The 72089-nt window shown below is 41.6% G+C and overlaps 2 protein-coding genes across 5 annotated transcripts in view; one reads left to right on the forward strand and one right to left on the reverse strand.

Moving 5' to 3' along the window:
- Positions 1-17025: 17025 nt before the first annotated feature.
- Sf3b2 (splicing factor 3b subunit 2) lies at positions 17026-44428 on the reverse strand. Of its 3 annotated transcripts, none has more exons than XM_076208446.1 (7): positions 44300-44428; positions 42433-42516; positions 35669-35793; positions 30171-30401; positions 28123-28533; positions 23410-23598; positions 17026-19370 (listed from the first exon to the last, which is right to left on the reverse strand). In XM_076208446.1, the coding sequence occupies exons 1-7, from the start codon at positions 44379-44381 to the stop codon at positions 17484-17486; spliced, it is 3009 nt and encodes a 1002-aa protein (XP_076064561.1). In that variant the 5' UTR covers positions 44382-44428; the 3' UTR covers positions 17026-17483. The 3 variants fall into 3 exon arrangements, with proteins under 3 accessions (XP_076064561.1, XP_076064563.1, XP_076064562.1); XM_076208448.1 differs by having other exon boundaries at positions 44334-44400; XM_076208447.1 differs by lacking the exon at positions 42433-42516 and having other exon boundaries at positions 44300-44421.
- A 22734-nt stretch (positions 44429-67162) lies between these two features.
- Positions 67163-72089, forward strand: part of mTor (serine/threonine-protein kinase Tor) — a 175131-nt gene continuing 170204 nt past the window's right edge. For both annotated transcript variants that reach the window (XM_076208449.1, XM_076208450.1), the window contains exon 1: positions 67163-67321. The gene's annotated coding sequence lies outside the window, so the exon portion shown is untranslated. The remainder of the gene's footprint in view (positions 67322-72089) is intronic.

Here is a 72089-nt window from a genome sequence, read left to right on the forward strand (position 1 = left end):
ACTTTAGTCGTTTTGTGGTCTTAGCTCCCTTACGTAACAAATCTGCACCAGTTGTAGCACATGCTTTAGTTTCCCATGTGTTGTGTCCATACACCACTCCTTCGGTGCTCCTTAGTGATAATGGGACTGAATTTTGGAACGAGGTTTTGGCAGGTATTTGTGAACGTTATGGTATCAAACAAACATTCGTGACTGTTTATCATCCAGCGTCCAATGGTCTTGTGGAGAGGACGAACAGGAAAATTCTAGAGATCCTACGTCACCTTGCTAGTAATTTTCATGAGTCTTGGAAGAATTGGCTTCCCCATGTTAGTGTTTGTATCAATAGCACCATTAATGTTTCCACGGGCAAAACGCCTCATTATGTTATCTTTGGAGTTGAGAAACGGCTCCCATATGATGTGTTTGACAGCCCTGCTCGTCCCCTCTACAATGTAGATGACTATAGTAAACTACAGAGTCATGTGCTGCATGCCATTTATACTTCTGTTAGAAATAAACTGGATGTTTCAAAGGCCGCCATGTTGAAACAACAACATGCTCGTGCAACACCTGTGACCATCAGTGTTGGTGATCATGTTTTCAAAAGCATGCCTGATCGCCAGTCAAAATTGAATTGTAAATTTGAGGGCCCCCTTTTGGTGACTGAACGCCTACACCCTAACAAGTTCGGGATTTTTTTACCCCTCTACAGGCCTTAGCGAGATTTCACACTCTGATAGGCTCAAGAAGACTCAAGTGCCTATCCCTACCTTTACCCGGCCTCCTCCTGGCCCCACAGCAAGAACTATGCCTTGTTTATCTATCCCTCATTGTTATGACCTTAGGTCAAGGGGTCCTGTAATTACCTGAACTTTCATTGTGTAGTGTTATGTATTCTTGTGATATTTCCCATTTATGTATTCTTGTGGTGTTTCCCATTTGTGTATTCTTGTATTGTATTTTGTCGTGTTTAGATATTAAGTATCATGTCCCGGCCGTCCGGCAATTGCTGTATTTGTATTTTTGTTAACTGGCGCCAGTCTTATGTTCCTTTTTGTGTTTGTATGTTTTGCCTTTATGTCCTCATATATGTATGTGTTTATTTAATGTATTTGGGTGTGCTATTGTAACCATTTGTCCCACACTTCTGTCTGCCACTGTTGTGTTTGTGGTATGTGTGTGGCTTGTCTTTGTCTCATTTGGATTCTCCTTGCCTCTGTCAGTTTTTTTTTTTTTTTTCTTGTTTGCTCGGTGAGGGCACCGAGTGGCGCGGGCCGAGCGATGTGTTGGCGTGGTGTGTAGTGGAATCATATTGTATTATTTTAGTATTTATTGTAATAATTATATTATGTTATTATGTATAAAATGTATTTATTTTATGTATAAGATTTGTTTATGTAAGATATCGCAGATGCGTTGCACGTTCGCACGAAAAATCTGGAGCTGGGCGTCAGTTTCAGAGACGGCCTTATTGCGGGTGCACGCATTGTTGTCCGTGTTGTAAACAAATACATACATTCTTAACAAGCTGTAATATCGTACTTATTTTAGCCACCCAAATCACCCTTTCATAAAAAACAGTGAAGTTTGTTTTACATTTCTTAGCCACGTCTGGAGTAAGCTGGCTAAGCTTGGTGTTTACTGAATACCCAAAAAACCAAATCCTTCATTCTTCTCTTGAGCTTGTGTTTCAGGTCACTCATTAGCTTATATACTGAAATTATGCTGAATGATTTGGCTTCTAGTGCTTCGATAGTGTCTGAGGACTATTTAAGAGTGTGACTGAGGAAGAGGAAATAGATCTCTGACACTTCAGAGTCATTTCTTTCATCTCCGAAGCACTTCCACAGAACCTTGGGATATTCCTCTTCTCCTAAGCTCTGAAAATAACTTTTTAGGGCTTTCCAGTACTTCAGTATTCTGTCAATTGATGGCAAAAGAGATAGCCATCTAGTTACAGCATGTCCCAATAGATTGCATTCATCAGACTCCACAAATTCGCAAACTCCTTCAACTGTTGTGTTCTGCTTGCTGAGATGCTGAAATGGCTGTACACCTTGAGCACAATATTTTCCTCATCAATGTCCAGTTTTCCAGCAGCAAATTTTGTTGCATTGTGCAAAACATGAGCCAAACAGTTGGCAGCAATAATGTTGTTTTATGCCAGTTTCACTTTCTGATAAACACTGTTCAGTGGCGGATCCAGGATAAGAATTTGGGGGGGGGCTAACCTGAATTCCTTCCTCTGAGTAGTCTGATGTATCGGAAGTCTGGAGTATACTTAATAAGGTTTTTCAGATTTTTCTATATTTTAGACATATATAATAGAATAAATATTAGTTTTATATTGTTACACGCTTGTGCTAGTCAGTGATAAGGCACTGGCACGCGTATACTCTCGCGTAGACAGAAATTATTGTAGGATCCGTGTGTAGTGTGTTAGTGCACATGGACTCATGGAAGTAATAAAAAATAGAAGTAGTTTCAAAAACAGAAATACAAACAAAAACGTGTATGAACTTCTGAACCTGTTAATAAAAGTATTTAAATTACATTAATAACACATAGCATTGTTCATGGGATCTCACACGAACATCAGCCTCCTGTTTTTTTTTTTTTTTTTTTTTTTTGGGGGGGGGGTGGCAAATACACTGATTACACTGTCTATTTCTGTCAGAATCTTTCACCAGTTGTGTCGATTCTTGACTGTCCATTCTGGTCATTCTCCCTTCCTCCACTCTTCGCGCTTCGGAGTTTGAGTTTCGAAGTTTCGGAGGTTTGAAGCTTCAGAGTTTCCAAGTCTTGGTATTTGATGCTTCAGAGTTTCGAACTTCGATTACGCAAATTGGTGATACTCTCGCAAACCACTTAGTTTCTTCAAACTGTAATTGATGTATTAGTTAATGAGCTGTTTATGTATATGTATAATTCAGCCAAATTTTTACGAGTCACAAGTGATCTGTGACACTCGCCCACACAAAAAGATATTGCTCCACGCAATGTCTAACCAATTACTCCAGTAATAATTACATAGAGACACTGATATGTAATTGAATTGAAATCTAACTGCACAACTATAATATTCTATAAAAGTACAATTACTACACTTTTACGTCTTTCTCGAGCAGTCGGGACATCAGGTCAGCTCCAACATTTGAACTTCCTTTGATGTACCGGATGACCACGTTGAACTGCTGGAGGTACAATGCCCACCTCATGATTCGGGCGTTGGCGTTCTTGGAGGTCCTAAGGCTCGAAAGAGGCAAGTGATCAGTCTCTAAAATAAATTTATCTCCGTAGAGGAAATAATAATACTTTTTGATGCCCTCTACAACTGCAAGCAACTCCTTTTCCACCGCACTATAGTTCAACTCCGCTGGCTTCAGCTTCCTACTATGATAACTAACAGGAAAAATATCCCCATCCCTTTCTTGCATCAGGATAGCTCCAATGCCTTCTTGGGACGCATCGGTCCGGAGGATGAAAGGCTGGTTGAAGCCCGGTAGTTGAAGTATCGGCTCCTTGCAGAGGAGGTTCTTAAGCGTCGTAAACGCTTCCTCCTGTTCAGGCCTCCATGTCAACTTATTAGGAGCATTCTTGTTGAGAAGCTCTGTGAGTGGCAAGGCGAGGACAGCAAAATTCGGAATGAACCTGCGGTAGTAGCCCACAAGTTCCAAGAACGATCGGACCTGTTTCTTCGTGGTCGGCCGAGATGCATTCTTGATCTTCATTATCTTGCTATCCTGGCATCCACATCGTCCTTCGCCTAAGGTATGTCCCAGGAACTGTACTTCCTGTTGGAAAAGTTCGCATTTAGACGGCTTGACTGTCATATTCACTGAACTAAGTCTCTTAAGTACCTTCTCCAGGATCTCCAGATGTTCCTCGAAGGTAGAAGAGTGGATGAGTATATCGTCCACAAAAGCTTCCACTCCATGGATGCCGCGCAGAACTTGACGCATGGCACGGTTAAAAACTGCTGGGGAGTTGGTAAGTCCAAAAGGTAGTACTTTGAACTGGTAAAGTCCGTTGGGTATTGCGACTGCCGTGACCTGTTTGCTTCTCTCCTCCAGCGGAATCTGGAAGAATCCTTTCGCCAAATCCATCTTGGAAAAGATTTTGGAGTTGGCGGCCTTTGCAAATATTTCCTGCTGATTGCTCATTGGCTCTGCATCCACCTGGGTTACTGCATTTACTCCGCGGTAATCTCCACAGATTCGTACACCTCCATACTTCTTGCGTACAACGACTATAGGACTGCAGTAGGGAGACGATGACTTCTCTATGATGCCTGCAGCTTCCATGTTGTCTATCTCCTTCTTGACCGCATCCACCAGACGAATGGGTATCGGGTATGGCTTCAATCTGACGGGTACGCTGCTCGTCAGCTGTATTTCGTGGCAATCCACCTTGGCGACTCCAGGCTTATCGGAGAACACTGCTGAATGTCGCTGGAGAATAGAATTTATACGTCTCTTCTGCTCTGGACCAAGCCTCGGAGGTACTTGCACATCCTCCACCGTTTCGCCTTGAATAGCTTCACGGGTAAGGGGTGCGCAATCTGTCAATTCCTCAACCTCTGGTATAACCACGGCAGCAGAGACCATCTGCGACTGCTTAAACTGGCCTTCGACAATCTGCAGACACTCGTACTGTTCAGGTGATAGCACACGATCTCCCCTATTCAGCAAACATTCTTGACCAACTGCCGAACATGTAACTTGAGGTGTGTAATATTTCTTCAGCATATTAATGTGGAATCTCTTTTGGTCTGGTCCCACTTGCACCAAGTAGTTCAAATCATTGAGACGTTTGACTACTTCAAAAGGTCCTTGCCATTGCGACAGCAACTTGTTGTGCGCGGTGGGTAGAAGGAGGAGGCACTGGTCTCCTTCCTCGAGGATCCTCAGCTTAGTTTTCTTGTCGTAGTACGCCTTCTGAACTTCCTTAGCTTTCAGTAGCTCTTGCTTTGCTACTTCACAGGTCTCTCGTAGTCGTTCGGCCAAGTCCAGCACATATGCATAAGTTGTCTTCACTGCGGGGTCAGGCTCTTCTTCGTCCCAGAGTTCTCGCAGTACTTGCAGAGGACCACGAACTGACCTGCCGTAGACTAACTCAAATGGTGAGAACTGTGGTGAAGCTTGGGGTACTTCGCGGTTGGCGAATAGTAGAGGGGCGATAAATCGTGGCCATTCCTTAGGTTGCTCTGCTGCCATCCGCTTCAGCATCTTCTTGAGGGTGCCATTGAAACGCTCACAGAGTGGTAAGGGGTAGTCCTGAGCCCTTTTACAGCCAGTAGCCTCAGCAACTCTTCCATCATGACTGAAGTGAACTGGCTCCCCCGGTCAGACAACACTTGCTTAGGAATGCCCACGCGACAAAAGATTTCGAACATTGCTTCGGCGACAGTTATGGTTTCAATATTGCGAAGGGGTACTGCTTCAGACCATCTCGTCGCGAAGCCCACGCAGGTAAGGGTGTATTTGGCTCCATCAGCTGCCCTTGGAATGATAGGTCCAACGATGTCCACAGCCACTCGCTGGAATGGCTCAGAGATCAGAGTGGTGCAGGCTTCACTCGGCCACGATCTGTAGTCTTCTGACATACGTCACATGGCCTCATCATCCTCACTATCTCTCTGCCTATCCCAGGCCAGAAAAATTGAGACTGAATTCTATCTTGAGTTTTCTGTACTCCCATGTGTCCACCTAGTGCAGCATGATGACCCAGCTTAAACACTGCCAGGCGGTACTTCTCTGGAACGACGAACTGTAGTCTCGAGTCCCCGCTTGGATACACCGTACTGCGATAAAGTCTTCCCCTTTTCTTAAGGAATCTGGTTTCCGTTCCCCGAGAAGTTCTGCAATGTCCCTCTAGAACCTTCTTACAAACCATGGCAAGTGTGGGATCGGTCGTTTGCTCGGCAACTACGTCCTCACTATTTGCAAGATCTGAAACAGATGAAAGTATCAAAGGTTTTACCTGGTTGGTTGCTCTGGCGGCTCCTCTGGTAACCGCCGCTGCACAGGTTTGGGTGGTGTCTTCGTGTGAGCCGTAGCTAAGGGGCAGATCACCCGAGTCCCGTTGATAAGACTCACGGTTACATAATTTCCAGTGTAACTGTCAGGCGTTACAAGCCTCTCCTTGACACAACACCCCGTCGATCCGTTGTCCCTTAAGACTTCCGCGGTGACACCATTTACCTTGCCAGGCTGAACCAGGAGCCCTGTACCTCTGAGACTAGAACTCAATGCAGCTGATAAGTACACGTGTTGGGGAGTTGACACGGAACCGGCGGTGACACACTCTTCTTGCGGAATAACCATTGGGGAAAATTCCTCAGGTGCTCCTCCGTGGTGTACTGCTGCTGCTGCAGCGTGCTGATTCTTCTGACCCTTGTGACCCTTCCAACCACCTCGAGAGTAGGGCTGGTTCCTCACTTGCTGTGGTTGGCTGTGAGGAAAAAAAAGATTGAGTAAATCTTTGTGGTTTCGACTGTTGTGGAGATGACTGGTAACTTATTGTGGTGTTGGGCTTGCGTGTTAGACCCTTGTGGTGTCTGAGAATTTACAGGGGGAGGCAACTTCTTGTGAAGTTGTTTCCTCGTGTGGTACCCGTAAGCTGCGAAGTGTGCGTCGGCCAGGTCAGTCATTTGCTGGAGGTCCTTTACTTTCTGTGTCTTGAATTTAGCCACCAGCTCCGTGGGACACGACTTTTCCAGCTGGGTGCGCAGCATCAAGTCGCGCAGACCCTCGACAGTCTGCGGAGTCTCGTCCTTTTCCATCCAATGGTCCAAGTAACTCTTCAATCTAGCGCAGAACTGGGCTACCGTCTCCTTATCCTGCAACATAGCTCGCTGATATTGGTCAAGCGCATCCTCCAATGTCTTACCATAAGCTAGAAGTAATGCTTTCTTCATACCTTCATAATCTCGCATTGAGGAGTCAAGACGGTGGATGATGTCGAGAGGTTTCCCGTCGAAGAGGTTCATAAACTCGACCTTCTTAACATCTTCGCTCAATTTGTACGTAGTCGCCACCATCTGGAACCTGTCAATAAAAGGCTCAATCGCTTGACCTACCTCATACTTTGGAATGTTGAGCCGGTGTGAGCAACAGGGTTGACACCTGGCGAGCTGGTACCATCGGTCTGAGGTTGGGAAAGTTTGAGCTGTAGCATCTCCTTCTCATGCAGCCGTTTCTCCTTTTCATGTTCCAACTTTAGTTTCTCGAACTCTCGTTCCTGCGCTCTGTCGTCCCGAAGTTGCTGTTGCCGTTTTCGGACGTACTCCCAGATTTCCTCAGTATCCTTATACCCCAGGGTTTCCGCCTCACTCGTCAATTCCTGCACGGACATGGCTCTCACACTTCTGTAATCAACTTCAATGTTACAATAAAAGTTTTACTGCCAGAGTGTGAATAACGCACAAGAAGGCCCCACGATGGGCGTCATTTATGTCAGAATCTTTCACCAGCTGTGTCGATTCTTGACTGTCCATTCTGGTCATTCTCCCTTCCTCCACTCTTCGCGCTTCGGAGTTTGAGTTTCGAAGTTTCGGAGGTTTGAAGCTTCAGAGTTTCCAAGTCTTGGTATTTGATGCTTCAGAGTTTCGAACTTCGATTACGCAAATTGGTGATACTCTCGCAAACCACTTAGTTTCTTCAAACTGTAATTGATGTATTAGTTAATGAGCTGTTTATGTATATGTATAATTCAGCCAAATTTTACGAGTCACAAGTGATCTGTGACAATTTCAATATTGATTTCATTGTAAACGCCGAGTAGCGCCAGGCCGTTGAGGCATTCTTGACCCATAGTATTCCTTAGGTAGGTCTTCAGTCGCTTCAGGGTTGAAAATGAACGCTCGGCCTCTGCGTTCGAGACTGGGAGCGTGATCAAAACTCGGAGGAGCTTGGCCAGGTTCGGATACATTCGGGTCTGGGCGTGGGCAAGGCCATCTCCAATGGATTCGAACTTCATTGTTGTTGAATACCAGCGCTCTGCTTCCACCTTCACGAGGCTCAAGGTCTCGATGTCAGCCTCATAAACTTTTGCCGCTTCCAGTACAGCAGCAACATCTCCGTCACCGCTGCTGAGCAGATTCTTGATCTTGAAGCCAACAGATATAGTATCATTCCCGAACCGGGTCTGCAGCTCAGTCAATACATGGTCGAGGAATGGGACATATACACATTGGCGGCGCCAGGGGGGGGGGCTTGGAAAAGTGGCCAGCCCCCCCCCATTAGCCCCCCCCCCCAAACTGAAATGAGCAAATTGAAAATTTAAAACACTCATTGAAATAATTTTATTAAGTGGAATTTTTAATTGCCAGGGCTAAAAATTTGTCAGCCATCAGTGCTAGCCCAACCACTAACCTCCTCCCCTTCTGAAATGAGGATAATATATGTGTATTATCATATTACTACTAGCCCCACCAAAAATTTGCTCAGCCCCCCCTTAGCCTCCCCAACTAAAAATTCGTGGCGCCGCCGCTGCATATACAGATCTTCGGTAATACTCCCTCAGCTTCTGGAAGAGTAAATTCGCTCGCTGCGTTTGGCGCTTGCAAACTCGAGGTACAGGAATGGTGTCATGTGATGAACCGATCTCCTGGAGGAGCCCCTCTGCCTTCTTGAAGATGTTCTGGAAGCTGGTCAGTGCACCTTCCCGGGTCTTGTTTAGATGCGTCACCACATCACCAACCCTAGCGTACGCTGAGACTAGATCGACCATAGGGGACTGGAGGGCTCGGCTCGGCTCCACAGTGTGAGCTAGCACAGACTCAGCGACGGCGAGACCAATCAGAAAGCGCGGCTCTCGGATTGCTATTAGTAGTAGTCCCGCCGTCGCGTCCGAGTTGCTCTCGTTCTCCAGAAAGACGGCAATAACTGGCAGAAATTCCATAAACACAATGACCGAGTCGTGTCGCTCAACCCATCTAATAGCGCAGAGGCTGACCAGAAAGTACTAAAATCGATTAAATGAAATCCTTACAATGATTCATGGAAGAACAAATTTGGAGGGGGCTTCAGCCCCCTCAGCCCCCCCCCCCCTGGATCCGCGCCTGACACTGTTGTATTTTCCATAGTTTACAATTGCATTGTCAGCTGTGTATGCCGACACTCTATTCAGATCCAGACCCGACACTTCTAACTTAGACAATAACTGATTTGTGATAGCTTCTGGTGATTCATCATTATCATTGTAAAAGTTAAATAGCACATGTTGCATTCCCTCCTCAAAGTTAAAGTATCTCAAAAGAACTGGGAAACATTTTGTTGCACCTTTCTTTGAAGCATGATGCATCAGTTGCTATTGAAAAATGCAAGTCATGTTCTTCTACATATTCCACGTGCTTCTGTACATATGGTGCTAAAATATTTTCACACAGCTTTTGCTTTGGTTCATCCACATGCTACACCTTTCGGTACCGAGGAGTCAATATATACCTCTCTGTCAACTTTCACTGCAGTCAATGCTCCTATATGACTGGTGATGTTTCACAGTATGATACACTTTACAAAGTTCTGCAGCTGTGATTGTGTCATCCTGAGATGATCGAGCTGAAGAAATAAATGATAGCAGTAAAGAGGTGCCAGTAGTGCGAATGTTAAGTCTATGTTTTTCTGTGGCTGCGAGCCGCTCACTCTTCCCCTTACCTCCTATCTCCACATCACAACGACACAGTGTACAAAAAGCATGAAACTCATCCTTTCTGCTTTTAGCAATGAACCCAAACTCTTTGGCCCAGTCAGAGTTAAAAAAAGTCTTTCTTTTCAGCATTTTCAGACTCCTTAACCTCATAAATTAATTGCCAAACCACACTGCACCGTGGCCACCTCAGGATTGTAGCCCAATGTATGAGATGTGAATCATGCAATCACACGATCACAACATTGGTCCTGTGCAGTTCCTGTCTACTTCGGCTGCCGAGTTCCGACGTTGACCTTGGCCTGGGTACTCCCACCTAATTTAATTGTACGGTATTATTGTATACCTACGGTTATTTATTCGTTTACTTATTTATTTATATATTCTTTATTTATTTGTTTATTCATTTATTTTTGTCACACACCAAGAAAGGAGGACAAATGCACGTCCTGCGTGAGGTTGCGCCGGATGGAGGACAAAGTGCTCAAAAGGAGGACTGTCCTCCCTAAAGGAGGACGTCTGGCCTCCCCATAACCCAGAGCCGACGATAATTGTTAGTAACGGTAATAATGAGGCAGAGGCGATGATGATAATTAATGATTTGAGGCAGAGGTGATGATAATAGTTTATAATAATGAGGCAGAGGTGACGATAGTAGTAAGGACAGTAATGAGGCAGAGGTTACGATAAGTTAGTAATGATAATTATAAGGCAGAGGCGACGATAATAATAAGGCAGAGGCGACGATAAGAGGGGGTTTACACGGTCTAACGCAAGATCTAAATAAACAGGTCAGACCGTTTGAATTATTGTGCGCAGCTTCTGACGTAATTAGGCTGGGTCCGTTTTCTCTTTGTGAAACACTGAAGAAAACTGTGAAACGCCAAGGAAGACAGGGACTATAATATTTTATATATATATTATATATCATATATATTATATATTCATATATATAGACAGGAACTATAATATCTTATATATTTATATATATATTTTATATAATATTTGTCAGAATATAACTAATTGCGTGGAGCGGTGCGAGCGAAGGCAACAACATACTCGAACGACGCACCAGCTTCAACTGACAGCTATAGGACCCGCGAACCCCACTTTCAACAGCCAGGTGACGTCCACGGGCCCGCTGCGCCAACTCCCTCGAAATTCGGTCGGAAGTGGTTAGACCTGTTATTCCTTAGATCTTGGTCTAACGGTTCGTTCGACAGACACGTGTTTACAGTGATGTGTGAACGTGTGAACGGGGTATTTGGTTGTCGGACACGTTGGTTAAACCCCAAATACCACGTTCACACATCACTTTAAACACGTGTCTGTCGAACCGCGTTCGACCAACCGTTTAGACCATGCAAACCCCCTATAATAGTTACAAACGATAATAATGAGGCAGAGATGACGATAATAGTAACGATAATAATGAGACGGAGGCGACGATAGCAGTTACTTATTAGTAACAATAACAACGAGGCAGGGCGACGATGATAGTTACAAACGATAATAATGAGGTAGAGGCATCATTTACCACACAAAGAAAAAGTGACGTGATAGACCCACAACACGATTAGGGTTGATTCACACTATCGGTCCGGTCGCGCTCCACTCTCGGTCTGCTCTCGGTTCTGAGGCATTCACACGTACGGTCCGCTCTCGCTCCCGTCATCGCCCCTCCCTCGACACCAGTAGAAGTCTTACCATCAGTTACGAAGGAAGTGTGACTTTTCTGACGCCGAGTTGGCAATATTCGCTATTGCACTTGATGAAGAAGAAGAAGGAAAACAAAATAGAAAAAGAAAGAGATTGTGGGTTCATCCTATGTTGCAAGATAGGAAGACTGAAGGAGAAGTTCATACTCTGTATCCTCGTCTCATTGATGATGAGAGTAAATTCCACAGCTATTTCAGAATGAACAAAGGAACATTTGAGAAAATACTATCCAAAATTGAGGATGACTTGAAATGTACAAGAAGATGCTGCACTTCCTGGCACTGATGTGCTTGCACCATACGTTATAGTGGGAGATGAGGCTTTCCCGCTGAAGAGAAATTTGATGAGGCCCTACCCAGGTTCACAGACTGAACATAAGATAGAGAAGAGGATTTTTAATTATAGATTATCTAGAGCCAGGAGGATAGTTGAGTGCACATTTGGTATTCTAGTGCAAACCTTCAGAATATATTTAAGGAAACTTAAAGCTATGCCTTCTAACGCTAATGCAATCATTACAACAACATGCATACTTCACAATCTGATACACCCAAATGCTGTTGCATTACCAGATACTGTTGTCATGCCTCCATCAAACACAGTACGTCCAATGAGAGGAAGAGGGGGAAATGCTACAAAGGAGGCTTTTGGCGCGAGAGAAACACTGAAAGATTATTTCAGCTCCCCAGCTGGTTCAATGCCTTGGCAAAATGATAAAATATAAGTAGACAAACAAACTTGTGTAGGAATATTTGTTGAGTGAGCTAAGGAGATGCGTTTCCGCAGTGGATAATAGGTTGTTATTATACATATGGAATTTCTTTCTTCGGTTAATAAGGTGTATTTTTTTCTCTCAGTACCTTGGCAATATGATAAGTATGCAAACATTATCACTGTAGTGCAGCGAAGTCAGGTCATACAGCTCTGGTTTACGTTTTGACTGATTCTATTAGCATTTCATCTAAATCCACAAAATTAAAGTAAGTTTTGTAGGTTATATTGTATTCAGTTGGTGCTTATGAATATCCTCGCTGTACGCATTGTCATTGTATCAGTGATAAATAAAAAGAAAATGTATTTTTATCATTTTTCTAACTTTCTCATTATCCCATTGTGGTGTTTCCTTTGGATTATCCATGGTTTGGTAGGACAGAGGGTAACACTACTTGCTTATATGAAGGTTGAATCTCGACTGGAGTGGAGCAGGAGGAGCAGGACCGTGGCAACTGAGTTCACACTGGCGCTCACGGTCCAGTCTCGCTCCAGTAAAAATATCTTTTGACGGAACCGTGACCGGAGTGAGACTGGAGCGAGAGCGCCAGTGTGAATGCTTCCATTGAAATTAATGAGACAATATTGGACCGGACCGAGAGCGTAGCGGGAGTGGAGCGCGACCGGACCGATAGTGTGAATCAACCCTTAATGTGTACATCCTGCATTGTAACCTGTCAAATCCGAATACCACCAACATGGCGGCACATCCAGGGCTTCCGGATTTCTGTGACGTCAGTGTAAACAATCTATTAGCTTTTCATATAAGTTGGAGATGTTCACTGGTAAATCAAGTTTGAAAATATTATCTAACCGCCCATGTCTTTCTTAGCCTGATCATTTTGCTTAACCTTAGTTTTATATATATATGTTCACTATAAACCCACTGTCGGAGAAATAACGGCTTACTCTCCTGCTATACGAGGTATGGCGGGCGACGCCGGGATCCCCCCCTGGCATCCCCTCGCTACAACCCCTTGCTAATGCTTCGATTCTCCGACATCGCGCATCACTTACACGACCATACCAACCATCCAGGCACACTATGCAACATTCATTCATGCTATTTCGCCACACTTGATTTATAGCCGTCTTGTATTTCTTGACTTTTCCTTTTGAAAACAACTACTTTTGTTTTGTTGGTGTTTACATTGAGAATTATGTGGGGCGCCGCTACGAACCAGAGGCACATATAATTTTGTCTACGTTAGAGGAAATATCTACTAGAGAAATTATGCTACTTTATTGTATTGTGACTGTCCCTCCGTTATGCTCCCCATCCCCCTCTTAATACTATCCTGTACCACTTCTTTGAGTATGTTTCCATTTTCGCCTGTCCCCTGTGTTAGGGGGAGGAAAGACTATTGTTAGTTTTCCCACTGGGGTCGTAAAGGTGGCTGAACGGGACGAAGCGATGGGACAAGGCATCCAGCTCTGTAACTTTAAAGAGGTACATTCCTACGAGAAGTCAAGGCAAAAGAGGGTCCGGAAGATTTCCCAACACAGCCCTACGGTTTGGGTCTTTTAATATGCGTGGGTGTAGTACAGATGAGAGTAAAAGAGATGATATAGGCAATATGTTTGTGAGAATGAGGATGGATGGGTTGGTATTAAGTAATACTAAATTGAAAGGGAGGGTGATTTTCAGTTTGGGAGTGTAGTGGGGGTGTCGGAAGAGGACGGAGGTGGGAACGGATGGCTCTACCAATGAGGAGATAGGTAAGCATGTGGTGGAACGGAAGGTTTCTTCAAGGTTAATGTAGACCAGGGTTTCTCAACCTTTTTAGCCAGATCGCCCCCTTTTTCAATTGAAAAAAAAGGTTCGCCCCCCCCCACCTTAATTGGAAAATAATGAGAAAAATTATTGCAACAATGATAAACAACTAATTTGAAATGTTTTACTCACGTTATGTTTTTAATGAGATCCTTGGGCCTGGTGCTTCGCTGCTAGATCTTTTATATTAGGCTTAAAATTTGTCAGTTAGAAGCAATACCTGTGACGTTTTTCGCCCCCCTCAGCTCAAAAATCGCACCATGGGAGGCGATATCGCCCCCATTGAGAATGACTGATGTAGAGGGTAAAACTAGGAAAGGAGATGTGGGTCTTTGTAATGCATATGGGTTTGGTAGTGAGAAAAGAGTAAAGGAAAAAAAATAGGGGTAGATTTATATCAGTGCTTAGAAAATTATGGGGTTTTCGGAGAACTCAATGCTAGGGTAGGGCAGGAACCAATAGATGGAGTGGGACATTTGGAACACATACATACATGTACCAAGGTTTTTTCTCCCTTACAAGGTAGCCAAAAAAGAAAAGGCATAAAATCATTCCCACCCATTCCATCCCTGAATACACTCCACACCCCTCCACCCTTCCTCTCATCTTAGCACCTCCAGGATGACAGGTCATCCCTGCACCCTGTCCACTGCCCTGGGTCAGAAGCAGTGCCGCAGGACACAGCACATCCACAGCAAGGCCGTTTCATTAAATCGGCGACCCCCCTCTCCGTCCCCCCATTGTATAAAAGGAGATGGGTAGAAATCCCTTCAGGCCGTGTCAAAATTTGCTCACTCAACCCCCATCCCCCCACCCTTCACCTCATGCATCACATCACCCATTCTCCATTCACTCGTTTTCTGTCCTCTCCCGTTCTTCCTCAACAGACATTCCCCTCTTCCCCAAAGCCCCCTTCACCCCATCCATCCACCTCATCCTAGGACATCCCCTCGTGTTCACTCCCTCCACATCTGCCTTCCATACCTCTTTTACTAGTCTTTCTTCACTCATTCTTTCCATGTGTCCAAACCATCCTAATACTCTTTCATCAACCCTATCTCCCAACTCCCTTTCCACCTGCGTAGAGCTGATGGCCAGGGGTGGGTGCTGCTGTTTGGCCCCAAACTCTTGGGGTTAGGGGGTGGTCACACGACATAGACGCTGCAGCTCCAGACCCCCTGATATCCACCCTTCTGAATCCTCTCTCCCACGAAAGGACAGAGTCCACTTGGCCAGACTGCGGTGCGGCCACCACCCAGCACTTCTAAGCTACCAGAAGAGGCTGGATGACTGCATTGTGGACAGCTGCCCAGGATGTAACACTTCACCCCATACCATACAACACATAATGGAAGACTGCATTATACACAATCATGCACGCAAACAACACAAAATACAGTCTATAAAGGATTTGTGGGAAAACCCAGTTTCGGCAGTAGCATTCCTTGGGGAGACGGGACTGCTCGGACAGACAGTCTAGGGAACGACAACAACAACAACAACAACTCCCTTTCCACCCCTGTTCTCCTCACCTCCTCATTCCTCACTCTATCCAGACTAGTAACCCCCATCATACTTCTCAGACACCTCATCTCAAACACATTCAAACTCCTCTCTTCCTCTCTTATGTTCCATGTTTCTGCCCCATACAGTGCTGTTGGCACAATCGCTCCTTCATATAGTCTCCTCTTAGCATCCAAAGAGGAGACTATATATGAAGGAGCAATTGTACCTTCCCTGTGGTGAGGGAAAAGAATACTGCCACCAAGTAATTCCGCTTGGATCGTAAGAGGTGAGAAGAAAGGGACAGGGATTGGGACTAGGCATCCTTCTCCTTGTAGCCCCACAGGGTACATTCCTAAAAGGATATTTGGAATGCCAGGTAAAAATCATAGTGGATAGTTCATGGTGATGTGTTTAGAAAAAATTTATAGCTAATACTGTGTTTAGGAAAATTGTGCCAATATACAAAGGGGGAGATTAGGAAGATCCAACAAACAATAGACCAGTCTCCCTCACAAACACAATAGCTAAAATATGTGAAAAAATTAATCAAAAGTAAATGGACTAAACATCTGGAAGAAAATATACCGAATCCAAAACAATTTGGTTTTAGACGAGGAAGATCATGTGCCACAAACTTGATTTGTTATTCAGGGTTAATAGATATAATGCAAGAAAGGGGCAGATGGGCAGAATGTGCTTTCCTGGATTTACAAAAGGCATTTGATAAAGTACCACACAAACAGCTATTAAGAAAACTTGAAACAGGAGGTTTACAAGAAAAATTATTTAAATGGATGGAAGATTTCTTGTGCAAGAGAAAAATGAGGGTGGTACAGATAAAAACTCAAACTAGGAAGAAAAGATGAGTGGAGTCCCACGAGGTTCAGTATTAGCTCCGATAACGTTTGGGAAATATAGGATATGGATGAAGGTGTGGAATGTTATATGAACTCCTTTGCAGACAACACAAAATTACTAAAGAATATAGGTTGAGGAAGACTGTAAATAACTACAGAGATCTGGACTAAGTCTGGGAATGGAGCCAAAAGTGGGAAGTGAACTTCAACATCAAGAAATGTAGTATAATTTGAAAAAGTAAAAAAAGAATATCAGGACAATATAAAATCACTACAATGGAAGTAAAGAAAGTACGCTTCAAAAAGGACCCAGGAGTAATTCAACAAAGACATGTCCCCAGACAAACACCAAAACAAAATAGTCGGAGAAACCTACAATTTACTAAGATCAATAAAGGTGGCTTTTAATTACTTGGACGAAGTAATGGTAAAAAAAAAATATATATTAGTCACACTGATGAGACCAAGATTGGAGTACGCTGCAACATTATGGGCACCCAGGGATGACCCTTCATCCACAAGGATGATGACAAAGAGGAAAGGGTGGTGGATGGGAGGGAAATGGCTGGGAGTGGGTATGTGGCTTTTGACTTAGTTACCTCCCATGAAAAGAAGAAAAAGCTCTTGGTATACAAATAGACATACATACCCATACACATACATGCATGTTTGTGTGGACGTCTGTCTGTCATGGTATAGTGAACTACAACTTTATCTAAATATTCAAATATTAGAAAACTTTTGAATGGGTGAAAAAAACAATACTTTCATTACTCTTGCTTTGATTCTTACAGCAGAAGTAATAGTAACAGATAGAAATTATACAAGAAAACTGCAGACCTCACAATAACGTATCTATTCTCTTCTGGCTAATGGAAACATTCTGGTGAAAGGAGTCTTGATTAACCAGGACCTCTTTCTGTCCTCGGTCTATATCGAGTACAATTTTGTCATTCATTGAAACAAAAACTTTTTTAATAATCATGTTTTTGACTTGTTACTTTTTAAAACGATGATGTTACAGCAGTACACTGCAAAAATATTTCCAAAAGAAATATGATCACTAAATGAATGACATAATGTTTTCCTCCTCAAAATACAAATTAGATGCACACTGCTTAATAATGAAATACAATGAAATATTATAGATTAAAAATTAAATACAATATCAACTACAACAAGACATTAGATTTCCAGATATTAGACCAAGGTTTGGCAACAAATTAGAACTTGAAGTCCTTGTATTTCTTGGATGGTTTGTTCTGGTCTTGTTGCTGTTTTCGCCTCTTATTTCTTTGTTTGGCTGCATGTTCTGCCACCATGTCAGAGAAATCTTCATCATCATCCTTCTGTTGTTCTCTTAAAGTTGCCTCATAGCGTGCAGCCATTGCCTCTGTGTCCACCAGATCCAACTCTGATGGATCTAATGCAACCTCCACACCTTGACTTGCCCCTCGACTTACTGTTCCTCCTGCAGCAGCAGCACTCAGGTCATAAGTATGAGTAGAGCCCATCATTGCACGCCCAACACCCTCAGCACGTTTCTCTGGTAAAACTGTATACAGTGCAGGGGTGTCTCCGCCTTCCATTTCTGTTTCAAGACGCTTTTTACGTAGTTCAATCATATCTGGTGTTTCCAGGCCTGCTGGGAGAGAACTAATTCCTGATGGTGTTACCAATCCTGTCTCCCCTGGAGTCACAACTCCACTTTCATCTTCCTCCTCCTCCTCTTCCTCATCCTCTTCATCTGATTCTTCCTCACTCTCACTCTCTAATTCTCCCCACATTGTTTTCTCTACATCTTCCTCAACTGGTGGAGCCTCAAAATCTTTGTTCTGAGTCCCAAATACATCTCCATAGATGGGTTTGCCCATATTATCAACTGGTGGTTTCCCCCAGCCTCCTGCATGATATCCAAAACTACAGCCCTCAGGAATGGGAGCATTTAAGCCTGGAATTTTTAGACTTGGATATGAAGGTGGAGGACCGTATCTCTGCATTGCAATGAGCCAAGGTGGAGGAACTTTATGGGCATTGGCACCAACAGGCATTCCAAGTGCAATTCTCAGGTCATCACTCATCTCCCCAGGCTTCTTGTCTTTCATCTTTGTTTCGAATTCTTTACCCTCATAGTACAAGTCCCCATGAATTGTCATTTTGGGTTTTGTCTGCCATTTGAAAAATGCATCATGGAACTTCTGATAGTCAATATCAATCTTACCCATCTTAGGTCTCACTTTGTCTCTCATTTTGGCCTTCAGAGTTTTCTGATCTTCTTTTTCTTGCAAAGCTGCACGCATTTCCATTATACCTGTACGCTTGATGAACTCTGGTAATTCAAATGGAGGTTTCTCTATACCCCTTTTGCCCTGTAAGTATTTACGCTTGAAACACCAATGCCTTGGAACTGGAACAGTGTTTCTGGTTGCCTTAAGAATGACTAGGAGCTTTGGATCCTTTGCTGTAACATCATGCATTTCAACAACATCTGGTCTGTTGACTGTTTGTTTCAATTCTGCAACACTCATTCGTTTCTGCAACTTCATCTTCCTCTTTGAGAGTTTTGGTTTATCATCTTCTTTCTTCTCTGTTTCATCATCATCGTCATCATCATCATCTTGTTTTGGAACTTTCTTTAGATCACCTGCAAGGGCAGATGGAATTTCTTTTCTTTCCTCTTCTAAAAGTTCTTCTGGCTTAATTTCAGGTTCACTGATACGGAAAGTTTCAAAGATCTTTGCAAAGTGACGATGCATTGGATCAGACATATCAAGGTCAATAGTTTCTGCTATATATTCAATTTCAATATCATTATCAACAGACTCCTTCTTATTTTTTTCAGGTTTCTCTTTTCCTTGTTGCTCTTGGAACCTATTACGACCTTTCTTCTTTTTCTTCTTCTTCTTCTTTTTTCCTTTCTCTTCCAAACCTTTTTCTTTTGTTTCTATATCATCATCATCATCATCTACACTTATAGTTGATGGTATAGGAGGTGCTGTCTTGGTTGACACAACATGAGAGGAGATATTTGGTTGTACTGGCTCGTTTTCGTCCATACCAGCAAGGCCTTCTCGTTCAACCTTCTCCAGCTCTTCTGGGTCAACTCCAACCTGGGAAAAGGAAAAAAATAAAATAAAATGCATTTCTTCAGTGAAAATTCACAAGCACTTCAATCATTGAAAATATCATACCATATCCACTCCCCTCCACCCTCTTATCTTGGCACCTCCTGGATGATGGGTCATCCCTGTATCTTGTCCACTGCCCTGGGTCAGAAGCAGTGTTGCAAGACACAGCACATCCATAGCATGGCTGCTTCATTAAATCAGTGACCCCAATAAATGGAGTGGTTGGGAAATGTGGAGTTCCAGGAAAAAATCATAGCCGAGAGTTGTTGTTGTTGTCGTTCCCTAGACTGTCTGTCCGAGCAGTCCCGTCTCCCCAAGGAATGCCATAGCCGAAACTGGGTTTTCCCACAAATCCTTTATAGAACGTATGTTGTGTTGTTTGCATGCATGATTGTGTATAATGCAGTCTTCCATTATGTGTTGTATGGTATGGGGTGAAGTGTTACATCCTGGGCAGCTGTTCACAATGCGGTCATCCAGCCTCTTCTGGTAGCTTAGAAGTGCTGGGTGGTGACCGCATCGCAGTCTGGCCAAGTGGACTCTGTCCTTTCGTGGGAGAGAGGATTCAGAAGGGTGGATATCAGGAGGTCTGGCATGCAGCAGTGTGTTGTCTTTCAGTGTGTTAATGGAGCGGTGAGTGATATGATTATGAATATGTTTCCGGAGGCTGGTATTTGGTGGTTGTGGAGGAAGAGAAGAGAGTATCTGTGCGTGATAAAGGTCTTTGGGTGTTGTTTTAATGTTTCTTGGTGTGTGTGGGTGTTCTGCTATGTAGTGTAGCGGGTGTAATGTAACAGATAATGTAAGAGGAGCTAGCCGAGAGTTGATGGTGGAGATGTGTCTAGAATGAGTTGATGATAGCAAATACAGTGTTTAGGAAGAAAGTTGAGCATAAGTACACATGGGAGTGGGTGGTGGATGGAAGGGTGGTAGAGCGTTAATGGACTATGAAGTGGTAAATAGGAGTATAATAGGAGTTAAGGATGTACATGTTCTAAGGGGAGAGAGTGGGGGAATATCAGATCATTTTTTGGTGGAAGGTAAGTTGGGAGTGGAGAATAGATGGAAAAAGAAGAAAAGGACAAAAGGTAGGGAGGTGCTTAGAGTGAACTGCTTAAATGAGAAAGAAAAGGAGGAGTACAAGAAGATGCCTGAGAGAGGAGTGTGAGGGAGTGAAGGATAGAGTACAACTAGGAGTGGAGGAGGAATGGGGATGGTTCAAGGAGGAAGTCATAAGGTGTGCAAAGATGGTGTGTGGAACAAGGAGGATGGGAGGAAATAGAAGGAAGAGTAGTGAGTGGTGGGATGAGGAAGCAAAGAGGGCTGTAGAAGAGAAGAAGCAAGCTTTCACAGATTGGATACAAAACAGGACAAGGGAAACATATGAGAGGTACAATGAAAAGAGAGAAGTAAAGCATAAGATAAAGGAGGCAAAGAGGAGAGCAGATGCGAAGTGGGTTAAGAGTATGACAAAATTTTGAAAAGATGTTTTGAAAAGAAATTAAGAGAGGAAGAGGAGGCAAATCAAGTAGAGAAAAAAAGGTAAAAGGTGCAGATGGAGAGATGATAATGGAAGAGAAGGCAGTAAGAGGAAGATGGGCAGAGTATTTTAGGGAGTTGCTAAATGTGAAGGAGGATATGGAGGGAAAGGTAGTTGCAGTGGGAAGTGCTAAGAAAATGACCGTGATAAAGGAGGAAAATGGAGGAGAAATAAGGAAGGATGAAGTGAAGGCATTCTAAGGTATGAAGAAAATAACTTGAAATTAATAAACACTGAGCAAGCCATTACATTCAATGAGACATGTATATATATGATTTGGACACGTGGAAAGAATGAGTGAAGAAAGATTAGTAAAACAGGTGTGGAAGGCAGAGGTGGAGGGAGTGAACATGAGGGGACAACCATGAATGAGATGGATGCGTTGAAAAAGAGAGGAATGTCTGTTGATGAAGGAAGGGAGACAACAGAAGATAGGGGTGAGTGGAGAATGGTTGTGTTTGGACGATGCTGTGATGCATGGAAAGAATTTCTCCCTGTCTTTTCTTTTTCTACATGAGGGGTGCAGGTGTCTGAGAAGTATGATGGGGGTTACTAGGTTAGATAGAGTGAGAAATGAGGAGGTGAGGAGGAGAACAGGGGTGGAAAAGGAGCTGGGAGATAGGGTTGATGAAAGAATATTAGGATGATTTGGACACATGGAAAGAATGAGTGAAGAAAGACTAGTAAAAGAGGTATGGAAGGCAGATGTGGAGGGAGTGAACATGAGGGGATGTCCTAGGATGAGGTGGATGGATGGGGTGAAGGGGGCTTTGGGGAAGAGGGGAATGTCTGTTGAGGAAGGACGGGAGAGGACAGAAGATAGGGGTGAATGGAGAATGGTTGTATATGGATGACGTTGTGATTGCATGAGGTGGAATGGGCGGGGGGATGGGGGGTGAGGTAGTATGTGTGAGCAAATTTTTACGCAGCCCGAAGGGATTTCTCCCCGTCCTCTCCTTTTATGCAATGGGGGGACGGAGAGGGGGGGTCGCCGATTTAATGAAGCGGCCTTGCTGTTAATGTGCTGTGTCCTGCGACACTGCTTCTGACCCAGGGCAGTGGGCAAGGTGCAGGGATGACCCATCATCTGGGAGGTGCTCAGATGGGAGGGAGGGTGGAGGGGTGTGGAGTGTATTCAGGGATGGAATGGGTGGAAATTATTTTATGCCTTCCCTTTTGGCTACCTCCCTTGTAAGGGGGAAAAAGCCTTGGTATGTGTATGTATGTACATGAGGGGATGGAGAGGAGGGTCACCAATTAAATGAAGCGGCCTTGTTGTGGATGTGCTGTGTCTTGCTACACTGCTTCTGACCCAGGGCAGTGGGTGAGATGCAGGGATAACACGTCATCCAGGAGGAGCCAAGAAAAGAGGGAGGGAGGGGTGGTGAATGGGAGTGGTGTGTGTGGGGATGAAATGGGTGGGAGTGGATTTATGCATTTGACTGGCTACTTCTCTCGTACGGGGGAAAAAGCCATTGGTATACGTACATATGTATATAATTTTCTTCTGTAGGGGCTTGTAAAAGCATGATGAGATACCTGGGAAGATAATGATTGCTATCCCTCCTCATTTGACTTGGGTAAGGCCAGTTTTTTTTTTTTTTTTTTTTTTTTTTTTTTTTTTTATTATTATTATTATTATTGGGGAGGTATGTGGTATACCTTTATAGCCTTTTAAATAAGGGAGTGTGCCTCACTGTTACTTAAAAAAACTAATTGCTGCCTGAAATTTCATTCCCTGGATCCCACCTGTTAAGCCACTGAGGTGGGACTAAAAATATTAGAGCTGCCAATAGTGAAAGACTGAAGAGAGGTGACTTGATTACAATGTTCAGGTGACTAAATGGGAAAAACTACATTGATAAATGAGATCTCTTGATAAGTGCTGGATTAGAACCCACAACTAAGCAAACTCAAGAACAGCACATTTCTTATTATGCCACCAGAGCACAATGAAACCTGAGGGTAGCATCTACACTCTGCCAGTAATCAGACCATATGACTGTTGTACTCATAATATAAGACTGGCTTGTTTAGTTCAGTTAATGGAGCAATGTTTGGATATACAGTGAGACCTTTCATTAACGGATGTCATTTAGCTGTGTTTGCGGTGTTTTCGGTGCTGTTGTTTAGTGCGTGCAATCACTATGCCACCCAAAAACCACTCCAAAACACCAAAAACACAGCAAAAACACCGCAAACACAGCTAATTACATCCGTTAATGAGAGGTCTCACTGTAGGAGCAATCTTAACAAAAAAATTACTATTGAATAGTTTGAATTAAAGGTGAAATATAGAGGTCCCACCGTACATAAATATCAAAGGACTTTCTACCCTTTGTAAGGGGGGATGGCCAAGTCAAATCATACCTTCCCTCACCCATTCATCATCCCCCCAACCCCCATCTTGGTTGACATGGTAATTTTTTCCCCAAATATATAAAATACCAATTACATTTTCCATTAAATGATATAACTTACTTGTTTAGCCCTTTCACTCTTGAAGGCTAAAGCTTGTTCCAAGGCCTGGGGTAACTTGACCTCTCTGGGTGGTTCTTCCTTGGGGGCATTCACCTGAAGTGACATCAATGGGGGTGGTTTCTCACTTCTATCTGGACCATCTCCTGAATTAGACATACTTGGTGGTGCAGCACCTAGAAGACCAGTACCCTGCAAGTAGTGTTACATTTGATTTAGAGAAATTTAATGCCTTATTTCTTACAAGTATATTGCAGTCTTATACTACAGTACTTATTGGATTCATATGTACAGTTTTTGTATGAATGTCGCAGTTGCCAACAAGTCTCACCACAAGTGAGGACGGAGACTTTATTAGTATAACATTTCACTTGTTACCGCTTTTTCATCCAGGAGGTGCTAAGATAAGAGGGAGGGTGAAGGGGAGTGGAGTGTATTCAGGGATGGAATGGGTGGGAATGATTTTATGCCTTTTTCTTTTTGGCTACCTCCCTTGTAAGGGGGAATAAAGCCTTGGTATATGTATGTATGTATGTATGTATGTACCGCTTTTTCAAGTACATGTTCAAGGAGAGAGTCGCAAGGTGTGCAAAGACGGTGTGTGGAACAAGGAGGATGGGAGGAAATAGAAGGAAAGGTAGTGAGTGGTGGAATGATGAAGTAAAGAAGGTTTTAGAAGAGAAGAGACAGGTATTCACAGATTGTTTGCTAAATAGGAAGAGAGAATCGTATGAGAAGTAAAGCCCAAGATAAAGGAGGCAAAGAGGAGAGCAGATATTTAATTGGGTAAGAGTGTGACAGAAAACTTTGTAAGTAATAAAAAGATGTTTTGGAAGGAAATTAAGAGAGGAAGGGAAGGCAAATCAAGTAGGGAAGTAAAGGTAAAAGGTACAGATGGAGAGATGATAATGAAAGAGATGTGAGAGGCTGCATGTTCCCGTCTGGGGGTACTGGCTGCATGTTATTGTGGGTTTAATAGCTACTAAGTAGCATGCAGCTGATACTATAGGGTCTATATGGAGTGCCCCAACAGACCAGAGCCACACATCATTTCGTCTGTGATAGATGAAATCTCTGTTCACAGAGAAATGATGATACTTTATTATACTGTGACTGTCCCTCCTTTATGCTGTTCCCCACTCTTGTCACTCTCCTGCACCACTTCTCTGAATGTTTATTTTCTCATTTTACCAAAACCTGTGGTGGGGGGAAAGGATACTGCCACCAGGTATTTCCACTTAAGGTGTAAAAAGGTGACAAAAATGGGACAGGGATAGGACTAGGCATCCCTTTCCCTGTAGCCCCAAAGGGGACATTCCTAAAATAAGTAATGGCATAAGAGGGTCTGGGAGGAGTTTTTCAACCAGTACCCTAAGGTTTAGGTATTTTAATGTGCATGAATATGGTACAGATGAGAGTAAAAGGAAAGAGATGGGCAGTATGTGAGAAGAAAGATGGATGTGTTGGCAATGAGTGAAACTAAGTTGAGAGGGAGGGGCGAGTTTGAGTTTGGGACTGTAGTTGGGAGGATCTCAGGAGTGAAGAGAGGACGAGGGAGAGAAGGGAAAGCTATACTAGTAAGTGAAGAGATAGGTAAGCGTGTGGTGGAGTGGAAGGAGGTTTCTTCAAGGTCAATGTGGATGGTGAAACTGGGAAGGGAGATGTGGGTTTTTGTTAGTGTATATGGGCCTAGTAGTGAGAATAATGTAGAGGAAAGGGAGGTTTTTTGGGTAGATATAAATGAGTTCAAAGAGGGTTTAGGGAGAAATGTCAATGTAGTGGTATTGGGAGACCTTAATACTAGGGTAGGAAATTAACCAATTGACAGAGTGGTTGGGAAATGTGGAGTTCCAGGAAAAAATTGTAGTGGAGTGTTGATGGTGGAGATGTGTCTAGAGAGTTGATGATAGCAAATACAGTGTTTAGGAAGAAAGTCAAGTATAAGTACATGTGGGAGAGGGTGGTGGATGGAAGGGTGATATTGTTAATGGACTATGTAGTGGTAACCAGGAGAGAAATAGAAAGACTTAAAGATGTACATGTTCTAAGAGGACAGAAGGGAGGAATACCAGATCATTTTATGGTGAAAATTAAGTTGAGTGGAGGATAGATGGAGAAAGAGGAAAAGGACAGAAGGTGGAGAGGTGCTTAGAGTGAACTGCTTAAATGAGAAAGAAAAGGAGGAGTACAAGAAGAAGCTGAGAGAGGAGTGGGAAAGAGTGAAGGATAGAGTAGAACTAGGAGTGGAGGAAGAATGAGGATGGTTCAAGGAAGGAGTCATAAGGTGTGCAAAGATGGTGTGTGGAACAAAAAGGATGGGAGGAAATAGAAGGAAGGTGTAATGAGTAGTGAGATGAGGAAGCAAAGAAGGTTGTAGAAGAGAAATGAGCATTCACAGATTGGTTACAAAATAGGATGAGAGAATCATATGAGAAGTACAAAAAGAGAAAAGAAGTAAAGCATAAGATAAAGGAGGCAGAGGTGAGCAGATGTGAAATGGGGTAAGATTATAAAAAGAAATTTTGAAAATAATAAAAAAAAAAATTGGAATGAAATTAACAGAGGAAGAGGAGGCAAATCAATTAGAGAAGAAAAGGTAAAAGGTGCAGATGGAGAGATAATAATGGAAGAGAAGGCAGTAAGAGGAAGATGGGCAGAGTATTTTAGGGAGTTGCTAAATGTGAAGGAGGATAGGGAGGGACAGGTAGTTGCAGTGGGAAGCACTAAGAAAATGAGAGTGATGAGTGAGGAAAATGGAGGAGAAATAAGGAAAGATGAAGTGAGGGCAGTTGTTAAGATAATGAGAGCAAGTAAGGCATCTGGGTTGGGTGGATGCCATGCAGAATATCTAAACAAAGGAGGTACAGTGATGGTGAGGTTATCTAATGTTTGTTTATGAGACGGTAGAGTACCAGAGGACTGGAGGAGTGCCTATATAGTTCTGCTTTACAAGGGAAAAGGGGACAAGTGTGAGTGTAGTAGTTTCAGAGGGATTAGCTTGTTAAGTGCAGTTGAGAAGGCTTATAGGAGGGTCTTGATTGAGAGGACTAGGAGAGGAACAGAGGAAGTAATTGGTGAGGAAAAGCGTGGGTTTAGGAAGGGAAGGGGTTGCATGGGCCAGATTTTTTGGTAAGACAGATATGTGAGAAAGTTTTAGGAAAAGGTAAGGATGTTTTTTGGGCTTTTATAGATTTGGAAAAGGTGTATGACAGGGTAGACAGGAAGGCACTGTGGGAGGTATTGCAGATATATGGGATAGGAGGAAAGCTTTTAAGAGCAGTTAAGAGTTCTTACGAGAGTAGTAGAGCTTGTGTTAGGAGCAGAAATGGAGGGAGTGGTTTGAGGTAAAGGTGGGACTTCATCAGGGATGTGTACCCTGGCTAATCAATTAATACATGGTTGGGGTGGTGTGAGAGGTAAATGCAAGGGTCGTGGGTCAGCAATTGGATATGATTAAAGAAAATGGAGAAAAGTGGGAGATAATCCAGCTGTTGTTTGCTGATGATACTGCACTTGTAGCTGGATTAGAGGGACTGAGGAAGGTAGTGGCAGAGTTTGGGAGGGTGTGCAAAAGAAGGAAGTTAAAGATAAATGTGGGTAAAAGATGTACAAGGGGAAAAAGTGGCAGCAGACTGGAGGGGCGTATTAAGGGTGAGAGACTGGAGGAAGTGGATAGTTTTATATACTTGGGTGTGAATGTGGTGGGAAAGGGAGGAGTGGAGGTAGAATGTAGATTATGAGAAGCAAGTATGCCTTGGGGGATTAAAAAGTGTAATGAGAATCAGACATTTGAGAATGGATGCTAAGAGGAGACTATATGAAGGAGTGATTGTGCTGACAGCACTGTATGGGGCAGAAACATGGAACATAAGAGAGGAAGAAAGGAGTTTGAATGTTTTTGAGTTGAGGTGCCTGAGAAGTATGATAGGGGCTACTACGTTGGATAGAGTGAGAAACGAGGTGAGGGGGAGAGCAGGAGTGGAAAGGGAGTTGGGAGATAAGGTTGATGAAAGAGTAATGGGATGGTTTGGACACAAGGAAAGAATGAGTGGAGAAAGACTAGTAAAAGAGGTGTGGAAGGCAGAGGTGGAGGGAGTGAACATGAGGGGACAACCAAGGACGAGATGGATGGATGGGGTAAAAGGGGCATTGGGAGAGGGGAATGTCTGTTGAGGAAGGATGGGAGAGAAAAGAAGATAGGGGTGAATAGAGATTGGCTGTGTATGGATGATGCTTTGATGCATGAAGGGGAGTGGGTTGGGGATAGGGGGTAAGGGAGAATGTGTGAAAAATAAATTGACGCAGACCAAAGGGATTTCTCTCTGTCTTCTCCATTTCTATAAGAGGGGACAGAGAGGGGGGTCGCCAATTTAATGAAGTGTCCTTGCTGCGGATGTGCTGCGTCTTACAACACTGCTTCTGACCCAACAGTGGGCAAGATGCAGGGATGACCCATCATCCAGGAGGAGCTAAAATAAGAGGGAGGGAAGGGGGTGGATGGGAGTGGAGTATGTGGGGATGGAATGGGTGGGAGTGGTTTTTATGCCTTTGTTTCTTGGCTACCTCCCTTGTAAGGGGGAAAACACCTTTGGTATATGTATGTATTTTAAAGAGTGTTTTCTCCCAACCAATCATAATCACCTGGTAAAGATCAGACTAAAATCCTTGAACTTAAGAGAAGAAAACAACACCTGCTGTCTATCAAATGTTACTTACTGGTGGCCTAGGTCCTGGCTGGATTGGAGGAGGTGCCGTATTCAGTGGTGGTGGTGGAGCTCTTGGAGCATTTGGTAAATTAGGCCTAACTGGACCTGGTGGAGCTTGCTGGGGAGTACTGAGAGTCACCTGTGGTGGTGTCTGAAGCAATGGTCGAATTGAAGACTGTTGGTTCTGACTATGGTTAGGAGGCGGTCCAGATGAAGGACTGGAGACAGCTGGTCCTGGTCCAAGCAAACTTGGTGCTGGAACTGGAGTAGGACCTGAGAAGTTGTTTGGGACTCCAACAGCTAATGGTGGGGCTGATGGGGAAGGGAAGCTGGCAGTTGGAGGAACCACAACAGATGCACTGACACCTGGTGGCGCTGCCCCAGGTCCTGTCACTGGTACTGCACCCACAGAAGCTGGTATCTGTGTACGCAATATACAATTCACTAAACTTTGCAAAAATAATAATAATTTGGTATGACTGGGTAATCCTCTCTCACCCATTCTGGTAAACATTTACATGTAATACTTTAAGGATTATTTGCTAACATCCATTAAAGAGCAATACACTATCTGGCCAGATATGTTGATGATGTTGTGTGTTTCTAGCTCAGTAACTTATCCATTCGTGAATTTCTGGCTCTGCTAATTTCACTAATTCTTTCCATAGTTCACCCATGAGATAGAAAATGATACTTTGCCCCTTTTTGGATGTAGAATTGATTAGGAATAAAGATTTTTCTTTTTTGAAAAAAGTTTACAGGAAACCCACAAATATACTGTCATGTTCATTACTCTTCTAACCATCACATTAATGAAGATCTATTTTTATATCAAAGTATTTCAGAGTTTACTAGATTTCATACCAAGAGTTTTTCAATTAAATTAGAACTATCTAGAATATTGAAGAAAAATTAAAATACCTTCTCCATATTCTTAGCTTGTGTCACAATATGCAAGAAACATTTCTGATTTGGTTAACAGTGCCAACTCCATCATACCAGGAGGCTAGGATGATGACCCTTACAGAGGACTTTGTTGTATGGAATTTTATGAACCATGTCCTTGATGCTACTTGCTCAAGGCAGGGTTCAAACCATCATTACCTCAACCTCCGTTGCAAGTATTGATGCTCTAACCTGCTTAGCCAGTGAGCATAGAGTAGAAAATGAGGAACCAATGAAGAAGAATTATATGAGGACACTTTTTCTCCCTTTCCATGAAAATATTCTTGAAGTTATAAAAATACTCAAGAAATTGGATGTCAATGTATATTATTAATATGATAATACAGGGTGCGGCAGAAATATCTCCCACATTTTATGTTATGTGTTTTCTATGTATTGAACTTTAACTTGTCTTGTATGTATTTGTCTATGTTAAATGTCCCAGTGTATGTTGAGTGTATGTTCATAAATGATCAGTAAAACTTTATTTTTTTCTTTATGTGTAAATATAATTAATTAAGTTTCGTGCAGACATCTATCTTACCTCAACCATAATCCTCATAATTCTTACTTACATTCAGTCTCAAGTAGAGCTTTTCCTCGGAACCTATTTTACCTATATGTTCCACGTTATTGTTGTGGGTTTGCTTCTCAACTGGAACTCGACTTACCCCTAGATTCAACTGAAGTTCCACTCATTATGTTAACTCAGGCCAAACCAAGCAAGCAACCCATGACAATATATATATATATATATATATATATATATATATATATATATATATATATATATATATATATATAGAGAGAGAGAGAGAGAGAGAGAGAGAGAGAGAGAGAGAGAGAGAGATAGAGAGAGAGAGAGAGAGAGAGAACCAAGCACTGTTGGAGTGTTCATTTGTTGTCACTTGGCTGAGGGCAGCCATATTGGATTTTTGTGTGGTTCAGTGTGGTGATGACAGTTCAAGCCCTCCTGGAAGTGAATTGGACCAAAGGCATGGTTCATTAAATTCCCTACTACAAAGTCCTCTGTAAGGAGCACTGTCCTAGCCTATACACACAACCCTAGCCCCCTTCCTCAATTGATATGAAAAAACATTCCTAGTTCATTACCTTCTTTCTTTCTTCTTCTTCCTTCATTTTGAGAGCTTGTTGTTGCAACCGAAGCATCTGAGCCTGTTTTTCCTGTTCCTCTCTCTGTTTTTCCATAAGAGCTGCCTGTTGTAAACGGTACAGTTCTTCTTGTTGCTTCTGCTGCTGTTGCTGTTCAATTAGCCTCTGCTGTTCTTTCACCTTTTCCTGTATAAGCCTTTCTTGCTCCAAGGCCTTCTGCCTTGCCACCATCTGCAATCAAGAATTTTTCATAATATAATTTGGACAGGATGCAGGGATGACCTATCATCCAGGAGGTGCCAAGATGGGAGGGAGGGAGGAGGGTGGAGGGGAGTGGAATATATGGGAAATGAAATGGGTGGGAGTGATTTCTATGCCTTTTTCTTTTTGCTTACCCTCTGTGTAAGGGGGTAAAAGCCTTTGGTATATGTATGTATGTACAGACGCTCCTCAACTTACATTTTAGTTACGTTCCGAACGGCCGAACATAAGTTGAAAATGAACGTAAGTTGTTACTGTACTATACATCGGTAAATTCTATTACCGTATCTTATAAAATACCCCTAAATCATTAATTAAACACATAACATTGTAAAATAATAATATTAATTTCAAATAGATTAAATTCAAGCAAAATAAATTGAGATGGTGAGAAGGAGGAGGCAAGGCATGTTCAGTTTGTCGTCTGCGCAATGTAAACAATGGACGCAGCATTGTGTGCAAGTATCGTTTGAACTATGGAGAGTGCGGTAAACTAAAAAATTCACTCAAATTTTTTTTTTCTACCATTTTTTTTTACCGTCAGTTCAAATGTAAAATCGAAAAAAAGTAAAACGAATGAACATAAGTAGAGGAGCGTCTGTATATTACATACATACAATAGTGGTAAGACAGATATGTGACAAAGCTATAGGAAACGGGAAGGATGTTTTTTGGGCCTTTATGGATCTGGAAAAGGCTTATGATAGGGTAGACAGAAAGACACTGTGGGAGGTTATGTGGATATACAGGATAGGAGGAAAGCTTCTCGGAGTTGTCAAAAGTTTTACAGAGAGTAGTAGAGCTTGTGTCAGGATTAGAAATGGAGAGAGTGAGTGGTTTGAGGTAAAGGTGGGACTTCGTCAAGGATGCGTTATGACACCCTGGCTGTTCAACTTATACATGGATGGGGTAGTGCAAGAGGTAAAGGCAAGGGTAGTGGGTCAGGGATTGGAGATGGTTAAAGAAAATGGAGAAAAGTGGGAGGTGAGCCAGCTGTTGTTTGCGGACGACACTGCGCTTGTGGCAGGATCGGAGGAGGGATTGAGGAAGTTGGTGACAGAGTTTGGGAGAGTGTGTGATAGAAGAAAGATGAAGATAAATGTGAGTAAAAGTAAGGAGATGAGATGTACAAGGGGTGAAAGTGGCAGTAATCTGGAGGTGAGCATTAAGGGAGAGCAACTGGAGGAAGTGGATAGTTTTAGATACTTGGGTGCAAATGTGGCAGGAAAAGGTGGAGTAAAGGTGGAGGTAGAATGTAGATTGAGAGAAGCGAGTAAATGCCTTGGTGGATTAAAAAGTGTAATGAGGAATAGAAATTTGGGAATGGATGCTAAGAGGAGACTGTATGAAGGAGTGATTGTGCCAACAGCACTGTATGGGTCAGAAACATGGAACATAAGAGAGGAAGAGAGAAGGAGTTTGAATGTGTTTGAGATGAAGTGTCTGAGAAGTATGATAGGGGTTACTAGGCTAGATAGAGTGAGAAATGAGGAGGTGAGGAGGAGAACAGGGGTGGAAAAGGAGTTGGGAGATAGGGTTGATGAAAGAGTATTAGGATGGTTTGGACACATGGAAAGATTGAGTGAAGAAAGACTAGTAAAGGAGGTATGGAAGGCAGATGTGGAGGGAGTGAACATGAGGGGACGTCCTAGGATGAGATGGATGGATGGGGTGAAGGGGGCTTTGGGGAAGAGGGGAATGTCGGTTGAGGAAGGACGGGAGAGGACGGAAGACAGGTGAATGGAGAATGGTTGTATATGGAAGGTGTTGTGATGCATGAGGTGGAATGGATGGGGGGATGGGGAGTGAGGTAGTGTGTGTGAGCAAAATTTTGACGCAGCCCGAAGGGATTTCTCCCCGTCCTCTCCTTTATATGGAGGGATGGAGAGGGGGGGGGTCGCCGATTTAATGAAGCAGTCTTGCTGTGGATGTGCTGTGTCTTGCGACACTGCTTCTGACCCAGGGCAGTGGACTGGGTGCAGGGATGACCCGTCATCTAGGAGGTGCTAAGTTGGGAGGGAGGGTGGAGGGGTGTGGAGTGTTTTCAGGGATGGAATGGGTGGGAATGATTTTATGCCTTTTCCTTTTTGGCTACCTCCCTAGTAAGGGGGAAAAAGCCTTGGTATATGTATGTATATGTATGTACAATAGTTTGTCAAGACACATCCATTCAGATCTTTAGTTCCAATCATTTAAATAGTCATTCTTATAATCCTGAAGTAAATGACTGGATTCCCAAACAAAATCATTATCTGAATGAAAAAAATAAATGAAATAAAATAAAATAAATAAAAACCAGGGATAATATTTTAGCAATATGCATATACATGCACTGATTTTTCATTAGAGGAACATAAAAGAGTCCAGGATATCTAGTCCCATCACTGTCCTTCTTAGTTGACTCTTACAACACACAGAAACAGTGGCAGAATTCTTCCCCACTACTATAGGGGGATACAGAAGAGGTAGTCACAGAAATAGTAAAGGAATAGTTCATAGTAGCAGCATATAGGAAGAACAGCTGTAGTACATAAGCATTATCATTCTTCTATGAAGAGTTTTTCTAACTTTTACACAGATGAATGATGCCTGACTCTAGTCTTCAGGGGTGCCCAAGAACATTCCCTATACTATTATTGGCTGCAAGTTACCATGCAGCCAATACCTCAGTCCAAGTCCAGTCAGAAAGGTATATCATAACATAAGAATAAAGGAGACTGCATGAGACCAGAAGGTCTACATTAGGCAGCTCCATAACTATCACCACCTGTCATCCCCATCCATAAAGTTGTCTAATCGTTTTTTAAAACAACTGATAGTTTCAGCGCTTACTACATAGTTACTAAGTTTATTCCATTCATCGACCACCCTATTTGTAAACCAATTTTTGCTTAAGGTGTTAACCTTTTCTATGTAAGTTGAATTTTCATGCGCAGCATCGGCTGCCTGATGCATCACAATACTCCGTTACACGTGTTTGAGATGAAATGTCTGAGAAGTATGATAGGGTTACTAGGCTGGATAGAGTGAGAAATGAGGAGGGGAGGAGGAGAACAGGGGTGAAAAGGGAGTTGGGAGATAGGGTGGATGAAAGATTATTGGGATGGTTTGAATGCATGGAAAGAGAGTGAAGAAAGACTAGTAAAAGAGGTGTGGAAGGCAGATGTAGAGGGAGTGATATGAAAGGGCAATCTAGGATGAGATGGAGGGATGGGGTGAAAGGGGTATTATGAAAGAGAGGAATGTCTGTTGAGGAAGGATGGGAGAGGACAGAAGATAGGGGTGAATGGAGAAGGGTTGTGTATGGATGATGCTGTGATGCATGAGGGGGAGTGGGTGGGGGATGGGGGGTTAGGGAGTATGTATGAGAAATAAATTGATGCAGCCCGAAGGGATTTCTCCCTGTCTTCTCCTTTTCTGCATGAGGGGACAGAGAGGGGGTTCGCCAAATTAATGAGGTGGCCTTGCTGTGGATGTGCTATGTCCTGCGACACTGCTTCTGACCCACGGCAGTGGACAGGATGCAGGGATGACCTGTCATCCAGGATGTGCCAAGATGTGAGGGAGGGAAGAGGGTGGAGGGTAGTGGAGTATATAGGGGATGGAATGGGAGTGGTTTCTATGCCTTTTTCTTTTTGGCTACTTCCCATGCAAGGGGGGGAAAAAGCCTTTGGTATATGTATGGTATATGTGTATAGAATATAAAGTTACAGCTGTATCTTATTCCTTTTCATCCTAAATGTTAATAACCACAGAAAATGCAATCACACCTATTCACAGAATACAGGGGTCACTCAGCTACAACTACAAAATAAATATAATCAAGACACCGATACCAGCATCCTCACATGTACATTCACACCTCATGATGTCGCATCAGTGTCACTGTATGGAAGGGATTAAGAGGAATATGGGAAGAAGTAAAGAAAACGGGAAGAAATTAAAGAGGAACAGTGTGGGTTTAGGAAAAGTAGAGAATGTACAGATAAAATTTTTGTAGTAATACAGATTGGCAAAATGTAAAGATGTTTCTTTAGATTTTAGGTCCAGACAGTATCTCAAACATTAAATTCAAACACTTTGGCCAAAATGCCATAAGAGAGTTATCAGATATTTTCGACAACAACTAGGTAAACAAAATCCAAAACATCTGGAAGAGAGCTCATATAATACCAACCTTGAAACCGAACAAGCTCTACTATCTATCTATATACAGTGAGACCTCTCACTAACAGACGTTAATTAGCTGTGTTTGCAGTGTTTTCGCTGTTTTTGGTGCTGTTGTTGAGTGCATGCAATCACTATGCCACTGAAAAAACACTCCAAAACACCGAAAACACAGCTAATTAACATCCATTAATGAGAGGTCTCACTGTACTAAGGCTTCTTCCCCCCTTATATGGGAGGTAGCCAAGTCAAGGCATGCACCCACTCCCACATATTCCACTTCCATCCACCACCCTTGTTTCCCTCTAACTTTAGTTCCTCAAGCTCTACTACTCCCATGAAAACTCTTGAATACCTTTAGCAGCTTTCCCCCAATCCCATATATCTATAATGCTTCCTTCCGCGTCTTCCTGTCTTCCTTGTCCTATGCTTTCTCCATATCCATAAAGGCCCAAAAAAACATCCTTACCTTTTGCCAAATCCTTCTCACAAATCTGCCTTACCACAAAATTCCGATCCACACATTATCTAACTTTCCTAAACCCAAACTGCTCCTCATCAATTATTCCCTCTGTGCCTCCCATAATGCTCTCAATTAATACCCTCCCAGAAGTCTTTCCAATCACTCAACAAACTAATCCCTATAGAGCTACTACATTCACATTTGTCCCATTTTTCTAAATAAAACAGTCCTCCGGCAGTCTCCCCTCTCTTAAACACACAAGCAATTCCAAATACTTTAAATTCTCCACTTCCTCCAACCTATCGCCTTTTATGTTCACATCCAGTCTGTTACCATCATCAATCATGGTAAATTTCATTGACAACACTTACTCTCATTTTTCTGTTCTCAAACTTCCAAACTTGGACACCAACGACCTCAGTCTCTCCTCAGAAACAGCCAAAAGTGCAGTGTTACCTGCAAGCAACTGGCTCATCTCCACTTTCATCAACCATCTCCAAAATTCTGCCTAGCACAATGTATTCTAACAACAACAAACTTTATCACAAAAGATTTTGAGAACCAATACACTATAAAAATGTATTTTATACAACAAAAACACACTTACATCTCCTTGTTGCTGAGGGGCTGCCGGAGATGGAGCATCCACTCCAGGTGGTCCAATGTTGTCTTCCTCCATTTCTGCCATTCCACCTTCTTCTTCAGTTTCACTTTTTACTTCTTCTTCACCTTCTACAAAAAAAGTACCTTTGAAATTATGCTATCACTTAAATCAGACAGATACATATATCAAAAGAAGAAATAGTGCCACAGGATTAAGAAAGGGCTAATATGTTAAGGAGGTTCCACTTAATTACAGAATGGTATCACTGATCAGTACAATGGTGAAACTCATTCCAACCATGTACACAATGAACCACCATAACATAACACAACCCTACTACAGTCCCATCTTCACTTCAAACCTCTTTCACCATTCCCAACCCTAACACAAGCTTTACTACTGACATAAATGTTTGACTCCCCTTATCAGCATTTCCCCCAATCCCACATCTACAAAACCTCCCAAAATGCCTCCCCTGTCATAAGCTTTCTCTAGATCCATAAAAGCACAAAAAAACATCCTCTTCCTTTAACAAAAAACTTCTCATATCTGCCTTTCTACAAAAATTTCATCCATGTATTTTCTACCTTTTCTAAACCAACACTTCCTCTCCAGTTATTTTCACTGTTCCTCTTCTAATTCTCTCAACACTTTCCCACATGTCTTTCCAACTACACTCAAGTTGATTCCTACAAAACCACATTCATATCTGTCCCCTTTTTCTTTTGCAAAGTGTAACTATACACTCATTCAGTATAATACCCTCCCTTGACACATATTAAATAACCTCACTATCCAATTCACTATACCTGTGCCTATCCTTTGATAGACACTCTATAAGACATCCATCCAACCCAGCTACCTTACCAGCTTTCATCACTTTCAATGCTCTTTGTACCTTATATCAAACCAGACCATCAAACTCAATAATCTACCAACAACCACCAAACATAAAATAAGCCCCATAGAAAAAGCTCTCCCACATCTAGTAAAGACCACACTTGCACAATTGCACTCAAGACATAGCCAGCATTAAAACATTACCAACATAGAAGAGACGTGGCCACAGATTCAAACTGCTCTAGATGCAATCACCACACAGAAGATACAGAACACCTCATACTATAATATCCCACACTAACAATCCCTAAACAAAAACACTCATATGCAGAATAAGCACTTCAAGGCACCACAGAATTCTTTATTCCATTGTACCCCTGAAGACATAAACCCCACAGAAAAATGTCTATGAGAAGCAAGACTACATTCAGGGCACCATCGGCATTAAAACAATACCAACATAGAACAAACCTGGCAACTGAAACAAACTGCTGTACATGCAACCATCACACCTCATCTTACACTGCCCAACTGTAATTATACCTAGATAACATCATATTTCTTAATAATTTATGGGTCAATCCAATGGCTATTGCCAGTTACCTGGGGGCTGTGAGTCTCCTGTGGGATGAAACAATGGCTATAGCCAGTTTCCTTTGGGCCACACATTGGGTGGCACTTAACTATTAATTCTAGTTGCTGTCAGGCTATTTCACCCAATTCTTTTGCACCTTTTCATTAGTCAATCAATCCTTTGCCCCTGGTCTCTAGCAGACCTGTGGCAATTAGGTAAACAGCAACAGCCTGCAGCCAAGTCCACAAATTGTTTAGTGAAGATAGACTGTGTTGTTGTTCAGGGATTTTCTAGCATGAGGCACTGAAGTATGAGGCATTCTGTATCCTCTGTGTGGTGGTTGCAACTGGGGCACTTTGAATCGACCAGATTTATTCTGTGTTGATCGGTTTCAATGCTGGATGGTTTTTTGCATCTGAGCCAGTTAGAATCTGTGGTCTGGTCTAGTCTGTGTTGTTACTGTTTCAATGCTGGATGGTGTTTGCATCTGGGGCAGTTAGTATCTGTGGCCTGGTCTAGTCTGTGTTGGTACTGTTTCAATGCTGGATGGTGTTTGCATCTGGGGCAGTTAGTATCTGTGGCCTGGTCTAGTCTGTGTTGGTACTGTTTCAATGCAGGATGGTGTCCTCAATATAAGTGTGCTAGTGTCATTCTTTCCGGATTTTATCTTTTTTTCTATGATGCTTATGTCAGCAGTGCACTGGTGAAGAACTTAGTTTAGTGGTCTGTCTTGAAGGGCTTGTTTAGTGATCTGTGTGTGTGTGTATGTATTAACCTAGTTGTATTATACGGGCAGGGAGCTATGCTCGTAGTGACCCGTCTTTGTATCTTTCACCATCAAGTTTGTTCTTAAATGGTATTTGCACACACTGTTGCCTTATCTAATTTATTCCAGATATCCACCATTCTGTGTGGGAAGCTATTCTTTTTCAGATCTCTTCAGTAATTATCTTTTTTGAGTTTCTTTTCATGTCCTAATCTTTTTCTCTTTTACAACTAAATCATCTCTAGAACTTCTATTCTTTTCATGATTCTATAAACAGTCAGTAGATCTCCTCTTTCTCTTCTTTTCATGATTCTATAAACAGTCAGTAGATCTCCTCTTTCTCTTCTTTTCATGATTCTATAAACAGTCAGTAGATCTCCTCTTTCTCTTCTTTTCATGATTCTATAAACAGTCAGTAGATCTCCTCTTTCTCTTCTTTGTTCCAAAGTTAGTAGTTCTAATTTAGACAATCTTTGTTCGTATGTCAATTTGGAGAGTCTTGGTGCCATCTTTGTATTCTTTCTAATTTCTTTATATTCTTTTTAGTACTGGGTGTCCATAGTGTTGCAGCATACTCCAATTTTGGTCTTATCAGTGTAACTAATATCTTCTTGACTATTTCCTCATCCAAATAGTCAAAAGCCACTTTCATCAATCTTAGTTGAAGGTTTCTCTGACTATTTTATAGATATGTTTGTCTGGTGACATGTCTTTGCTGATAATTACTCCTAGGTCCCTTTACAAGCTCACTTTTTTTACTTATTCCTCACCAATTTTATAATTCCTCAATATTCTATTTTTAATTTTTCCAAACTCCATTACTCTACATTTCTTGATGTTAAAGTTCACTTCCCACTTTTAACTCCATTTCCTGATTTTATCTAGGTCTTTCTGTAGTGATTCACAATCTTCTGTACTTTCTTTAGTATTTTTGCATCATCTGCAAAGAAGTTCATATAACATTCCACTCCTTCATCCATGTCATTTATATATATGGAAAACATGATTGGAGCCAGTACCAAACCTTGCGGGACACCACTTATCATTTCTTCCCAATTCAAGTATTTGTCTCTAATTACTACCCTCATTTTCCTCCCAGTCAAGAAGTCTTCCATCCATTCTAATAATTTTCCTTTGATGCCACCTATTGATTCTATTTTTCTTATTAGTTTTTTGTGTGGTACTTTATCAAATGCTTTTTGTAGGTCTAGAAAAGCACAGTCCACCCATCCATCCCTTTCTTGTATTATTTCTATTAGTCTCGAATAGAAGCAGATCAGGTTTGTTGTACATGATCTTCCTTGTCTAAATCCAAATTGATTTGGATTCAGTATAGTTTTTTCTTCCAGATGTTTAACCCATCTACTTTTGATAAATTTTTCACATATTATTGCTATTGTAGCTTATAAGGGAGACCAGTCTGTAGTTGGTTGGATTTTCCTTGTTCCCTCCTTTATATATTGGTACAATATTTGCATTTTCCTGTGGTACCTTTCCTTCTTTGAGTGAGTATTTAATTATCTTGTGTATTTTGTCCGTCACCTCTATGCATTCTTTTAATATCCAATTTGCAATTCCATCCAGACCAAGTGATTTTCTGACATCAAGGTTTTTTATTTGGTCTTTATTTTCCTTCTGTGTCACAGTTATTTCTTTCATGAAGGGGGGGGGGATCTTTCTCTCTGTCCTTCCTCCCAATTTTGTGAACTTTCAATTGTGAATACTGATTTGAAATGTTTGTTCATAATATCAGCCATTTCTACATCTTCTTTATATTCGTAATTCCCTTGGTGCAGTCTATTTCTTGTTTGTCTTTTAGTTTACCATTTACATACCTGTAAAATAGTTGGATCATTGATGGGGGAAGGTATAGGATCTGGGTCAGAGGGAGGGAGAAATGTGATTGGAGACAAAGGAGGGAAAGGACTGATTGGGAACAAGAGCAAGGGAAGACTGGGTGTGGGTAAGGGTGCAGGCTATGGTTGGGAAGGTGGGAGTGAGGTTATTGGAGGGCAGGTAGAACATGTCCAAGTGTTTGTGTATTTGTTTGTGTCTGCAAGTGTTGTACAAATGAAGTGGGTCCAATTTTTGCACATGTGGAAAAAATCCCTTTCCAGTATTTCCACATATACAAAAACTGGAAAGGGAGTTGGGAGATTGGGTTGACGAAAGAGTATTGGGATGGTTTGGACACATGGAAAGAACAAGGGAAGAAAGATTAGCAAAAGAGCAGAAGTGAAGGAAGTGAGCATGAGGGGGCGACCAAATATGAGATGGATGGATGGAGTAAAAGGGCCACTGGGGAAGAGGGGGATGTCTGTTCATGAAGGAAGGAAGGAAGAAGACAGAAGATATGGGTGAGTGGAGAATGGTTGTGTATGGATGATGCTGTGATGCATGGGAGTGTGTGGAAGATGGGGGTGAGGAGGCATGAGTAAATAATATCTTGACACAGCCCAAAGGGATTTCTTCCCCTCTTCTCTTTTTCTGCATGAGGGGACGGAGAGGGGGGTCAATAATTAAATGAAGTGGCCTTGCTATGGATGTGCTGTGTCTTGCTGCAATGTTTACCCAGGGTAATGAGCAGGATGCAGGAAGGAATGACCTGTCATCCTGGAGCCAAGAAAAGAGGAGGAGGGGGATGGTGAATGGGAGTGGAGTATGCTGGGATGAAAAAGGTGGAAATGGATTTATGCCTTTGACTTTGGCTACCTCCTTTTTAAGAGGAAAAAAGCCCTAGGTATATGTACATATATGCCTTGTTTATATGAATGGCTACCATAACAATTCTTTCTGGAAGGACTTTGTTAAATCCTTCCTGCACTTGTTGTGTGATAGCCTTCCTCAAATTCATGTTTGTTTAGAGGGGTATTTCTGTTTTAATTCTTGCTGCTATCACCCTTCCCATCAGTTTGAATATTGCTGATAGTAGTGAGACTGGTCTGTATGCAGCCGGATTTCCTGGTCTGTTTGGTTTCTATACAGCTACGTCAGTACAATGACACCTATGTTGGTGTCATGAGGTGTGAGTGGGTACATGAGGATACCAGCATTGGCACCTTGATTACAGTACTACCTCTCATTAACGTACGTTAATTAGATGTGTTTGCAGTGTTTTCGGTGCTGTTCAATCACTATGCCACCCAAAAAACACTCCAAATCAATGGATTATTCACATCAACAGACACAGTTACCCCCCTTTTAGTCTGTTAATGAGAGGTAGTACCGTATATTTCTTTTTTGTAGTTGTACATGAGTAATCCCTGGATTCTGTGAACTGGTTTGATCATGTTTTCCATGTTTATTATTACTCAGAGTAAAAGAGAATGAGTAATACAGCAGTGACTTTATATTTTATAATGCAAGTAGTATGATGTAACATTCACACGGCAGCCAATGCTGCACACAAGAATCTCACTTGTACTGAAGTGGATAGGGATTATGTATTCACCTCGGATCTGCTGCAGTCTCTGTCGAGACAGCCAGACACCACCCTATGGCAGTGAGCTCACAGCTCATTATTTGCCGATCTCTGGGTAGGTCTGAGACCACTCACACACGTGTGCTCTTTTCCATGTGTTTAGGATTTTGTTGTGTAAACAATAGTTGAAAATGTCAATTAACCCCTACCATACAGTGACGCCTACATAGGCGGCATGAGGAGCAAGTGGGTACGCGAGGAGTCGACGTCGGCGTCTTGATTATATTTATTGTAGTTGTACCTGCGTGACCCCCATACTCTGTAAACTGGCTTCATCATATTTTCTATATTTATAAAAATTCATGGGTAAAAGAGAATGAGCGATAGAACAGTGACTTTATTTTTCATAATGCGAGTATTATGATGCAACATCGCACGTCTGGCAGCTAATGCTGCCAGACGTGCGATGTGGCCCGTATTGAAGGGGTTAAGGCTCTTGCGGTTGTTTGGCCAAGGTGTTTTAGGTGGATATTTTAAACTCTGTCTTGTCCTTCAGTTTGGTAGTTGTTTTTTGATAGCCCTTCTCCATATTTACTGATGAAAAGGAGAGATGGGTGGCTTCAGTGTCTGGTTTAATTTTCCCAACTTCTTAAATTTTCTTTTCTTTTTTTGTTGCTGTTAGTTTAAAGCTTGTTTTGGAGAAATATTTGTTGAGGTTACAGTGTTGTTTTGGTGATGGTACTTTTTACTAGGTTGCACCAACTGATTCATGTGAGGTGATCTAAATGATTTTTTTCATGATTTTAATAGCTCTCCACATTTTGCCATTGTCAGTTTTTCCATCCATTTCATTGGTTAGTTTTCCTCAATGTTCTTTATGTATGATATTAGGTGTATGGTGTTCTTATTTCATTGTTGCAATTGGTCTTTTTCTTGTTCTGATAGGTAATTTCTCTTTTAATATATTCCTTTGAGGTGGCTATCTTATGTGTGTGCAAGTTCAGTGATATGGCTAGATACACCCAGTAGCTTTAATAAGTCCTGTCTTGAGCTACATGGATTACATGAACCATAACAAAATCTATAAGAATTTTATCAAAACAATTAGTGTACATTTCAGAGTATATAGGTACATAATTATTTTTCAGAAGTTTTCTTTAACTTACCGTCTTTCTGCACATCCATACTATGATCATCATCTGCATCGGCATAATGCTGATTGAGCCGGTCTACAAGTTCACTCTTCAAGCCTGAAAATTATATCCACATATTCATCCATCAATTCATTAATCATTAACAAATTAATTAATTAACAAATCTACTGCCACACTTCTTGCCAACTAGACACCTGAACACAAATACTTACAACACCACTACTTCAACAACATTCTCATACTGCACGCACATATACCCAAGATTCTTGGCATAACATACAATACATCCACATAATTCAAACACATCATAAACAATGATTACATGCACACCTAGACTTAATGCATTTAAATAAATTGCAGGAACAACATTTTGACAAAGCAAAGAAAATATTACCACAGTATACTAAGCATAGGCTCAGTGATGAATTATACAAGCCCTGTATGGGCTCCTAATTTCACCAAGACACACCACAACACCCTACAGACCATATAAAACAAAGCCCTAAAAATAATCACAGGCTGCACAATTACATTACCTACAAACCATTTACATCATGAAATAAGTCCTCAAAGTAATGATCACCTTGACGTGAGAGGCACACAAACACTTGCCGCAGCCTCCACAAACACTCTACACCCACTACACTACATAGCAAACACCCACACATGCCAAGAAACATCAAAACAACACCCAAATACCTATATCACACACAAATACTTCTCCTCTTCCTCCACAACCACCAGACACCAGCCTCCAGAAGGATATCCATAATCATATTACTCATTGCTCCATCAACAAACTGAAAGACAATACACTGCTGCATGTCAGACCCTCTGATAGCCATCCCTCTGAATCCTCTCTACCCTGAAAGGACAGAATCCACCTGGCTAGACTAGGGTACATCTAAATGATATAGCAATAGAAAACTAAATATTGTCTTTGTAATTATAATACATCAAATGTAATACATGTTTTTATTGGTGGCAATCAATGACAAATAAACGTTTATATTTTTTAGAAGTGCACACCTATGTGATATAGCATTAGAAAATTAATTATCAATTTTAATAAATCACAATATATCAATGTAATACACATTTTTTTGGGTGAAAATCAATAACAAATAAAAGTTGTAGGTTAGTTAGGTTAGGTAAGATTAGGTAGGTTAGGTTAGAATAGACAAACTTATCATCGTTTCATTTCTTCGACCTCAGCATCTATCAAAACAAACCTGGCGTTCATTCAGCCACCATGACTTCAATTGTTAGTAAATTCAATTGGTTTTAGCAACTTTTTTGTTATTAATTTCCACCCAGAAAATCGCATATTGCATTGATGTATTATAATTTACAAAATAATTAATTTTCTATTACTATATCGCATAGGTGTACACACCTAAATATTTACTATTAAATTAATAATTATAACCTGCAACTCAGTTTTTAGAGTTTAATACCCTTGTTGATTAATTTATTTGTATTGTCATTGGTTTGAATTGCTTGTAAAATTATCTTATATTGAAATAAATACAAAAAAAATCCCATTGGAATTTTACTAAAAAAAAATATATACTACTGGTCCAAGACTAGAGTAGAGGCTTCGTTCATTCATGGTTGTCTGGAGGAAGCAGTGTTACTTGTGACTTCTTGGGTAAGACCTTAATTCTACTATCTCTTAGCTACTGTTCTTGTATACTTATTATGCTTACGGAATTGGTATTGTTCATGTGTGAGTAGAACTTAAAACCTGCATAACCATTTCCAAATTCAAACAAGACAGTCAAAAATTTACCCTACATCAAGCCTGTGCATATAATTCATGTGAATAAGGTATACTGAACAACCTTTGGAGTTCACAATACACTGCTTTTCCACTTGCCTGAAGTTGAAAGGCCTAACTCATTCAGCCTTGCCTTTAAATCTACAACTCTAAGTTTTGAGAAATCTTCTTCCGAAGACATGTTGACAAGTTCACACAACAAACGCACACCGCATCTGTAGCTTCTTAAATAATAAACAGTAAAAGCGCTAAACTGGCTACCACAAATATATAATGACAAATTCATCTCCTATCTTACCACATTTAAAATGGGTGTAGTTTATTTAAACACAAATATGTATTTATAATAAAATATATCCCATTCAACATTATGAGAAATCTTAGCATTTCCTTATTTTAATAGCAAATTGACTACTCTATAAATGTTAAAAAAAGTTTTTAAGTAAAGTCTAATAGAATTCATTGACATGAATTTGACGATTTATTTCATATAGCTTACTAGCTTACTTTTATATATATATATATATATATATATATATATATATATATATATATATATATATATATATATATATATATATATATATTATAAAGTAATGTCGTAGCACATTGATGAAATAAACTTTTTATCCCACAGTCGGAAAAAGAAGACACTAATGTCGAACGTTCTGTATATTTCGATCACCAACTGTGACCCTCTTCAGCAGAAAGAGGGTCATTCTGCTGAAGAGGGTCATTCTGCTGAAGAGGGTCACAGTTAGTGATCGAAATATACAGAACGTTCGACATTAGTATCTTCTTTTTCCGACTGTGGGATAAAAAAGTTTATATGTATATATATATATATATATATATATATATATATATATATATATATATATATACATATAGTATTTTTTCATTCTCTGGCAGGCTTCTGAAGTATGATCCCAAACATGTCTGTGGGGTATCCAGTCAAAACGTTTCCGGGTCAAAACGTCCTCGGTGTACTTTTGCCAGATTGGGCTACAAGTCGCAAATTTGTCAACTTTTGAAAGCTCGGTGCGACTTGAATTTGAATTTTGCGACTTGCGACATTTTGGGCTACTTTTGAAGTCAGTTGGGCTCCTTTTGGGCTACTAATGAGAAGACTGGTAGTTATTGCTTGTGCATTCATGAAGACTAATAGAGTAGTGATTATTTCTGCATTCAGGAAGTAATTTTGGCTTATTTTTGGCGACAGTTGGCTTTTTTTTTTTCTTCGTAAAACCAACCAGGCAACCGTAGTCCGATTTGAGACTGCTACGTAGGATGAAAATTAACAGGAACGTATTCAACGTGCTATATCGTCCCGCTCGCTTCTTGGCCCGCAGACGCACAATACGAAGTGTACATATTTGAATATGAAAATTAACAGGAAGGTATTCAACGTGCTAGATCGTCCCGCTCGCATGTCGAAATGTACGTATTCGATTAGTCAGCCTATGTGACGGTCGATTGAGGATCATAGTGTTGTGAGCTCCACAGATCTAGATATGAAGAGGTGGTCAAACTACTCGAAAATGTTTCAGTCTGCCTGGTTAAAGGATCCCCTGTTTGAATAATGGTTAGCGGAAGTGAAAGAGGATGGAAATAAGGCTCGTTGTAAAGTTTGTAGACCGAACATGAGAGCTCACAGATCGGATTTAGAAAAAAAATGTATACGAACATGAGAGCTCACAGAACGGATTAAAAAAAAAAGGGTATCGAAAGTAAGTGACACGCAGATGAGCATCAAGTCTGTTCTATCAAAGAAGGAAGATAAACTTAGTAAATTTGAAATTCGTCTCTCTGTATATGTAGCATGTCATTCTTCTATTCAGTCAATTGATCATCTGAGTGAATTATTGAAAGTAGAAATGCCATCAACATCAAGTGCGAGCTCCTGCAGTTTGTATAAAAAAAAATATATATATATATATATATATATATATATATATACGTATTATATATATATATATACACATACATACATATATATATATATATATATATATATATATATATATATATATATATATATATATATATATATATATGTATGTATGTATGTATGTATACTTATATATTGGGCTACTTTAGCCAGAAAATTGCGACTTTTAATCCTGCAGATCGTGACTTTCGGCAGTTTACATTTGGCAACACTGCCTCGGTGTGGTAGTACCAAAACGTCCCTGGGTCAAGTACCATACCTCCTCATTCTGCAACGTACTTGTCTGTTCATGGTGAAAATAATTAATTGATAAACCACATCTAATCTGTAATTAAGGAGACTACAACCGTGAATGAATGACCAGGTGTCTTCAATGTTGTATACACATACAAAGTCATGTACGTACTCTGTACCGTTTTAGATCAGGCATGGAATAGCTAATTAGCGGTCTCACTAATTACCGACCAAACCCAAACAAGGACGGTTTTTGCTCAAATGTGCAAATTTATATATACGGTTGCATTATTTGACATATTTTCTTTAAAATGTGTGATTTCCATATAATTTGATCAAAGAGAAGTCACGTTTTTATACTCTGCAAAATTACCGACAGGTGCAAGTGCTTGGTATGGTGCTGGTACTAGGCTTAGGGTAGGTTGCCATTATTGACAGTCCTGAAATAAAAGGAGTATATCCAACTCGCCCCACCAACTTACCCCACAATGACCAATTCGCCCAACCAACTCGCCCACTGACCTATTGTGTCGATACCAACTCGTCCGCTGGCCGATTGTGTCGATACCAACTCGCCCGCTGTCGATACCACACCTCACTCCTCACTTCTTTGTCCTCACCTCACGACCTTGTGACCTGCAAAGAGGTTCCATGGACACTCTTACGCCACCCGGCTGTGTGATTCGACCAAACTTTCCTTGAGACCCACGGGTGGAACAAAAACTCCTTGAGGAACTCACATGCAGTAACGGCATCAGTCTCAGCGATGACTTAACCAGAGCCTCGTCTGACCACGTGATGATAAACACTGAACTCTGTGAAGAGCTCACGTGCGGTACCAGCCCCCATACCCTCTGTCCTCTGAAGCGTAAGAACGTTTTGCGTTCGACTTCCCATGCATCACACTTTGACCTCACTCCAATTAGAAGCACGGTTCATAACCCGACCCGTGTATATAAGGACCGAACGAACGCCGATAATTCTTCGCCGGCATAACCAATACCGACTCAGCAGAGGTCAGACGTCGCTCTTCGCTCCAGTTCTTTCAACAGCGCCCATCAATCTTCGCCGGCCGGTCGCGGCGGAGGAGACTTTTTTCCTTTGCTGCTGCCGGTCTGACATAAGCCTGACCTCTTCGCTGACGCTAGCAAGCGGGTTTACACCGAAGACAAATACACACGTTTCCCAGGTCACGTAATTCTCTGATTTCAGAGTTGTGCTTGGAAGAAAATAAATACACACACACACACACTCGCTGGCTTAGCAGAGGTTGGTCGAACTCTCAGTCAGCGCCCATAATTCCTCACCGGCCGGTCGTGGGGGAGAAGGTGCCAGGCCTCTCCTGTCGACCGGCCCGCACACGCCTGGCCTCTTCGCTGACGCTGGCGAGCGGGTTTACACTTTTGACAAATACACACGTTTCCCAAGTCACGTAACTCTCTGCTTTCAGAGTTGTGCTTGGAAGAATAGAGATAAACCAACACTCGCTCGCCTGCCCCCCTCGCACTGCCATCGGATCTACTCTCTTGACTACGCTTCGGATATCGCCCATTGCCTTACCTAGGATTCGTCAGGAACGCCCAAGCCTCACCTGGGGTTAATCAGTAACGTTCAAGCCTCACCTGAGTTTAATCAGAAACTCTCAAGCCTCACCCGGGGTTAATTAGGAACGCTCAAACCTCACCTGAGGTTAATCAGGAACGCGCTACCTAGCTTGGAGTTAATCAACAACGCCACACGCGGGAAGTGAACTCTACTCACTCTCCGTAAGATACATACACACACCTTTCACGAACATAATCACACCCCACGCACAAACATCTACACGTACTTTTTCTTCGACTAAAATTCGCTTCCTCTCTAACTTTCTCTTATACTACCTCTTCTCATTTCAGTTTACATACATACATACATATCCACGGGGGGTAGCCAAAAAGAAAAAGGCATAGAAATCACTCCCACCCATTTCATTTCCCATATATTCCACTTCCCTCTACCCTCTTCCCTCCCTCCTATCTTGGCACCTCCTGGATGATGGGTCATCCCTGCATCCTGTCCACTGCCCTGGGTCAGAAGCAGTGTCGCAAGACACAGCACATCCACAGCAAGGCCGCTTCATAAATTCGGCGACCCCCCCCCCCTCTCTCCGTCTCCTCATGCAGGAAAGGAGAAGACGGAGAGAAATCCCTTCGGGCTGCGTCAAAATTTTTCTCATACATCACCCACCCCTCCCCCTCATGCACCACAGCCTCATTTATCCACAACCCTTCTCCATTCACCCCTATCTTCTCTCCTCTCCCGTCCTTCCTCTACTGACATTCCTCTCTTTTGTAATGCCCCTTTCACCCCATCCATCCATCTCATCATAGGACGCCCCCTCATATTTATTCCTTCCACCTCCGCCTTCCACACTTCTTTTACTAATCTTTCTTTACTCATTCTTTCCATGTGTCCAAACCATCAAAATACTATTTCATCAACCCTATCTCCCAACTCCCTTTCCACCCCTGTTCTCCTCTTCACCTCCTCATTTCTCACTCTGTCTAGCCTAGTGAGCCCTATCATACTTCTCAGACATTTAATCTCAAACACATTCAAACTCCTTCTCTTTTCCTCTCTCATGTTCCATGTTTCTGCTTCCTTTCTAACTTTCTCTTATACTACCTCTTCTCATTTCAGTTTACCTCCCACTAAAGATTTTTCCGTTTTTCAATCTTTCTCCACTACTATGCCTCCTACCATTTTCTCAGCTTTTGGTGATTTTAATCGCAGGCATCGGCACCACCGTCCAAATTCTCTGCCCGTTTCTCCCGAGCCACCACCATCAACTGTCCCTTAGCTAATCGCCCACGCAAAATTTGTTTATTGGCAATATCCCTCTTTTATACACGACTATCTTTTCATTTTCTTACAGACATTCTTCCCCTCCCACACAAACCGATCCCGCGAGAGCGGGTGATCTGTCCTAGGTAGTCCATAGTCCATAGATCGCCTCGGAGCATCACACAGTGAGCCTGGCTCATTGCTCTGTTGCTTTCTCACCTGCTTTCCCTCCCCCGCAAGCAGTCCAAGTTGAGACACGACTTGAAACACACAGTCATCACCTCCCTTGCCTTCCTTGCCATCTCTTCCCCTCTCCCTTTTCTCCCACTTAGAGCGAGCCTATATTAATACTGACGCTAAACACTCACTTCTAAATAAAATAAATTCTCCCCATCGGAGTTTGCTTTCAAACCAGCTTAACAATTCAAATTCAATTCAAATGACAGAGGAATTAAACTGACACAGGCCTAATTCCTCCAAGGACAAACAAAGTAAAGATGAGAGGGCTGAAGAATGACAACAAGAAGGAACAGGTTAAGCGGATATAATTTTCCCACGTCAATTGAATCTTGGAGGAATTATACTGACATCAGACTGCGTAACTTATTTTTACACGCGTGAAGGAAATTTCTCACTTTGGAGAAAGGTTCATTGGACGTTTGGCCATAGTTTCTTTTATGTCACTATGGTCAAACGTCCGATGAATCTTTTTGAATGTCGGTGATTAGCTTTGGTCTGGAGGCGCAGCAGCCACTCTGGAGTGCTTCTCTGATCGAGCGAGAATCTGTCAGGATTGTAATTCTTGGTGACGGGCAGGGGAGGACGATGATTGCACGGAGGGCTTCCCGTATGGCGATTTGCTCGGCTGTGAGGATAGTGGTGGGTTTTATTCTTCTGGCGAAGGTCTTTCCCGTGGGTTCCAGGTAGATGCCAGCACCTGTGCTGCCGTCCTCCAGAACCGATTCATTGGGGTAGACCCGTAAATCTTCTGCGAACTTCTTCGCTACGAGTTCCCAAGTGTGCTTGGGTCAAACAGGTGGGGGTTTGTTTGTTTTCCTAATCCTCGTATATCCGTCTTCACCTCAGGCGGGAGGAGGGCCCAGGGAGGAAAAGGGTCGACTTGGGTCTGGGCGATGAGGCGGTGATCACTAGGTTATAATCCGGCTAGGAGACACAGGTCTTTAACAGAGCCACACAGGCCTTAGATGGGTTCGCTGGGCTGTACCTAGATACACTCTTCACTGAGTTCTTCATCCATACAACTGGCTACCCTTGCGGAGTCGAAGATATACCGGCAGGTATCCCTCCTGATGTGGGTCCAGAAAGGTAGTATGACAGCTTCGCTGTATACTTATTCGTGAGGGACTGACTTCTGGAGACCGAGTGCCACACGTAGGGTTTGGCATTCTACATTTACCATGCAGAGTACAAAGGATTACAAAGGCGGAGCATGCCAACAGGAGACCTTTTGCTCCATATCTAGGTCAGATGCAAAAAAAAAAAATCATAATAATAATAAAATAAATAAAGAACTATAATAATGTAAATAACAAATAAAATACATGAATAAATGCATAGCTATAGTTAAATAATAAACAAACAGGTAAATAGTAAATAATAGTAAATTGATATATAACTAATATTAAATGAAAATCAAACAGACAAATGATAATAAAACAAAAACAAATAATATCAAATAAATTATAATCATTACAGCATGTTGCTTAGGTGTTTATCTAAATGATTCTTAAAGCTATGAACTGAACTACATTGCACTACCTGTGGAGGAAGTTTATTCCATTCATTAACTACACAGTTGGCAAAGTTGTTTCTATCTACTTCCAAATTGAATCTATTTCCGGACAGTTTGAGACCATTGTTTCTTGTTTGATTCTCATTCAATGTGAAAATTTTGTCACTATTGATGTTGTCAATTCCCTTTAGAATTCTAAAGACCTGTATCAAATCACCTCTGAGTCTACGCTTTTTTAGGGAAAACAGATTCATATGTTTTACTCGATTTTGAGCTTTTGTCAAGGTAGCTCGTGTAGTACTGGGGCCGCGAAGAGAAGCCTTGTACGAACAAGACTCTGGACGATGGGAATAAGAGTTTTCCGGTGTTACCACCAGGGTTCCTGCCGGATTGCTCTGACTAGGTTCAGGGCTCCCTGTGCATTGAGGGTGGCTTGCTGGACGTGGATGGTCCATTGGCCGTTCCTCTGGAATATTACTCCTGAATAGCGGACGGATTTCGCTGGTTCGACAGGCGTACCACATATATTTATCCGGTTCCATTCCGGGTACGCGCCGATGTTTTATCCTGTCTGGTGTACCGGCATGTAGATCGTCTTCTTTGCAAAGAGTGTGAAACTAAGGTTGTTCAGTTGGGTCGCCACGAGACCTACTTGGTCTTCAAATCTTTGAAGTTCTGCCTTGTGCTGAGCCGAATTATTTTTGAGTTTACGGTGCCTGGATTTCCTCCAAAGGGCTATGTCGTCTACGTAGGCGGTGACGACCGTATCACCCCGCACTCCTTTGCCCACGCCCGCTAGAAGAAGCAGCCAAATGAGGGTGCTAGCCCCCGAGGAAAACGTCATGCTCGTTTTCCTACGACTGGTGACGCCTACAAGAAAATCGACGCCGCTGCATGGGTACTGTGGCGAGAGGAGTATGTAAACACCGCAACTAGCCGAGGATGGCCCACCACAACCTGCCCTAAACCCATCCACAAAATTCCACTCGCATTACCTCCGTATATCGTGGCTATGGCGTCCAGAATCTGGTATAACCACAGGCGAACCCAATTCACAGGTAAAGCATGTATATGCGGCACGGAGGTAATCTCCTTCAGCCACTGTCTCTTCACCTGCCCCGCCCTGTGGCACCACTTCCAGCCTCACAGGAACCTCCTGGGGTATCCAACTACAGCTCTGTGCCGCCTCTGTACAAGTAGCAATAAGGACGCTGGGCGGGCAAGCTCAGATGCTCCTCCCCATGCAGTAGGATCCCTGCTGTAGCCCTCCTGCAACACACCCACTGCCCCCAAGAAATCTTCCCCGGTAGGGTCAACACAAATCAAGTTACACCACAGGCCAAAATTTAATTTAGAAGACAGTCCCTTAATCGGCGAAAGCCACTGGGATTCAATACATGTCAGAAAAAAAAAGGGGGTCAGGGAGTCCACGAGCTGCCGCCTGGCCTGATTTCTCCCTCCCTCTCTATAAGTCCTGTGATGCTCCCGGACCAGACCCAAAGCCCCTTGTATATAAGTCCTGTGTTACTGCCGGGCCAGACCCAAAGCCCCTTATCTATAAGTCCTGTGTTACTGCCGGGCCAGACCCAAAGCCCCCTGTCTATAAGTCCTGTGTTACTGCCGGGCCAGACTCAAAGCCCCCTGTAAAAGGCTCAAAGATAAAGGTAGAAAAAGGTGTAGATTGGAGAGGGTTACATTTTTATTGGATCGGCTGTTTTGTAAACAATTGTTCGAAGGCGAGAAGGCGAAGAATTTTATTACTTCGCTCTCAAAGTTATGTTTATAAACAAGAGCTTGGGGGACTCGATTTTGTAGCTTTATGTAAGTTTTACTTTTACTAATGTAAACTAAGTCAGTGTGCAGTAAATATGAGATTGCTTGAGTAAGCAATATCGCATGCGGAGTTGTAAGGGCGGATCTGATTGGAGAAAGCGTGGAGGAGGAGAAGATTCAATTTGGTTCACGATTGTAAGATCACGTCCTTATGGGAGGTTTTTAAATATAAAAATAGATATAATTGGACTAAAGAAAGTATGACGTCATTGCAGAACTGACCTAGGGCTCAAAGTAAATGTTCTCGACTGGATTTTTTCAGAGCACGCTGTAGAAAAAGCACTGAAGAAAGTTGTAGAAGAAAAGTTGTCATAAGTTAAATTTCCCTTGTCTGAAAGTGAAACTACAGTCTAAAAATGTGACTAATCATATATATATATATATATATATATATATATATATATATATATATATATAACAGTGGGAAACAAAAACAGTAGTGAGAATTGAGAGAAAATGAAGAAGAGGAGAAGGTGAAACTCCCGGTCTATAAGCCCTGTTCTGCCGCCGGGCCAGACCCAAAGCCCCCTGTCTATAAGTCCTGTGCTGCTGCCGGGCCAGACCTATCTTCTTCAAGGCATCGTCTAGCGCCGACCGTGGATCCCACGGAGTTCCCGACGAGGATCTGTGCGACGACGCCCCAGGGGGAGACGCCGTGGTGGTTGACGCCTATCAGACGCACGCCCACCCGCCCAGTAATACTGCCGCAGGTCGCCCGTCTCATCCGCTAGCCAGAAGACTCACCGAAGGACCTCAGGCTCACCACCACTCCGGTGCCAGCAAACTCGCCGTCTGCGGTAGGGACCCCGTGGGACCCCACGCCCACAACGCCCACTTGGGACTGGCTGCAGGTACCTCCACCTGCTTTGCCTTGCTCGCCGGTAGCACGGACGCTGGAGTTCTAACCGGATGGCCTTCACCCTAGCCGGTCGCACATAGAAACTTACGTAGATGATACTCTCATTGTAATAAATATATTTAGTATTTGTCGTGTGTTTGGCTCTCTTCCCCTCCACCCCATGCCTAACTGTAACCCAGTTAACCAATTTCCTTTCCTGTTACAGCCTCATTTCCAAGTGGTCACTCATATGCATAAAGTTAACATAACGTTCATGGTCTAGGGACTCCACTCACCCTAAAAAAATCCGGTTGGCCTTGATACTAGACCTGTTTTCCGGACTTCTTAATTGACTCTTTTATATGACAACATACACACTCCCACGACCTTTGTGTAAGAAGTTTCACCCATAAAATATTATTTTCATGGATACTACAATTTACACATGCACTGTTATCATAGTATAGTAGGCCTATAGGCTTTACCTCTCCTTGCTGTCCATATTTCGATCTGTTATAGCGGGCCGGCCCAGCGTTGTTTTTTTTTTTTCTTTTCTTTTTTACGGTAGAAAATTGAATCCAAAAGGCTGACTGGCCGTGAAACAAATAGCTGAAAGGGTCGTGTGGGACCGTTAGAAATGGTTATGAGAACCGCTTTGTCTGAGCTTGGTGCATGGGGATTTCATTGTTTGTCTGGCAGACAGCGATGCCTTAGTGAGTAAGTGAACGCTCGGTAGACCTCTTTATGCATGTAAAGAAATTCTGAAGTTCTCTCGTCGGGGGATTCCATGGTCGTGTAGGTAATGATTCTTGATGGATCCTGCTTGTAGGTGGTAAGTGAGGAGTCTGGAGAGGCGAGTGGTCGTCATTCCTACATAAGAAGTACGAGTTCCACAGTCCTCGTGTTGATATGTATGCATGTAGATGACGTTTCTCCTCTGGAGGGGCTCTGGGGGAAGGGAAAGGGTTATTTCTTAATATAAGGTTGGAAGAATTCTTTGATTGGTAAAAGATAATAAAACTGAGATATTAGTCCTCGGGTATCGGTTTTACATTGCGGCGGATGATGTTCTTCATTTAAAATATTTATTACTCTCAATCAACATCCAGAGTGGTGATCTCCTGACCCTTCCCTTAAGTAGGGATATTTCGCCACTCCTCCGTTAAGGTTCCCCACGGAGCGCCACGTATTCAAATGTTCAGCAATATTACATGTATTGACCTTTCCCAATGTTAGTTTTTTGTGTTTATAACCATGTATCAAAAACCATTGTATTCAGTTGAAAATGTAACAAGAGTTACGAAACGTCCTGCTAGTAAATAACAGAATCGACTTTATTCGTCTCCATGCCCTACACTTTCGGAGAATTCCTGTATTCCTTAAGTAAGGATGAGAAACGCCTCTTTAGAAGAAATGAAAGTCTTCAGAAAAAGATCATCAACGCCGAGATTTCCGTCGCATTTAATACTACATGCATATATATATATATATATATATATATATATATATATATATATATATATATATATATATATATATATATATATATATATATATGTGTGTGTGTGTGTGTGTGTGTGTGTGTGTGTGTGTGTGTGTGTGTGTGTGTGTGTGTGTGTGTGTGTGTGTGTGTGTGTGTGTGTGTGTGTATTTACCTAGTTGTATTTACCTAGTTGTATTTTGCGGGAAGGGGAGCTATGCTCGTGTTGTCCCGCCTTTGTATCTTGCAGTGTCTAGTTTGTTTTTAAACTCATGAATGGTTTTTGCGCATACTATTTCATTGTCCAGTTTGTTCCAAGTGTCCAAAACTCTATGAGGAAAACTGTTTTTCTTCAGTTCTCTTCTATAGCTATGTTTTTTTATTTTCTTTCCATGTCCTCTTGTGTTTCTTTTGTCCCAGTTAAGTAAGTTCTCACTATCGAGTACCTCTGTGCCTTTCATGATTCTGTAGATGGTCAATAGGTCACCTCTCTCTCTTCTTTGCTCCAGTGTCGGTAACTCCAGTTTAGCCAATCTCTCTTCGTATGATAGGTTTGCAAGTGCAGGTGCCATTTTTGTAGCTTCTCTTTGGATTCTTTCTATTTTCTTTATATTCTTTTTGGTACTGGGGGACCACAATGTCGCTGCATACTCTAATCTAGGCCTTATCAATGTAACCAATATTTTTTTCATCATGTCTTCGTCCAAGTATGTAAACGCCACTTTTATTGATCTTAGCAAGTTGTAAGTCTCCCCGACAATTTTGTTAATCTGTATATCATAGGACAAGTCGTTCGTGATAATTACTCCCAAATCTTTTTCGGATCCTACTTTCTTTACTTCTTTGGTTCCAATTGTATATTTTCCTGATATTCTGTTTTTGCTTTTTCCAAACTCCATTATGCTACACTTCTTAGTATTAAAGTCCACTTCCCATTTCTGACTCCAGTTCCATACCCTATTTAGGTCTGCTTGCAGTGCTTCACAGTCCTCATCAGTTTCTATTTTCCTTAGCAGTTTGGCGTCATCGGCAAAGAAGCTCATGTAGCAGTTCACGTCCTCATCCATGTCATTCATATAGATAGCAAACATTATTGGTGCCAGCACAGATCCTTGCGGTACTCCACTGATCACCTCTTTCCAGTGTGTGTGTGTGTGTGTGTGTGTGTGTGTGTGTGTGTGTGTGTGTGTGTGTGTATGTATATATATATATGAGGCAAAATGAGGGAGGAGTATGACAAAAAAAATTGAAAGCAACAAAAAAAATGTTTAGGAAGGAAATCAAAAGAGATCATAAGAACATAAGAATGAAGGAGACTGCAAGAGACCACAAGGCCTACATTAGGCAGCTCCGTATCCATCACCACCTGTCATCCCCATCCATAAAGTTGTCTAATCGTTTCTTTAAACAACCGACAGTTTCAGCGCTTACTACATGGTTACTAAGTTTATTCCATTCGTCAACCACCTTATTAGTCAACCAATTCTTGCCTATTTCCTTTTCAAATCTAAAGTTGTCCAGTTTATAACCATTACTGCGAGTCCTGTCCTGTTGTTTTAATATGATGACCTTGTTTGCATCACCCTTGTTAAAGCCTTTGATCCACTTGAACAACTCTATTAGATCACGCCGCACTCTGGTCATTCTCTTCTGTACTGATTCTAGTGAATTGATGTCCATTCTATAGGACGGAGACCAAAACTGTACCGCATAGTCAAGGATGGGTGTAACTATCGCCAGATAGAGTTTAATAATTACCTCTGCATTTCTATTCGTCACCGTCCTAGCAATGAAACCTAATGCTCTGTTAGCTTTATTCCTGGCGCTAACATACTGTTTCCTGGTTTTAAGGTCCGGGCACACTAGAACTCCCAAGTCTCTCTCGCACTCAGTTTTCTCTAAAAGCGTGTTATCTAAGCTGTATCTATTTTCGGGAGGTGAATCAAGTAAAGAAGAAAAGTTAAAAGGCGTAGATGGACAGATCCTAACGAAAGAGGAGGTGGTAAGGGGAAGATGAGGGGAGTATTTTAGATAACTGTTGAATATGGAGGAGAATAGGGAGGGATTGATGGTAGCAATGGGAGGGGCTAAGAAAATGATGATGATGGGAGAGGAAAATGCAGGAGAAATAAGAAAAGATAATGTGCAGTTAGCTCTGGAAATTATGAGAACAGGTAAGGCACCTGGGTTGGATGGTTGTCATGCAGAGTGTCTGAGGTGTAACAAAACAAACGTGTTTTGCTACATGCAATGGTGGTTTAGTGGGTGAAGTAAAGCCTCTGCTGGACTTTGTTGGTTTTTATTCAGGTACGAAATGTATATACAACTAGATTCTTGACCTTAAGCACTCTTCGTGCCGGGTTTTAACCTCGGGAAATCCTCCTGCCAGGTTCGTGACCTCGGGCAGTCCTCCTGCCAGGTCAGTGACCTCGGCAGTCCTGTCTCTCGGCGGCGCAGCCGTCGTAATAAAGGGGGTTTGTGGGTTGCCGTATGTGATATGTGTTAGATATCAAATATGGGCATGGGTGTTAGTTCCGTTATATAGGGGTTAGCTTTATGGTTGGTGGGCGTGGCTAGACATAGTGTATACACATTACGTCATGGTAATGTAATTAGAGTAGGTGTTTGGGGTAGTTCTTCGGTAACGAAGATGACGTACTTATCCTCTAAATGATTATTAGTAAGTAGATTAGAATTGTAGTATCAATAAAAGTAATAGCAGTAATAATAACAGTATCAACAATAATTATGCTTTAACGCTTATTATATATTCGGTATAATAGTTTTGGTATCAGTTTTAGGATCTAGTTTCTTTGAAGGTGACTTTTTTGGTGACTTCTTAGGCCAAACTCGGAGGCACAGATCCTACTGCAAGTGGGACAGGGAATTCCTTGTGCCGGGTTAACAGGACCTCGTGCCAAGCGTTCATATCTGCGGTTTTCTGGGTCGATCCTGATATTCGTGCGAGCAGCTTCAAATATGTCGACACCCTGATGGACAACGGCGAGCCACAAAATTTATTCCAAATATAAAAAACAAATCATGCGAAAATCGACTAAAACATATGAATCTGTTTTCCGTAAAAAAGCGTAGGCTCAGAGGTGACTTGATACATGTCTTTATTCTAAAGGGAATCGACAACATCAAAAGTGACAAAATTCTTGCATTGAATGAGAATCCGACAAGAAATAATGGTCTCAAACTGTCAGGAAATAGATCTAATTTGAAAATGGGTAGAAACAATTTCGCCAACTGTGTAGTTAATGAATGGGATAAACTTCCTGCAGAGGCAGTCCAATGTAGTTCAGTTCGAAGCTTTAAGATTCGTACAGATAAACATCCAAGCAAGATGCTGTAATGTCTACCATTTACTTTATATTTTTTATTTATCTAGTTGTTATTATTTGTCTGTTTATCATTATTTGCTTGATTTTCATTTATCATTATTTATCTGTCAATTTATCATTATTTACTATTTACCTGTTTGTTTATTATTTAACTATACCTATGCATTTATTAATTTAATATATTATTATTTATATTATTATAATTTCTATTTATTTTATTTATTTATTTATTTATTTATTCATTCATTTATCTATTTATTTATCTATTTATCTATCTATCTATTTATTAATTTATTTATTCATTTATTTACTTAATCATTTATTTATTCATTTATTAATCTATTTATTGTTCATTTTGTTATTTATCATTATTATATATACTTTTTCTCATCCGACCTAGTTATGGACCAAAAGGTCTCCTGTCGGCATGCTCAGCCTTTATAATCCTTTGTAACTTCCAACTTTCTCGGTCAGTGGCCAGAATTTCAAGTTGGTCAACAGAGAAGTTGCATTGTTTGAGGGTAGCCTTTATTTGGTCTTTGAATTGCTTTTTTGGTCCTCCCGGATAGCGGTATCCATCCCTCAGCTCGTCGTAAACTATTTGACGTGATAGGCGACATTCAGGCATCCTGATCACATGACCGATCCACCGGAGCTGGCGACGTATTATCATTTAGTCAATACTGATGGTTGAAGCATTTTGTAAAATAGTTACATGGGGGATTCGGTCACGCCAAGTGATGTTAAGGATAGTTTGAAGACAGTGGATATGAAACCCTTCAAGGCGTCTGATTTGGGCCTTGTATAAGGTCCAAGTTTCACTGCCAAGATAGTAAGATGGATAGACAGATTGCCTGATAAACCTTAATTTTAGTCTCTACAGTTAGATCACGGTTTAGGAAAACGCGTTTGGATAATTTTCCAAAGCTTGAACTTGCCAATCTAATCCTGGTCTGGATTTTATTTTCTGTGTCGCAAGTTGCAGAAAGAGATGCCTGAAAGACTGAACGATTTTCAAGCCTTCACCACCGTTGGTAAAAGGCGGTATTGGGACGGCGGTGTTGTGTTGTATTGGGAGTGTAGTGGTATTTGGTTCGGAACAACGGCAGGACAAATGAAAAACAAAATATCTAATCTCTTTCTTTTGGTGATTAGCCACAAGGTGCGACACTAGAAGGGTCACATGAGAAATGTAGGTGAAGCTCGGACTAAGGCCACAGCTTAGTGGAGCTTATGGTTGTAGCTGGACGTGGAGCCTAACGTCAGCGAGGCTGTAGCAGATGATAACGGCGAGGCTCGATGGGACGGCTAGAAGATTGGACGAGGAGATGTTGTTGTGTGCGCTGGTCGGTACTGTTCTTCCCATCTCGGCGAAACGCCGACATTTTAAAGGAGGCTGGCGAGAACGTGAGGAGCTTTCCAAGTTCCTGAATGGCTGACCGCTGGCTGATCGGGACGTCCTTGCGAACTACGCACTACGGGAACTTGGAAAGGCTAGCTCCGAAGAGTTCTTTGTTCAGTGTGTGACGAGTCGTAGGATGCGTCGCGTCACTACAGGAGCACCTCAGTTTTGCTGGCATTGACAACCAGACCGCCTGCTGAGTAAATACTGTTTACCGCATCCACATTTCTTTGAAGAGATTGAGGGCTAGGTGCAGAGTAGGCGGCATCATCAGCATATTGCATATCAAAGACATAGGCAGTGTGGGCTTTTGTCTTAGCCTTGAGACGCTGGGGGTTGAGCAAGTTACTATCAAGGCGGTAGTTGACGGCTACGCTGTCATTGACATCAGATTCATACCTTGCAAGTAGAGTGACGGCTGCTAAATATATGTTGAAGAGGATGGGTGCAAGGACACAACCTTGTTTGACACCAACGGTAACAGCAAACGAGTTCGAGATATTTCCGCCCATACAGATCTATTCATAGCCTGTGTAGACCTTGCAAAAGCTTTCGACACCATCAACAGGGAAATGTTATGGAGGATGATGGTTACATGTGACTGGCCCCCTAAATTCAAAGCCACTGTAGGAACATCCTGTTATGATCTTACGTAGGTGTTTAGTCAGGTGTTTGAGATGGGGGAAATATGTGAAATCTCCAAGATCAGAGGTCTTGTCAAAGACGAGTACCATGTTGCATGTGTGTGGATCACGTGCGTGGTTGGTGATGGTTAGTGACGGTTACATTACCTCCCCGACCTTTTAAGGTGCGTCCGCGTACCTTGGGTTAAGGTCGTGAGAGTGAGATTTTGGCATACAAAATTGCAAAAAAGATGTGAAGATGTGATAATTTGTCAAGTTGCTAGTGGGAGACATTGATTTCAATGAGTAAAAAATGGGGGGGGGTACGTACTGAACACATCCAAGATATGATAATATATGGGGATATATATGTTCGTAAAGAGCTGGAGTCCAGGAGCCATGTTATCGGAAAATTTTAAACACTGGACTCAGAGTAACAGAATTTATTACCGACGTTTCGAACCCTGTCCGGGGTTCATCCTCAGGGTTATACATTGTAAGCAAAAGGATTCAGTTATATAGTGTACCGATGTTCTCTGGGACAGGTCCCATCAGATTGAACAGCGTTGTATTTTTTTAAACAGAGTAGTAAAATTCCTCAACATGGAGAAAGGATTACAAAATTAAATATACTAGGCAAGAACATGCTGATACCAAAATCCAAAAAGCCTATCCATCGTTCCTCCGTAGCTAAAAAGACAAATCCTAATAAACAAAAACTAATCAAGTCCTGCATGACCTGCAGAAATTAAATACAAGGTTTGCTAAAGTGTCACAAAATGGGACCACAGCAATTCATAGGAACAAAAAGAACCAACTATCACACCCCGATGAAATGATACTGTACTCTTAGCTGTAATACAAATCATGTAATAAAACAAAACCAAAACCTATTCCGAATGACAAAAGGAAATAATTCAAATTTGTATAAAACGTCCACCCAAATGAAAAGGCCACATATCACATGTCAAAATAAACGGAACAATACAAATTCTGAACGACATCCAGAAATTAATAACAGAGTAAGTACAAAGTGTCAACAAATGGAACCACCGAAAATAAAAAAGTAAAAAGAGCAAACAGAAAAATATCAAATGTCATAGACCAGACATAAAAGCACTACACGGGTCGCCTGTCACCGCTCTATCTGTCCTGTTTGTCCTTGTCAGTACAAATCAACCTATAAAACTATAAAAACTAGTTTGATTTGTACTGACAAGGACAAACAGGACAGATAGAGCGGTGACAGGCGACCCGTGCAGTGCTTTTATGTCTGGTCTATCTCATTTGATATTTTTCTGTTTGCTCTTTCTACTTTTTTTTCGGTGGTTCCATTTGTTGACACTTTGTACTTACTCTGTTATTAATTTCTGGATGTCGTTCAGAATTTGTATTGTTCCGTTTATTTTGACATGTGATATGTGGCCTTTTCATTTGGGTGGACGCTTTATACAAATTTGAATTATTTCCTTTTGTCATTCGGAATAGGTTTTGATTTTGTTTTATTGTATGATTTGTATTACAGCTAAGAGTACAGTATCATTTCATCGGAGTGTGATAGTTGGTTCTTTTTGTTCCTATGAACTGCTGTGGTCCCCATTTTGTGACACTTTAGCAAACCTTGTATTTAATTTCTACAGGTCATGCAGGACTTGATTAGTTTTTGTTTGTTAGGATTTGTCTTTTTAGCTACGGAGGAACGATGGATAGGCTTTTTGGATTTTGGTATCAGCATGTTCTTTCCTAGTATATTTAATTTTGTAATCCTTTCTCCATGTTGAGGAGTTTTACTACTGTTTTAAAAAATGCAACGCTGTTCAATCTGGTGGACCTGTCCCAGAGAACATCGGTACACTATATAACTGAATCCATTTGCTTACAATGTATAACCCTGAGGATGAACCCCGGACAGGGTTTGAAACGTCGGTAATAAATTCTGTTACCCCGAGTCCAGGGTGTGTGTGTGTGTGTGTGTGTGTGTGTGTATATATATGTATATATATATATATATATATATATATATATATATATATATATATATATATATATATATATATAAGGAAGCTCGCTGGCTGAGCGGGTTAGGGCGTCGTTACTTGCGGTGAAGGTCGAGGTGAGGGCGGTTCGAATCCTGCCACCGGCGAAGTTGAACCAAGGGCATGGTTCATTAAATTCTATGCTACAAAGCCCTCTGTGAGGGGCACCGTCCTAGCCTCCCGATAGGGGTGTGTGTGTGTGACGTTAAACCATATCATATATATATATATATATATATATATATATATATATATATATATATATATATATATGTATGATACATGTGTGTATGTGTATTCACCTAGTTGTATTTTGCGGGAAGGGGAGCTACGCTCGTGGTGTCCCGCCTTTGTTTCTCACAGAGTCTAGTTTGCTTTTAAATTCATGAATGGCTTGTGCGCACACTATTTCTTTGACCATTTTGTTCCAAGTGTCCACCACTCTATGTGGAAAACTGTTTTTCTTCATATCTCTTCTGTAGCTATGTTTTTTTTTCTTTCCTTGTCCTCTTGTGCTTCTCTTGTGCCAGTTTGACAAGTCCTCTCTATCGAGTATTTCCGTGTCCTTCATGATTCTGTAGATGGTCAGTAGGTTACCTCTCTCTCTTCTTTGTTCCAGAGTCAGTTACTCCAATTTAGCCAATCTCTCCTCACATGACAAGTTTGCAAGTGCAGGGGCCATATTTGTGTCTGCTCTCTGGATTCTTTCTATTTTCTTTATATTCTTTTTGGTACTGGTTGACCACAATGTCACTGCATATTCTAGTCTAGGCTTTATCCGTGTAACTAATATTTTTTTTTAAATAATTTCTTCGTCCAAATATGTAAATGCCACTTTTATTGATCTTAGAAAGTTGTAGGATTCTCCGACAATTTTGTTTATCTGTTTATCATAGGACAAGTCGTTTGAGATAATTACACCCAAATCTTTTTCGGATCTCTCCTTCTTTACATCCTTGGCTCCAATTTTATATTGTCCTGATATTCTATTTTTGCTTTTTCCAAACTCCATTATGCTACATTTGTTAATATTGAAGTCCACTTCCCATTTCTGACTCCAGTTCCATAACTTATTCAGGTCTTCCTGCAGTGATTCGCAATCCTTTTCAGTGTTTACTTTCCTTAACAGTTTGGCGTCGTCTGCAAAGAGGCTCATGTAACATTTCACATCATCACCCATGCCATTCACATGAATAGCAAACATTATCGGAGCCAGTACAGATCCTTGCGGTACTCCACTGATAATCTCTTTCCAATCTGAAATTTTTCTCTGAGCACTATTCTCATCTTTCTACCAATCAGGAAGTCCTCCATTTATTCTAGTAGGTTCCCTTGTATCCCTCCTATATGTTCCAGTTTTTTTTTTTTATAATTTTTTGTGTGGTACTTTGTCAAAAGCTTTTTGTAAGTCCAGGAAGGCACAATCAGCCCATCCATTCCTTTCTTGCACTATGTCTATTAATCTTGAGTAGAAACATATTAAGTTTGTGGTACATGATTTTCCTTGTCTGAACCCAAATTGTCTTGGGTTTATTATATTATTGTCTTCCAGGTGTTTTACCCATCTATTCTTGATGATTTTCTCACAAATTTTGGCTATAGGGCTTGTTAGTGAGACTGGCCTGTAGTTAATTGGTTCGTCATTGTTTCCTCCTTTATATATTGGTACAATGTTAGTATTTTCCAGTCTTTTGGTATTTTTCCTTCTTTAAGTGAGCAACTTATTATGTTATGTATTTTGTCCGTTATTTCTTCTTTACATTCTTTTAAAATCCAATTTGCAATTCCATCCGGGCCACGTGATTTCCTGATGCCAAAGTTTGATAGATGTTCCATTATTTCTTTTTGTGTTATCATTATCTCGCTCATGGGGGGGAGATCGCCTTTAATTTCCTTTGTCCAAATATTGTGCTTTCTCTCTAGTGAAAACAGATTTGAAGTGATTATTCATTACTTCGGCCATTTCTAATTCTTCTGTGTATTCTATATTCCCTTGGCGTAATTTAACCATTTCTTGTTTGTTTTTAAGTTTACCATTCACGTATCGATAGAATAGCTTGGGTTGCTCTTTGCATTTATCTATAATATCATTTTCATGGTTCCTTTTTTCCTCTCTTCTCACTATAACATACTCATTTCTATAGTTTATATAAACTTGCCATTTTCCTTTTTTTTTGTCTTTTCTCCATCTCTTCCAAGCTCTGTCCCTTCTATCTTTTGCCTCACTTGTGGGAACACGCCGCCACTGCTGCAGTGTCCCCTTATTGAACATAACTTAATTGTAAATAAAAATTGTAATCTTGGTATGTTACTACCACATGATGTGTGAAGTCTTCCATGAGAAATGGATCAGAGAAAGTCAGATTCTCTTTAGACTTCACACATCATGTGGTAGTAACACCCCTACTACATTTGGTTCCCGCAGTTGGACACCACTGCCCGTGGTGCCCTTTGACTGGATGAACACCCTAGGCGGCGCCTTAGGAGCTGTTTGAGTGATTCTCCTCAAAAAGTGCAGCAAGGCCTTGGCACGCCCACTCTGCTTATAATGGAGATGCTCGGTGGGTAAGGGGGTGGTTCTAGAGAGACTTAAGAAAGAGGTAGTGTGCCCCCATTTACAAAGGTGAGACAGGAGCCTACCGAAAAACTATAGGCCTGTCGCCCTCACCTCCCATTTCATTAGATTATTTGAAAAATGTGTTAGATATAGGATCACCAGGTACGTGGAAGATTATCTCCTTCACAGCAACAATCAACATAACTTCAGTAAGGGAAGATCCTGTCTGTCCAAACTCCTAGCATACCAGGACTGGGTCTTGCAAAGCCTGGCGGAGGGCAAGAAGGTACGAGTAGATGTCGTGTTTCTAGACTTTACCAAGGCATTTGACAAGGTAGACCATGGCATCTGGATCTAAGACCTTCTTATGTGTCGATACCAAACAGTAGGAGTGGATGGATGCAAGTCATAGGGGGCAGAGGTGGTAGCGGAGTCCCGCAAGGATCTGTTCTGGGCCCACTGCTGTTTCCATTGCACATGATGGACATCAATGAGGGATGAAATGACTCCTTCCGCACAACATTTGCCGACGACACTATCATGAGTCGCCACACCATCAGCACAAAAGAAATGTCCTGTCTCCAACAAGACCTGGATGCGGTGTCTGCCTAGGCAGCTACAATCAATATGCACCTCAATGAAGAAAAAAAAATTAAATGTTGAGGCATGGACACAACCATGAAATAGGAGATGACAGCGCTATGTGCAGAAGAGGGGCAAGAAATCGCAGCCACAACACACGTCAAATGCCTGGGGGGGGGGTCTCAGCGAGGACTGCTCATTCCAGCACCACATAGGAGAGACAGTCAAGAAATCTAGGATGATGGCTGGCTAGGTGATAAGAACCTTCACCAGCAGGGACCTAGAGACACTGCCGATTCTATGGAAGGTCCTGGTACAGTCGCTGCAAGATTGCTACATCCAGTTATGGTCACCCCACAGGAAAGGAGACATACAACAGCTAGAAGGAGTACAGAGGTCTTTCACCAAGAAAATTCAGGGCATTGAAGACCTCAGTTACTGGGACAGATTACGAAAACTGGACCTGTGCTCCCATCAGAACAGGTGAGACAGGTATTGGGCTATTTACATCTGGAAAGCCTTAGAAAGACAGGTGGCTGACTTGACAGCCCAAGACCTGCAGCCCTACGTGACAGGGAGAAAGAAGCGCCAATGCAAGAGACACAGCTTGCCATCTACAGCCCAAGGAAAAATCAGAACCATGCTAGCAGCCACCCTCCTTAATGAAGGCCCAAGAATCTTCAACTCACTCCCAAAGGAGATTAGAGGCATGTCTGGGTGCACAGTAGAGAGGTTCAAAGCTGCACTAGACAGGTTCCTGGGAACAGTACCATATGAACCCTCTGTGCTAGGGTATACAGCCCAATGTAGAACCTCCAACACAATACCTGACCAAGTGGCTTTGTAGGAAAGAGAAACCAGGTTGGGTAGAAGCGGCGGACCATCGTGGTTATGAAGCAGCGCTTCTAGACGGAAACAAATAAACAAGCTATGGGTGTGAGTGCACAGGTGGAGCCTCTGTATGTTACGATGTGTATAGGAAAATATAGGAACTAGGTACAGATGGAATATATATAAGCATACGTGATATGTCATCGTATCACATGGTGCTGACGCATTTGTATAAAAGCGTATATGGTCTAAGGACGCGCATAAATGCGCACAACTACGCACATCCTACGTACTTCAATCATATTACAAATTCAATACAGTCCCTCAGCAAGACCTTACACCTTAGGCATAGGAAGTGATAGAGTTGTGGTGTATTTTATATAAATCTTGAAGTCGTCTGTAAAAAAAATCTATATTTGACTCTGATTTGACGAAAGGTAGTTGAAGATAATGAAAAAAAAAAAAGGCCAAAGGGCTCAATAGTAAAGCCACCCCTGACTCAAATCGCTCTCTCAATTAAGTGCGTTTATTATAAGTGTTAGAATGGTAAAAAAAAGGTGTTGATAAGCTTTAATAAAATACTAAATGTATGAACTATATTTTTTATATTCTGCATGTGTAATTTTATGTAAATCTAAGTATATTTTTATCACATTACTAAAACGCAGATAGACTACACAAGTTGTTTTGGGGAGTTTGATAGAACGATGAGAGATATATTGTTTAACTTGACGACTACTTCGGTTATGTTTACTAATTTAAATATCGGTATATTTCTAGCACTGGGTTATATTTGCGTGTAGACTTTGCTGAAGAAAAGGTGGACTGTTAGTAAGTAGTAACTTGCTTTCTTATTGAGGGTGCTCCTCACGAAATGGGCATCTTTGCTTGGCCTTGCTTGGATAGTTGGGCAAAAAAATAAATTGTTAGAGTTAAAAGGAAATGTCATTTGTTTTAATATAGGCATGATGTAGGCTACTAATTTATAAGCAATTGCAGTAGGATTAGTTGGTAGTTCAAGTGCTTACTCGGGGCATTGGTTTTCCTGGAGATAACCATTACTAATAGTGCTCCAGTATAATGGTATTATAATTATGGATTTATGAAGTACAGTACTTCACATTTTATTTTATAAATTAGAAGTGAGTTTCTCCTCTAAGTCCATGAGATCCTCTAAGTATTATTCCTGTGCAAAGTGGCTGTATCTTGGTTTTATGAGTAGTTAAAAGTATAGGAACTGAATAAGGAATTTTTACTGTTAGATATTGTATTTATGGTGTAGTGCTTGTTTGTATATATATTTTTTTTTAATTTTTAGCTTTCCTGGATTATAGTAGTCCCATCCAGGATCACAATTTACTTCTGTATCCCTTCCATGCTAAATGTGACTGAATAACTTATCAGCAATCCTTTGTTAGTTTGTATATTTGGTCAAATTCCAGAATCACGCAAACATGGATATTTAACATGAAACTTACATTGTCCAATAGCTCCTAACCTAGCATAACTAAATCTAACCTAACATAGGTTTTCCATAGAAAAAATAGATCTTTGAAATATAAAAAAGAAGTAAAAAATCTATTTGCATGATGTGGGAATGGAACTGTATTCAAACTAAGGTAATATGAACTTGTGGTAATAGATTGTTGGTGATTGATTTTGCCATCTTTGATGTGGGGGTAGCTGGAATAGGATTTCCTTGGACTCCATGAGACTACATGGGGTTCTGCCGTTGTCTGCTAATTGCCTGAGGTAGACTAGTAATTAGGCCATTAGTATCCATGATAATGACGACGACCTGGATGATCTTTAGAATTTGATGTACCGAATTACTAGATAGAGGTTTGGATATGTAGGTTAGTTAGGTTAGGTTAGAATAGGCAAATTTACCATCCTTTCATTTCTTTGAACTTGGCATCTATCTAAACAAACATAGCATATCATTCAACTGCCGCGACTTTGTTAGTAAGTAAGTTTTAGCAACTTTTTTGTTATTGATTTCCACCAAGAAAATCACATATTATGTTGATGTATTATAATTTACAAAATTGATAATTAATTTTCTATTGCTATATCACGTAGGTGTGCACAACTAAAATTTTACCAGGTTTCCTTCAAACTATGCAACAACTCTATTCCCTGCAGTCCGATTGATTACTTAATCAGGCCATCAGCATCCATGATGATGATTATGACCCACATGATCTTTAGAATTACAGGTAACATATTACTAAATACAGCTTAGGTTATGTAGGTTAAGTAAGATAGGTTAGGTTAGAATAGATAAATTTATCATCCTTTAATTTTTTCGACCTTGGCATCAATCCAAACATGGCATATTATTCACCAGTCGTGACTTTGTTCGTTAGTAAATCGGTGTTAGCAACTTTTTTGTTATTAATTTCTGCCAAGAAAATTGCATATTACATTGATGTGTTATATATAAATACCAAAGGCTTTTTCCCCCTTACAAGGGAGGTAGCCAGAAAACAGAGGCATAAGAACCACTCTCACCTATTCCATCCCCACATATTCTACTCCCATCCACCTACTTCCCTGCCTCATATCTTGGTACATCCTGGATGATAGGTCATTCCTGCATCTCCCCTACTGCCCTGGGTCAGAAGCAGTGTCACGAGACACAGCACATCCACAGCAAGGCTGCTTCATTAAATTGGCAAACCCCCCCTCCATCCCCTCATGCAGAAATGGAGAAGAGGAAAAAATCCCTTTGGGCTGCGTCAATTTATTTTTCACACATACTCCCTCATCCCCCATCCCCCATCCCCCATCCCCCACCCACTCCCCCTCATGCATCACAGCATCATCCATACACAACCATTCTCCATTCACCCCATCTTCTGTCCTATATCATCCTTCCACAACAGACATTCCCCTCTTTCCCAATGCCCCTTTTACCCCAACCATCTCATCCTTGGTTACCCTCTCATATTCACTCCTCCTACCTCTACCACACCTCTTTTACTAATCTTTCTTCACTCATTCTTTCCATGTATCCAGACCATCCTAATACTCTTTCATCACCCCTATCTTCCAACTCCCTTTCCACTTCCATTCTCCTCTTCCCCTAGTTTCTCACTCTCTCCAGCCTAGTAACCCCTATCATATTTCTCAGGCACCTCATGTCCAACACATTCAAACTCTTGTCTTCCTCTCATATGTTCCATGTTTCTGCCCCATACAGTGCTGTTGGTACAGTCTCCTCTTAGCATCCATTCCCAAATGTCAATTTCTCATAACAATTTTTAATCCCCCAAGGCATTTACTCGCTTCTCTCAATCTACATTCTACCTCCACCTCCACTCCATTTCCTGCCACATTCACATTCAAATATCTAAAACTATCTACTTCCTCCAGTTTCTCTCCCTTAATACTCACTTCCAGTCTGCTGCCACTTGTACATCTCATCACCTTACTTTTAACCACATTTATTTTCAACTTCCTTCTTTTGCACACCCTCCCAAACTCTGTAACTAACTTCCTCAGTCCTTTCTCTGATCCTGCTATAAGTGCAGTGTCATCAGCAAACAACAACTGGCCTATCTCCAATCTTTTTCCATTTTCTTTAACCTTCTCCAATCCCCAACCCACTACCCCTGCATTTACCTCTCACACCACCCCATTCATGTATAAATTGAACAGCCAAGGCAACATAAACACATCCCTGATGAAGTTCCATCTTTACCTGAAACCACTCACTCTCTTCATTTTTTATCTAATACAAGTTCTACTACTATCATAAAAACTCTTGACTGCTCTTAAAAGCTTTCCTCGTGTCCCATATATCTGCAATACTACCCACAATGCCTTCCTATCTACCCTGTCTTAAGCCTTTTCCAAATCCATAAAAGCCAAAAAAAATCCTTGCCTTTTCCTAAAGCTTTCTCATATATTTGTCTTACCACAAAAATCTGATCCACACAACCCCTACTTGTCCTAAACACACACCAATTACTCCCTCTGTTCCTCTCCTAATCCTCTCAATCAAGACCCATAAGTCTTCCCAACTACACTTAACCTCTTCACTCCGGGGCACATCGCATGTTGGGCAGCTAATGCTGCCAGACGTGCGATGTTGCGTCATAATAATTGCATTATAAAAAATATAGTCAGTGCTGAATCGTTCGTTCTCTTTCACCTGTGAATTTTGATAACTATAGAAAGTATGATGAAGCCAGTTTAGAGAGAATGGAGGTTACGTAGGTACGACTACAATAAATATAATCAAGATGCTGACGTCGGCATCATCGCATACCCCCTTGCTCCTCATGCCGCCTATGTAGGTGTCACCATATGGAAGTGGTTAAGAAACTGATCCCTCCGAAACTACTACACTCACATTTGTCCCCTTTTCCCTTGTAAAGTGGAACTATACAGGGACTCCTCCTGTCCTCCATCACTCTATCCTCTCTTAAACAAACCTTAAATAACCCCACCAGTCAGTTCACCATCGCTGTACCTCTTTTTTTTGACATTCTGTATGACATCCATCCCACTCAGGTGTCTTACCTACTCTCATCATCTTAACAACTGCCTTCACCTCATCATTCCCCATTTCTCCTGCATTTTCCTCACTTTTCACTGTCATTTTCTTAGTGCTTCCCACTGTAACTACCTTTCCCTCCCTATCCTCCTTCACATTTAGTAACTCCCTAAAACACTCTGCCCATCTTCCTCTTACTGCCTTGTCTTCCATTATCATCTCTCTATCTGCACCTTTTACCTTTTCTTCTCTACATGATTCACCTCTTCTCCCTGTCTTAATTTTTATCCAAAACATCTTTTTATTACTTTCAAAATTTTCTCTCGTACTCTTACCCCATTTCACATCTGCTTTCCTCTTTGCCTCCTGTATCTTATGTTTTACTTATCTTTTCTTTGTACCTCTCATATGATTCTCTTGTCCTATTTTGTATCCAATCTGTGAAAACTCACTTCTCCTCTTCTACAACCTTCCTTGCTTCCTCATCCCACTATCCTTCTATTTCTTCCTGTCCTCCTTGTTCCACACACCATTTTTGCACACCTTATGACTCCCTCCTTCAACCATCCCCATTCCTCCACTCCAAGTTTTACTCTATCCTTCACCCCCTCCCACTCTCTCAGCTTCTTGTACTCCTTTTCTTTCACATTTAAGCAGATCATTTAAACACTTCCCTACCTTCTGTCCTTTTCCTCTTTCTCCATCTCTCCTCCACTCTCAATTTATCTTCCAAAAAATGATCTGATATTCCCCCACTCTCTCCCTCTAGAACATGTACATCCTTAACTCTTCCTACTATATTCCTGGTTACCACTATATAGTCCATTTATGCTCTATCTACCAGCTTTCCATCCACCACCCTTTCCCATGTGTACTTATACTTGACTTTCTTCCTAAACACTGTATTTGCTATGATCAACTCTAGACAGATCACCATCAACTCTTCGATTTTTTCCTGGGACTCCACATTTACCAAGGAACTCCTAGTTGGGTGACATTACTTTGCAAGGGGACTTCACCCCCCCCTTTAACCCCTTCACTCCGGGCCAAAATCTCGCAGGCAGCATTAACTGCCAGACGTGCGATGTTGTGTCA

The sequence above is a fragment of the Oratosquilla oratoria genome, chromosome 25 (assembly GCF_046742065.1).
Source record: "Oratosquilla oratoria isolate Oo_2021 chromosome 25, ASM4674206v1, whole genome shotgun sequence".
Lineage (NCBI taxonomy): Eukaryota > Metazoa > Arthropoda > Malacostraca > Stomatopoda > Squillidae > Oratosquilla > Oratosquilla oratoria.

Bases quoted from the DNA above. Each gene is read 5' to 3' on its own strand.
- Sf3b2 (XM_076208446.1), bottom strand. From the start codon at position 44,381: ATGTCTTCGGAAGAAGATTTCTCAAAACTTAGAGTTGTAGATTTAAAG. The intron at 23,599-28,122 runs GTAAGTAACATT...CACTACTTGCAG, and splicing joins AGCCAGGACCTAGGCCACCA to GGTACTGGTCTTCTAGGTGC. The intron at 19,371-23,409 runs GTAAGTTATATC...TCCTTTTCCCAG, and splicing joins AGAGTGAAAGGGCTAAACAA to GTTGGAGTTGACCCAGAAGA.